At 46.9% G+C, this 72,089-nt stretch overlaps 2 long non-coding RNA genes and 1 pseudogene across 2 annotated transcripts in view; 2 read left to right on the plus strand and 1 right to left on the minus strand.

Annotated features, from left to right (window-relative positions):
• LOC125547753 overlaps positions 1-413 on the plus strand; it is a 1,927-nt gene extending 1,514 nt beyond the window's left edge. The window contains exon 2 of the long non-coding RNA XR_007300751.1: positions 143-413. This is a non-coding gene — a long non-coding RNA (uncharacterized LOC125547753). The remainder of the gene's footprint in view (positions 1-142) is intronic.
• Positions 414-19,276: 18,863 nt separating this feature from the next.
• On the minus strand, positions 19,277-21,531 carry LOC125546536 (annotated as a pseudogene).
• A 9,384-nt stretch (positions 21,532-30,915) lies between these two features.
• Positions 30,916-32,602, plus strand: LOC125547754. The gene is made up of 2 exons (XR_007300752.1): positions 30,916-30,988; positions 32,332-32,602. It is a non-coding gene; the product is annotated as an uncharacterized LOC125547754 (long non-coding RNA).
• Positions 32,603-72,089: the final 39,487 nt, after the last annotated feature.

The following is a 72,089-nucleotide window of genomic DNA, read 5'->3' on the forward strand; positions in this document are numbered from 1 at the left end:
TTCAATGGAATCAGTACAATTCCTTTGCACATTGGGATTGCTCTGTTTGCTTCATATTATGGTGTTAATGTCTTACTAGCTAATTGTGGTGGCCGTCTGGATTGTCGCTCATAGTATTGCTGGTGGTGGTGCTGTTGTGTAGGTTGACAAAAATGCTCTGCATCTTGAGAAGCAAATATCTTAAAACTTTGACTTGGATCTCGACGGCGACGGCATCCAACGAACACAAGGTCGCTCCCAACCAACAAGTTTTTTTCTTCCAAGTTAATAATGTGGATTGTGATGTTTATCTGTGCACTGATTTTCAGAGTGGATGGCCGTACCATTTAATTTTGATTACTAGCACTAGTAGTTGTATTCAGTGTGAGCTGGAAGACTAACTGATTCAGTTTTCGAAGCCATCTTTGCTGTTCTGGTTGTGTTTGCGCAGCTCACTTGTTGCCAGTGCAGTTCTCTTACACATATTTGTTTGTTGGGATTTAATTTCTAGAATCATGTCTCTAATTGCATTCGTAAATTTCTAGCCTTAATTGTTTTTTTTTGTTATGGTCAGCAAGTATGCCGATGGTCTAACCGTCGGCGTAGCTATGCGCCAGGCCTGCCCAGCAGCTGACATGTGGCACTGCTAGGCCGACGGTTAGACCGTCGGCATAAGTTCTAGAGCTATGCCGACGGCTTTACCGTCGGGATACCTGTGCAACGTGTCAGCACATGGTTGGCTCGGTTTTGACGGCGGAGCCGTTAGGCGGAAAATTTTGCCGACGGTGCATGTGTGCCGACGGTGGTACAGACGCCGTCGGCATAGCGGCCTATACCGACTGCTTTGCTATGCTGACGACCGCCCTGGGATATGCCGACGTACGAGTTGCCGACGGGGCTATGCCGACGGTGGCCATCGGCATAGGCCGTCGGCAACGTAGCTTATTCTGGTAGTGACGGGGCGTCTTTGGATGTGGAGGAGGTCCGACCAGAGGAGCGGCATGTTTGATGTATCTAAATATGTCTTTGTTAACAATTTTATTTGGTAACTATTATTTATGTTTGTTACTTCCATCCTGATGCCTCCAGACCAAAATTAACGAGCTTTACATACTGGTTTGCTCACTTTTGTTTGTAGAGCAGTCCAACTCATTACCATCTTATGTAGTATCTCTTATATCTGTGCCTTGTATCCTTAGTAGAGCTCAATCATTGATCTGCTTCTATCTCCCATCCCCCAGTCTTTGATCCTTATGTTTTAATGGTTCAAATTCACATCGGGGAACATTACCTTGACCAATCTCAGTGACACACTCGAGGAAGATAAAATTATGATGGACCGTATAGCGTTAGGCATAATATACCATTGTTTTTCTGTGATTCCAAAGATGTTAGCTACTACTCCTTCCGACTAAAGTTGTACTAAACTAACGACAAGTCTCAAAATCTTAGTTCAAGTTTCAGAACTCAAGAGGTATCCTATACTCTTGAAACTTTTATTAGGAGGTGCTCTCTTTAAATACATGCTTTTGCTCTACCCCCTTTTACTAGCAATTCGATGGTGCTGCTTGAATATTTTGTTCCTAATGCATGAAACACAATACATCCCTTATCTGCATAGATCTGCTTGTTCTTGAATCGGTTCAAATAAGTATGATGCTGATTTGGTTCCTTCTACTTCTATAGGTTTGAATACTATGGTCAGATTTTTCCCCAAGAATCCACAAGTTTTGCTTGTCTTGAAGAATGTATTAAGTTCATTGCAAACTTAAAGTTCAAAGAAGATATGCAAGGAAGGGCGCCGCCTCTCCCTCACCGTCCATTGTCTCAAGACACGACGTCGTCAGCAGCACCTGCTATCTATATATATGAACTATCTATCATCTTTAGCTAATCTCTAGAACATCGCCATCAGCTGCACCTGCTATCTATATATATGAACTCTACTTTTCTTTGAAGATCGTTTTTCTTTTGGAGCATGTTAGTCTTTGATTTCAATTCAATGTTGTGCTCTATCATCCACCTTGTAAGATTGTGACCTACTATCTTATAATATGCACCTATTACCTTGCTATGTCTCTTGAATGAACACTTTTCTCTAAGTTTTTGTGATTTGTACCCTGGCCTGCATATGCACGTGCACAGCTGCACAGCCAAGGCAAGTGCGCACAAGAACACACAGGAGGCGCGCCCAGGGCGCGCCCCACCTACTAGTATGCAAAGAAGAAGAGACGACTATGCACTTGTTTGGACTCAAAATCGAACAGAACCTACCGTGACTTGCCAAACAAGCAACCCCACGACCCCACCCCGTGACTCGTCGGATCCTTTTGAGCGTAGCCGTTGGATCCAGTCAACGCAAAACTGGCTGCCACATCAACGCAGCCCCACGCAAGGAGCTCCCCTGAAGCACCCCGATTCATTGTCATCTCCAGCACAACATTGAGATAAATGGATCTTTAAGAAGAAGACGGACGTGGGCGGTAATGTTACCGTCTATGAAGCTCGACTTGTGGCAAAAAGGTTTTTCACAAGTTCAAGGAGTTGACTACGATGAGATTTTCTCACCCGTAGCGATGCTTAAGTCTGTCGGAATCATGTTAGCATTAGCTGTATTTTTCGATTATGAAATCTGACAGATGGATGTCAAAACAAGTTTTCTTACCAGTTTTCGTAAGAAAAGTTGTATGTGATACAATAAAAGGTTTTGTCGATCCTAAGGATGCTAAAAGGTATGTTGGCTCCAGTAATCCTTCTATGGACTAGAGCAAGCATCTTGGAATCGGAATATATGATTTGATGGAGTGATCAAAGCTTTTAGGTTTATACAATGTTTGCTAGAAACTTGTATTTACAAGAAACTGAGTGGGAGCACTACAACATTTCTGATAAGTATATGTGGATGACATATTGTTGATCCGAAATAATGTAGAATTTCTGGAAAGCATAAACGGTTGTTTGAAGAGTGTTTTTCAAAGGAAGACCTGGATAAAGCTGCTTACATATTGGGCATCAAGATCTATAGAGATAGATCAAAACGCCTGATGATACTTTCAAAGAATGCACACCTTGACATGTTTTTTGAAGGAGTTCAAAATAGATCAGTCAAATAAGGGGTTCTTACCTGAGTTGTAAGGTGTGAAGTTGAGTAAGACTCAAAGATTGACCACAGCAGAAGAAAGAGGAAGGACGAAGGTCGTCCCCTATGCTCTTCTCATAGGCCCTATACGGTATGCCATGCTGAGTACAGCACCTGATGTGCGCCTTGCCACATGTCTGGCAAGAGGGTATAAAGGTGATCTAGGACTGGATCGCCAGATAGTAGTCAAAATTATCCTTAGAGGAATAAGGAAATGTTTCTCGGTTATGGAGGTGATAAAGAGTTCGACATAAAGATTTACGTCGTTGCAAGCTTAACACTTGTCCGGATAGCTCTGAGTAGAGATACCGGATACGTATAATGGAGCAATAATTTGGAATAGTTCCAAATGGAACGTGGTAGCAGCATCTACGATATAAAGTTTTGCGAAATACATAGGGATCTAAATATGGCAAGACCCGTTGACTACAACCTCTCTCACAAGCATAACATGATCAAACCCAGAACTCTTTGAGGGTTTATCACATAGTGATGTGAACTAGATCATTGAGTCTAGTAGACTCTAGGTTGTTGGTCACATGGCGATGTGACCTGTGAGTGTTAATCACATGGCGATGTGAACTAGATTATTGACTCTAGTGCAAGTGGGAGACTGTTGGAAATATGCCCTAGAGGCAATAATAAATTAGTTATTATTATTATATTTCATTGTTCATGATAATCGTTTATTATCCATGCTAGAATTGTATTGATAGGAAACTCAGATACATGTGTGGATACATAGACAACACCATGTCCCTAGTAAGCCTCTAGTTGACTAGCTCGTTGATCAATAGATGGTTACGGTTTCCTGACCATGGACATTGTATGTCGTTGATAACGGGATCACATCATTAGGAGAATGATGTGATGGTGAAAGTGCGTTATATCGACTAGAGGGGGGGTGAATAGGCGATTTTTATGAAAGTCTTCAAAACATGGAAGTTATGAAGACAAACAGTAGAGATATGCCTATTACTATGCAGCGGAAACTTTAAACTACACTAGCCAAGCCATGGTCAAGTATCAACAGAGTGAAAGCACAGTGACAAATAGCTGTTGTGTAATTAGGATCAGGTAGGAAGATACTATGAAGTCAAACAGATCATACACTCACGTTGTGAACACAAAAGATAGAACAGACATGCAATGACTTCATAATGAGCGATCAGTAAGTAAAACGAAGTGAAGATGAAACCAGTGACTCGTTGAAGACAATAATGTGTTGGACCAGTTCCAGTTGCTGTGACAACTGTACGTCTGGTTGGAGCGGCTAGGTATTTAAACCTTAGGACACGCAGTCCCGGACACCCAGTCCTGAACACGCAGCTCAGGACACCAAGTCCTCACCGTATTCTCCTTGAGCTAAGGTCACATAGTCCTCGCCCAATCACTCTGGTAAGTCTTCAAGGTAGACTCCCAAACCTTCACAGACTTTGTTCACTGGCAATCCACAATGTCTCTTGGATGCTCTGAACGCGACGCCTAACCGTCCGGGGATGCACAGTCCTCAAGTGTAATAAGTCTTCAGATCACACAGACAAAAGACTTAAGTGATGCCCAATGTTCTCTGGCCCTGGGTGGTTAGGGCTTTATCCTCGCAAGGAATTCTCTCTCTCAAAGGCTTCGAGGTGGGTTTCTCTCAAACGACAAAAGCCGTACTCTCAATCTGAGGAGCCAACCGTTTATGGTTGTAGGGGGTGGGCTATTTATAGCCACTTGGCAACCCGACCTGATTTGTCCGAAATGACCCTGGGTCACTAAGGAACTGACACGTGTCTCAACAGTCAGATTTCAAACTCTCATGGCAACTTTACTTGGGCTACAAGCAAAGCTGACTTGTCCGGCTCTGGACAAGATTCGCTCTCATTGTCTTCACTCGAAGACATAGGTTTTTTGTTTAGGCATCGCTTCAGTCATTCTGACTTGTTCTCCTGGACCCCACTTAACAGTACGGTGGTTCCTATGACTCAACACAAAAGAAAAAGAACTACGAAAGATCTAAGTCTTCGAGCTCCATAGGCTTGATAACGTGTCTTCTTTTGTCATAGTCTTCAATGTGAATATCTTCATATACCACCTTTGACTTCAATGTCTTCATACATTTTTAGGGGTCATCTCTGGTAGTAAAACCGAATCAATGAGGACTTCTACCTGTGTTATCCTGCAATTCTCACAAACACATTAGTCCCTCAACTAGGTTTGTCGTCAATACTCCAAAACCAACTAGGGGTGGCACTAGATGCACTTACAATCTCCCCCTTTTTGGTGATTGATGACAAACTAGTTGAAGTTTTCAACGGGGAATATAGTCTGTGAAATTGTAAAGGATAAGGAATTGTCTTCATAAGTTGAAAGGGCTCCCCCTGAAGATGTGCATATAAGTTAATTTGCTTTTGGAATGCAAATGCACATGGCAGGTTGTACTTGTGGAGATCCACTTCAGCTTATGATGACAATCCACTATGCATGTGAAAGTATATGAAGATAATGACATGCATAATGGAAAATGGACGTCTGCAGAATGAGATAAGTGCGGAATTTATCGTCGCACATGCGGAATTTATCTTCGCAAAGCAGGGTGGCAAACAAGTAGCAGACGACCATCTGGTTTAAGTGTTACAACTCATAAGAACCAAATGTAGCAAAAACGAGAGTTGTAAGCACGAAGCAAAATATAAGGCACCCGCCCATATGAACCCGCTTGAAGACTATCAATCTCATATGCTTCTCCCCCTTTTGTCAGTAATGACCAAAAAGGTTTGAAGACATAGAGCCTCTACTCGTTCCCATGAGGAGTAGATGAAGTAGCAGGGTTGTTGGCGTTGTTTGGCGGTGCTGAAGAGCTTGGAGGTGCTGAAGCAGGTGGCGGTGAGGTAGCATCGTCTTCTTCATCAATGATTCTGGCAGTGACTGTGGCAGCAGAGGAAGAAAACTCAGAGTCTTCAAGAGATGGAGTCCCCAGCAACACAGCTCTTCGAGGAGGTGTGGAGTCAAATTTGAATCTCTCAGTGAAGCCATCCTCTTGAAGATCAGCTTCAGAAAGCATCATCGTTAGCCCTTTCCATGTGCGGCGACAGGTTTCATGGGCAATGAAAGCGTTCTTGGTGGCAAGATTTCGGATGCGATTTACATCTACGAAGAGGCTCTTCACCTATCTCTTCAACCAGTCATGATGCCTATCCTGCTTTTGATGAAGGGCCACAAGAAGCTCTCGGTCGTTGAGAACACGAGTGCGCTTCTTGGGTCTTGAAGCAGTGGCACTGTCAGTGGCTTCAGTTGAAGCAGGGTGTGGTGCACGTGTAGTGCCAGCCAAAGGATACACCCTGGAGATGGCTTCAACACCTTCAACATTCTGAGTGAAGCTCTGGTGTTCTGCATTCTGAAGACTCAAAGGTTGCTTGGCAGGCTCAGGATATATAGCTTCAGCAGAGGTATCCACATCTGGCAAGAAGATCCGATGGTTGCGGGCTGAGGGCTGATATGAGATCGCAGAGTGAAGCTTGATCAGTCTCATTACCCAAGGAGCATAGAACTTCAAACCAAGTAAATCTGAGCCTGATGCAGCAAGTTGGCGTATGAAGAAGTCCTGTGCGTTGAAGCATTTGCCATGAAGTATACAAAATATCAGAGTCTTCATTGCACCCTCGATCTTGGCATTTGGAGAGTGCCCTTTGATAGGCCAGAGAGTCCACCAGATAATGTGATAGATGGTTCTGGGCAGGTACTCAAAGTCTTCAATGAAGAACTCTGTTGGATAAGGAGAATCATGGGGCAATGGCTTCATCATGGAGAGCATCTGACTCATATTCGGTTCAGGCCTCTGGAATATGCTCTCAAGAGCTTCAGTGTGTAGTGGACATCCTTCCTCGAAGGATTCGCCAGGAATGGGCAGGCCGGTGAGCTCAATGATATCAAATGCATTGGCTTCGTGATGGACATTGCCGGTCATCCACTCCAGGGCCCAAGTCTTCGGATCTCTGTTGTATCCTTTGATGTGGAGGGTGGCATAGAATTGCAGCAGAAGCTCTTCATTCCAGTGCTCTTCATCAGTTACGAACTGCAGTAGACCCACTTGCTTGAAGCAACCAACGCTTCCTCTAAACAGGGCAGACCAGCAATGGCTTCAACATCAAGGCGCTTGTGCGGGAAGATGCGACCTTGGTTGTATAGGATGCATGAATAGTAGCTGCGCTGAGGATAGCTCCAGAACCTATCTGATGAAATCCTTTCCCTTGAATAGGGGTTCTTGGAGCTGTTGAAGAACGTATTATCTGCCTTGAAGCTATTGATGTTAAAGGAGACAGGTGCTGATGCAGGACCTAGGAACCTCGGCAGCCTTTGGACTGGCTTCTGGACATGAGGCCTGTGCTCAACATGGTAATCAAATTGAGGACCTGCAGCAGACTCAGGAACAGAAGTGTCTGGATCAGTAGCTTCGCTGTCTTCTGAAGCTTTTGGTGGGGAGGGCTCCACATTGGCTTCAGTGTTGGTTGTGGCAGCCTCAATATTTTCAGCCTCCGCTTGACTAGCTGGAGGGTCGGTCACAAGCACGTTCTCCTGGAGAACTGCTTCTTGGTGGAGCATAGGAGTGGGCTCTTGTGGTGCTTCTTCTGCGGCTGATGCAGCCGGAATGTCTTCATAGACTTGAGGCCTTGGACCTTTGCGAAGCCTGCGGAATGCAGACGACGCCTGTGGGGTTGGAGTGGGCTAGGCCTCATTGTCTTCTTCCTCTTGAGGGCGATCCGCCCATGAAGCATCCTGTGCAATTGGCGTCAGTGGACGACCAATGCTGATGAGTTTGCTGTGTTCTAATTGAGGAAGGGCTGCATCATCTTCTACATTGTCACGATGACCAATGTCTTCAGCAGTGATGGGATCAGCTGCTGGAATGTCTTCAGGAACAGGAGCCTCTGTGGAAGCAGGCTCATGCACCGTCAGTTGATGTTCTGCGTCAGGGTGAACCATAGAAATAGGTTCAACTATCAAGGGCTTTGTGGGAGCAGCTCGAGAATTCTTGGTCTTTCTCTTTTTCTTGCTGGGGGCAGTAGGAGAGGCTTCAGAGCTTTTTCTTTTCCTGGCTTCAGCCTCAGCAGTTCTTGTCTTCTTGAGCTCTGAAGCTGTGGACCGGCTCTTTGGCTTCGAGCCAGTCGTTGCAGTTGGGAAGACAAGCGGAACTGCTTCCTGCCTTGGTGCCTCTGGTTCAGCTGGAACAGTCTTCTTCCTTTTCTTTGTGGCCATCTTGGGGTCGATGCCAGGACGCCCAAGTGCCTTGCGCTTCTCAGCCTCATTGTAGGCTTGCACACATCTGTCAGCCAGAGACTTCATCCGCTCACGTGAACCCTGAGCTTCTGCACGCTTCTTCAGAAAGTTTTCCTTTAGCTCATGCAACATGATCTTGAAGCTCTTCACTTCTTGCACGCTGAGCTTGGCCATATTCTTCTTGAACTGTGCCTTTTCATGATCAATTTTCTGCTTCAGTTCAACAATGCGCTGGGCAATGGCAAGTTCTGAAGCAATAGCGCCTTGGAAGGCGACGCTGAGGCCAACGGGCAGCTGCAGATCTTCGAAGCTGATGTTTGGTGTGGCAAACCATTCGTCGATGAAGTTGTGGATGATGGCGACATCAAAGAGAGGCAAATTGTTGAAGATTTCAGCTTCTTCTTTGCTCTTGATGAGCTGCTCGAGAGCGTCATCTCCAAGATCTTCATCACTTGACAGATCAATGGCTTCGTTGCGCAGAATGGCAGCAGCTGTGAGCTCTTTGCTGGTGTGTGGCTGAGGCATCTTGGCCTTCTGGGGCTTGGAGACGCGGGATACGTCTTCAGACTGCACACTGTCTTCAGGAGGTGCAGTTGCCAATGGCTTCGCCCTTGAGATTTTTGGTGAAGGGGCCGGCTTTGAAGCTTTTGGCTTCTTCGACTGCTTTGGCTTCGGTACAGCAGGAGCTTCATCAGACTCAGAGTCAGCTGGAGGGTCATTCACGGCAGTCCCTTGGACTAAGATGCGGGTGATGAGGCCCTCTAGGTTGGCATACGGACCGATGATATTGGGTTCTGCGTCGCATGTGCCATCTGCCCTTGGTGCCGAGGGACCAGGGTTGAAGTCTAACCCAAATTTCTTCTTGTTCTGCTTCACTGATTGTTGGGCAAACTAGAAGTTGCGCTTGAACAGATTGTCGTCACGACACCAGAGTAGTGACGACGGATGTGCATCATCAGGCTGTGGCCCACAGACCATGCATGGATAGAAGCTTTGGGCAATAGCTTCATCTCTGGACCTGGGTACAAGGTTCTTGTATAAGATGTCTCCCCACGGTCTTTTGATGGCACTTTTCTCAGCATACTCTTTGGTTGTGAAGCGGTATTTGAACCATTGTTCTGTCCAATAGCGTCGAATCCATTGGATTCGGGTCTTGCGCTGCCCATAATTCTCTTCAGGATCTGTTTTATACATTTCTGCCAGTTCATCAGGCAGATCTTTAGATGTTCCTCCACATCGCTGTCTGCCCCCCTTTCTTGCTGCTGTTTCTGAAGCCATAAACCTTAACTTGGAAGGCTTCAAGACGTTCAAAGGCTTCAAAGGCTTTCTTTTGCTGGACCAACAGGAACTGGCTTCAGGAGAATTTATGTGATGCTGTAAGAACTCTGCAAATGAATGCAGACTATGAGAACCAAAGGATTCTCCCACGGACATGTACCTGTGACAGCATTAAGGTGCGAGGGAAGGGGAAGAGGTCATATGCATTCTCAGAAGATTTTGAAGATAAATCAGTTTAGAAGACATTGACCTCATCGTGCGAAGACATTCACTCATAGATAAGAAGTTGGTTTCAGATTTGTACGAATCCACAGATCAGTACAAGTGAGGAATCTAACTACTTTTTGAAGCACAAGTGAATATTCTAGGCATGTTATGAGATGCAGTTTGAGAGAGATCTAGTTTGTGTCAGCAGAAACTTCTTGTGGTAGAAAGTGACAGATCAATAGGATCAACGGTGCTGTAAAAGGCAGTTTTATTTACCACACTGAGAACTGCTAGACGGAGCGAGAGATGAGGCCGAGCAGTTCACTCGTCCGTGCCCTAACTTGGCGATGGAGGAGACCTACGGCGACGGCGGAGAGGATGATGTCCGTGGTCGGCGTGAAGACGGCGTCGGAGAGGTTGCGGCAGCGAAGCGCTTCGTCGCCGGCGTCGTCGAGAGCTAGCGGTGGCGCTAGGGTTCGTGCGAGGGTCGAAGAAGAGATAGTTACCGCTGTGAGTGTGTATTTATAGGCACAAGGGCGGCACTGTGCTATTACACAGGTGCCCCTGGCGATTCACATCTGAGGAACGCGTGGCCAGTTTGCAGAAGTTTGGGGTTTGTTCCACGTCCCACGCACGCCTGGATTGTCGGGTGGTCGTTCCTGCTTCTCCGGATTTTATGTGGAGGAATAAGCATTGAAAACGGACTTTATGGTTATCTCTATATCTTCTGCTGACAAGGACGCAGTGAAGACATTCGACAGTTTCAATAGAATGCATATAACTTAGAGAGATAGAGTTTGAGATAGAAAGCATAGAGAAGTTTGGGGTCCGATCACATTCACTTAGTTCAAAAGATTCAACACGAAGACATAGCTATAAGTGAATGTTGTAGAGGACAGAACACTAGCATATATATATATATATATATATATATATATAGTCAACACAGTGAAGATAATCATGATAATATGTTCGAAGCCAAACCAAATGTGAAGACATTGCAAGGTAACGCCATGAGTGAAACACTTCAAAATAGAACGTTTGGTGGTGGCGTTACCCACCGTATAGGAAGTATTAGACCCAGACACGGCGCACAATTATCGTGGCGCTCCGAAGTCAAATTCCACATTAATGTATTCACACTTAGAATGTATGTCTTCATTGATTGAAGATATACTTTACTTTGTGTGTTGCACATCTAAGTCATCATATGCATAAGTGTTAGGATGTGTGCCTGATCACAGGACATTTGAGGATTCCAGGATATTTAGCTCACACCGTAACTTGCAAAACCTCTTCTCATCCAAGGGCTTGGTGAAGATATCTGCCAATTGCTCTTCAGTGTTGACGTGTATGATATCAATGTCTTCCTTCACAACATGATCTCTGAGAAAGTGATGACGAATTTCAATGTGCTTTGTCTTCGAGTGCTGAACTGGGTTGTTGGCAATCTTGATGGCGCTTTCGTTGTCGCAGTAAAGTGGCACTTGCTTCAGATGAATGCCATAGTCCTTGAGTGTTTGCTTCATCCACAGAAGCTGAGCGCAGCAAGATCCAGCAGCAATGTATTCAGATTCAGCAGTGGAGAGAGATACACAGTTCTACTTCTTTGAAGACCAACATACAAGTGATCGTCCCAGAAAGTGACATGTGCCTGATGTAGACTTGCGATCAACTTTGTCACTAGCATAATCATCATCCGAGAATCCAACCAAATCAAACTCTGAGCCCTTTGGATACCATAATCCTAGAGTTGGTGTGTGAGCCAAATATCGAAGAATTCGCTTCACAGCTAAGTGATGCGACTCCTTTGGTGCCGCTTGAAATCGAGCACACATGCAAACACTAAGCATAATATCAGCAACAGTGACACCTTCTCCAGCCTTGGGAACGCCGTTCTCGACGACATACCATAGGTCGACGTCAATGGCTTCAAGATGCATACGCATCTTATTCTTCCAGTAGGGATATTCAGTTCCATCAAAGACGGGGCACGCAGCGGAGACTTTAATTATCCCTGCAGTCGACATAGCTAAAACTCCAGGTGGTTAAACCGAATCACACAGAACAAGGGAGCACCTTGCTCTGATACCAATTGAAAGTGCGTTATATCGACTAGAAGGGGGGTGAATAGGCGATTTTTATGGAAGTCTTCAAAACATGGAAGTTATGAAGACAAACAGTAGAGATATGCCTATTACTATGCAGCGGAAACTTTAAACTACACTAGGCAAGCCATGGTCAAGTATCAACAGAGTGAAAGCACAGTGACAAATAGCTGTAGGGTAATTAGGATCAGGTAGGAAGATACTATGAAGCCAAATAGATCATACACTCACGTTGTGAACACAAAAGATAGAACAGACACGCAATGACTTCACAATGAGTGATCAGTAAGTAAAAGGAAGTGAAGATGAAACCAGTGACTCGTTGAAGACAATGATGTGTTGGACCAGTTCCAGTTGCTGTAACAACTGTACGTCTGGTTGGAGCGGCTAGGTATTTAAACCTTAGGACACACGGTCCCGGACACCCAGTCCTGAACACGCAGCTCAGGACACCAAGTCCTCACCGTATTCTCCTTGAGCTAAGGTCACATAGTCCTCGCCCAATCACTCTGGTAAGTCTTCAAGGTAGACTCCCAAACCTTCACAGACTTCGTTCACTGGCAATCCACAATGTCTCTTGGATGCTCTGAACGCGACGCCTAACCGTCTGGGGATGCACAGTCCTCAAGTGTAATAAGTCTTCAGATCACACAGACAAGAAGACTTAAGTGATGCCCAATGTTCTCTGGCTCTGGGTGGTTAGTGCTTTATCCTCACAAGGAATTCTCTCTCTCAAAGGCTTCGAGGTGGGTTGCTCTCAAACGACAAAAGCCGTACTCTCAATCTGAGCAGCCAACCATTTATGGTTGTAGGGGGTGGGCTATTTATAGCCACTTGGCAACCCGACCTGATTTGTCCAAAATGACCCTGGGTCACTAAGGAACTGACACGTGTCTCAACGGTCAGATTTCAAACTCTCATGGCAACTTTACTTGGGCTACAAGCAAAGCTGACTTGTCCGGCTCTGGACAAGATTCGCTCTCATTGTCTTCACTCGAAGACATAGGTTTTTGGTTTAGGCATCACTTCAGTCATTCTGACTTATTCTCCTGGACCCCACTTAACAGTACGGTGGTTCCTATGAATCAACACAAAAGAAAAAGAACTACGAAAGATCTAAGTCTTCGAGCTCCATAGGCTTCATAACGTGTCTTCTTTTGTCATAGTCTTCAATGTGAATATCTTCATATACCACCTTTGACTTCAATGTCTTCATACATTTTTAGGGGTCATCTCTGGTAGTAAAACTGAATCAATGAGGGACTTCTACCTGTGTTATCCTGCAATTCTCACAAACACATTAGTCCCTCAACTAGGTTTGTCGTCAATACTCCAAAACCAACTAGGGGTGGCACTAGATGCACTTACAGATGGACAAGACCCAATCCTAAGCCTAGCACAAGATCGTGTAGTTCGTTTGCTAAAGCTTTTCTAATGTCAAGTATCATTTCCTTAGACCATGAGATTGTGCAAATCCCGGATACCGTAGGAGTGCTTTGGGTGTGCCAAACGTCACAACGTAACTGGGTGGCTATAAATGTACACTACAGGTATCTCCGAAAGTATCTGTTGGGTTGGGACGAATCGAGACTGGGATTTGTCACTCCGTGTAAACGGAGAGGTATCTCTGGGCCCACTCGGTAGGACATCATCATAATATGCACAATGTGACCAAGGAGTTGATCACGGGATGATGTGTTACGGAACGAGTAAAGAGACTTGCCGGTAACGAGATTGAACAAGGTATCGGGATACCGATGATCGAATCTCGGGCAAGTATCATACCGCTAGACAAAGGGAATTGTATATGGATTGATTGAATCCTCGACATCGTGGTTCATCCGATGAGATCATCGTGGAGCATGTGGGAGCCAACATGGGTATCCAGATCCCGCTGTTGGTTATTGACCGGAGAGTCATCTCGGTCATGTCTGCATGTCTCCCGAACCCGTAGGGTCTACACACTGAAGGTTCGGTGACGCTAGGGTTGTTAGGAAGACTTATATGTGATTACCGAATGTTGTTCGGAGTCCCGGATGAGATCCCGGACGTCACGAGGAGTTCCCGAATGGTCCAGAGGTGAAGATTTATATGTAGGAAGTTGTCATACGGTCACCGGAAAGGTTCGGGGGCATATAGTTATTGTACCGGGGCCACCGGAGGGGTTCCGGGGGTCCACCGGGAGGGGCCACCTCTCTCGGAGGGCCTAATGGGCTGTAGAGGAAAGGGGACCAGCCCTACATGGGCAGGCCATAGCCCCCCCTTGGGCCCATGCGCCTAGGGTTGGGGGGGGAAACCCTAAAGGGGGCGCCCCCCTTGCTTGGGGGGCAAGGCCCCTCCCCTTGGCCGCCCCCCCCCCCTCTAGATCTCATCTAGAGGGGGCCAGGCCCCTTCCTCCTTCCCCTATAAATAGAGGGGCAAGGGGAGGGCTGCATAGAACATCCAAGGCACAGCCCCTCCCCTCCCCAACACCTCTCCTCCTCCGTAAGAGCTTGGCGAAGCCCTGCCGGAGTACTGCAGCTTCACCACCACTACGCCGTCGTGCTGTTGTTGGAGCCCTCTTCCTCAACCTCTCCCTCCTCCTTGCTGGATCAAGGCGCGGGAGACGTCCTCGCTCCGTACGTGTGTTGAACGCGGAGGTGCCGTCCGTTCGGCGCTAGGATCTTCGGTGATTTGGATCACGACGAGTACGACTCCATCAACCCCGTTCTCTTGAACGCTTCCGCTCGTGATCTACAAGGGTATGTAGATGCACTCCTCTCTCCCTCGTTGCTAGATGACTCCATAGATTGATCTTGGTGATGCATAGAAAATTTTAAAATTCTGCTTCGATTCCCAACACTAGCAACTCCCGAGAGGTGGCCGGCCCTCCTAGCTTTGTCCAGGATGCCTGCCAGAGCGTCCACGGCGAGATTGAAGAGCAGGGGGGTATCGGATCCCCTTGCTTCACTCCCGTGGAGGATGAGAAGAACGGCCTCACATCACCGTTAATGTTAATCGCAGTCTTGGCAGACCGTACCAACTGCATAATCCAGTTGCACCATTTGTCCTCAAAGCCTCTGCGCTGCATAACGAGCCGCAGGAAATCCCAGTCTAGCCGATCATAGGCTTTCTGGAAGTCCAGCTTGAGGAAGACACCCTTTTGTCCACGCGATCGTACCTCGTGCACAATCTCATGCAGGGACAGAAGCTCGTCATGAATTCGTCTCCCTTTCAAGAAGGCTGTCTGAAGTGGGTGGTTCATCCTCTCGACTACCAGTGCGAGTCTAATTGTGCATACTTTAGAGAAGATGCGCTCCAGGACGTTGATAACTGTGATAGGTCTGAATTGGCGAATGTCCGTCGCCCCAACTACTTATGGGATCAGGGTGATAACACCAAAATTTATACGCGCCATGTCAAATGTTCCGATATAGAATTCTTGGAACATTGGCATGATCACAGGTTTTAGGACGTTCCAGAATTTCTGGAAGAAGGCAACCGGCAGGCCATCCGGCCCCGGCGCCGACCCCGCCTTCATTGAGGCGATCGACCTCCCCACCTCCTCCGGCGAGAACGGGATAGCGAGATCAGTGCATACATGCTGTTGCTCCGTGCTTGTCCTGCTAGTGCATCCGTTTTGTTTAATATGCAACTTTTTGGACCTTTGTATCCTTATTACAGGGAGGGTCTGCGCTCACAGGCTGATATGTGCTTTTGGGTTACTAGTATCTGGAAACCTGTAGTACCTTGAAGACAATAACGCACGGGTCTATCACAGCTCGGCTGCACCTGCTTCTGTGTTTGCCCCCCTCTCCTTTCGATTTGCCCTCCTTTGTGTTACACTGAATTTTGATTGCCATTCCTTTTGGCGTCCATTCAAGGGAAAATATTTTCACTGCCAAATAGAATGTCGCAAGACAAAGTAACATGTACGAGTCTAGACTGTAACTTCTATATGCTGCAAACCTGCTGCAAAACATAATTCGTAAAATTCCGAGAGAACAAGCTGCGCATAACACCAATCAGGTATAGTTTATGATCTCTCAATATGGTGCAGAATTTGACTCCCTAAAATTGTTGGAGCACAACATCATTAAGTGTCCAAAATGTGTGACATCTTATGATTCAAAGTTGAAGTGTTTCATGGTTGCAACTTTTGCACTGTACAATGGCAATGTGTAAAACTTTTTGTGTACATTCTGAGGATCAGTAATGGTCATCCCTCTAATTTTTTTTACATGAACCAACACATCGCTAAACTATATTGGATGGATTGAGATTTCTGTTGGACAGGAAGTAAAATTCTGTGGCAAATTACAACAAGTTACCTACTGGGGAGCCGAGGTGGTAATTTCGCTCCAATCTGCTTCTGCTGTTCGGAGCAGAAAATTCTTGTTGTATCTGGGGTGTGGTGGCCTGACAGGAGGTGGACCCCTGTCGGGATTGAGTTATCCTCTTTTTCAGAAAAAAAAAACATCAAAAAATATTACATGCAGCATGGTCAGAGATGAGGTTAATTATATGCAACTCAATGAAAAGGAAAACCATATTGACAATGGGGAATTACTGTCCATTAAAATACGACAGAACTCGGAAACATTGCCTTGTTATTCCTCAAAGTACAGAAATAAACTATTTGTGAAAAGGAAGAGAAATTAACTATTTGTGATTACCACCACCAAGGTTTTTAGTTTGGAAAAGAAAACAATTTTGGAACTCATCGAAATATGTGAAATTTCATTGAAAATTTTAACCATGACGGCCACTACGGCACTACCGGGTCACTGGAATAACAATATCAAACACAGCACTTAAAAGAACAGTACGAAGTTGCGTGACTTGCGGCCAATGGAAGGTGGCTGCCGAGATCAGGGAGACGACTAATAATCAAGGCCCCACACAAATTGATTCTACCTCCTGGATCCATCTTTAAAAGGGAGGAGTCCCATTCCTTGCCCATTTCATTTTCCTCTTGCCACATGCAATACTCACAAACACAACTTGTACGCCTGCACATTTGAAATCTCGATTGTTTCTAGTCATTCTGACTGACAAATTAAAAATGATGATTAAGTTGTCAGAAAATAATACTTGGATGGCATTTATGTCTTGCCTCTCTACTTGTAGGAGCAGGAGGCATCAGGAAGTTAGGGAGATCCAAGCAACAATATGCCACTACTGAAATGTCTCCCCCTTTGCAGCCCACTACTAGGATACGTAGTGCTAAGAAAACAGCCTCTCTTTCCTGGCACAAGATACTCTCACGTAGCCAATACTATGTAAGAGAGACAATGCAAAGAAGTTTACTAAATTGCATTAGATGACAAATATATTTTAGCCCCATGTTTTTTGTGTAACTTGCTTCAATTGGACGTTAGAAAAAAAATACATCCAGAATGATGGTAGTACCAATATGTAACACTAGTTTCTTATACTAGTTTATACTTGGATGTATCTCTAGGTGATTTTAGTAATATACCCAAACTAAACCTGTCAAACTATTGCTTTGGGTCTAGCTCATTTCCTCACTTAATGGACACCTGGTGGTGATTGCACATACATATTTTTGGTTTGTCCAAAGTGTAAATCTACTGAAAATAACTGGCAACATAAACAGTGACATACTCCGGCCTGGTCTACATATGATGGTAGTCACTTTATAACATGGTGAGTTATATCACTATTAAGCGACATTGAAGGATCGATCAACATATGCAAGTGACTTTTCTCCTTTCTGCTACAACTTATTACAACATCACTGGGTCTGTGTACCACATGATGGGTGACGTGGCTAACATTAAGACCGCAGGCGTGACAATACTTCTACATCCTCTACTTTTAAAAGCTCACCCTTTCACTTGCTGCTTTTCCATTCTTCACTAACCTCCCCGACCCTCTTGCATGCAATTGCTGACACACTATGGTGAAACCTAAACGTATATCAGAATGCAGTAAAATCGGGATCAGCTCTAAAGCTTCAATAGAAAAATCGTAGTCAATGTTGCTGGAAGCATATAGGATTAGGAGGCATCAGAAAATTAGCAAGACATGGTGGCAATGCTCGGAATTCTGGGAATGCTAGCGCGGACGCTTCGACCATCTGTCGTACTAGTGAAAAATTCCGGTGCCGTGGGGTCTGCATGCCCCTCGTCTGCTGGCCGGTAGCTGCCTTTCTTGCTTTCGTAATATGGGTCCGAGTGAAAGAAAGAAGCTGCGGCGGCGTTGTTATTTCTTTGGATTAACGACTACTTCTGGTCGATAAGGGTCGATCGAGCCAGGTGTAAGGGCCCAGGGTGAAAATTATCCTAGACCAAGCAAAAACCCAATTTATGCTATTTTGTCTAACTGTCCATCAAAACCGCGTCATTTAGTCAGACAAAAGGAATGATGTGCTACTGGATCAAAGCCCCTGTGACATTTTGCTCAAAGTATAAACGGCTCCCTTCCGACCTGAAGACATGAGAATAAGTTGAGCATGTTTATACACAATCTGTAAGTAGATATGTCCATTGCAAATCAATTGATGTATTATGTGAGGACTACTATGTGACTTGTAGATGTTTGCCAGATTGGAACTTCTATACGCTGCAAACCTGGCGCAGAACAAATTCCATGCAATTCTTGGAAGAACAAGCGACACATAACAGCAATCAGGTGTAAGTTTCTGATGTTTCCATATGACTCCCTGCGGTTGTTCCAGTACAACATCATCAAGTGTTTAAAAAGGGTGCCATCTTACAAATTTTAAAGTGTTCCATGGTTGCAACCTGTGCTGTCTCTTGCTTAAGGTTGAGTAATGATGGCATTGCGTCTACTTTTTTACTTGGACCAACACATCGCAAAGCTTTGTTGGATGCAATGAGATTTCTTTTGAACAAAAGATTCTGTAGCAAATCACGGCAACTTACCTACCTGGGGAGCGGAGTTTTTTAAGTTTGCTCGCATCTCCTTCGGCCGGCGAGTGCAGATGTTTCTGCTCTACCGTTTGGAGCAGAAACATCTTGTCGTATGTGGGATTCTGGGACCGGAGTTGTCCTCTTTTTCAGAAGAAAAAAACACCAAAACATATTACATGAACATGAGGTTAGTTATAGGCTTATAGCAACTCAATGAAATAGAAAACCATATTGACAATGGCAGTTACTGTCCATTAAAATAACATAGAACTAGTTAACATTGCTTGTTATTTCTCGAAGTACAGAAATTAACTATTTGTAAAGCACAGAACTAGGAAACCTTATTGACAATGGGCAATTACTGTCCATAACTTAAATTCCATTTTGTTTCTTTCATAGGACAAGAATTTCATCTTTTCAAACAGCTAGCTGTCTTGAGGCTTCACGGCCGGGAACAGGAGGACCTCCTTTATGTTCTGGGAATCCGTCAGCAACATGGTGAGGCGATCAATCCCCAGACCCCAGCCTCCGGTCGGTGGCAGGCCATACTCAAGGGCAGTGCAGAAGGTTTCGTCCATGGCCATCGCTTCATCGTCACCGTCCTGACGATCCCTGAGCTGCTCCTCAAACCGCTCCCTCTGCACGACGGGGTCATTCAGCTCCGTGTAGGCGTTGCACACCTCATGCTTGTTGATGAACAGCTCAAACCATTCAGTCAGTCCAGGCCGGGCTTCGTCCCTGTGTGACTTTGCGAGTGGGCTCATGATCACCGGATGGTTGATGATGAACGTCGGGTTCACGCATGTCTCCTCCAGGAAGTGCCCGACAAGCGTGTCCAGCAGCCGTGCCGTCGTGTGTGGAAGCGGGCACGTAATGTCGTACCTGGCACAAGCCTCCATCAAGTACTCGTTGGCATCATCGGTCGACAGATCCTCCTCCGGTATGTTGAGATCGGCCATGTCCTCCAGTCCCTTGATCATGTTGATCCGCGAACGGAGGAGTAAAATCGATCTCGATAGGTGGCTTGTCGGCGCCGTTGGCGTGGTACTGTACCTTGTAGCCGCCCGTGAGTTCCTTCACCATGCCGCCCAGCATCTCCTCCGTGAGCTCCATCAGGTCGTTGTAGTCCGCATAGGCCATGTAGAACTCGCACGTCGTGACCTCGGGGTTGTGCGTCGTGTCGATGCCTTTGTTCCTGAACTGCCTCCCGATCTCGTACACGCGGTCCAGTCCGCCGACGACGAGCTATTTCAGGTAGAGCTCTGGCGCGATGCGCATGTACAACTTCATGTTCAGGTCGTTGTGGTGCGTGACGAACGGCCTGGCGGCGGCGCCACCGGCAACCACGTTCATCATCAGGGTGTCCACCTCCAAAAACCCACGCTTGTCAAGGAAAATCCGGATGAAGGAGACGACTCTGGCTCGCTCCATGAAGACGGACCTCACCTCAGGGTTCACCATGAGATCGAGGTACCGTCGGCGGTACCGTGTCTCCTGGTCCTTGAGGGCGTAGCTCTCCATGTTCCTGGGCATGCCGGGCGCCCATGGCAGCGGCGGCGCGCGCCGGTGCCTATTAGCCTGCCGCGGCAGCATGTGCAGGCAGGGTGAGAGCACGACGAACTGTGCAGGGAATATGTTGAGCTCGCCTCGGTTGCTTTTACCAGGGAACCCACGCACGTCCACCACGTCGCCAAGCTTCACGCTAGAGTGGAAAGCGGAGAATTCCTCGAGAGTCTCCAGCTCCGAGGTCCCGGAGTCTGCCATGACCTGGACCTTGGCGCCGCCGCGGTGGAGGTCGTAGAAGAGGAGGCTGGAGGACGACGTCCTCTTGCTCATGATCCTCCCAGCCAGGGACTCGGTGACGTCGACCAGCTTCTCCCCGTCGGCCAGGCCCCTGTACCTGTGGACGTAGTCGGCGACGGAGACGGTGGGCTGGAAGGCGTGCGGGTAGGGGTTGACGCCGGCGGCCTTCTGCGCGGCGAGCGCGCCCAGCCTGTTGTGGTAGTACTGGGTGGGATCCATGCCGTCGTCCGCCATGGCGCGCCGTGCAAAACTCTCTCCCGTACCGTAGTTGGGGAAAAACAGAGCGGAGACTTTCTTGACCTAGCACCGATTTCGTGTTCTCGTCGGTTTATTTATATCCAAAACATTAACGTGCGCATCAAAGGCGCCTCCTCACGTCGTTCGCATTCCTCGCGCGTTCGCATGTACGACAAAAAAATGCATCCATCAGGCTCCCATCGGCATCCCTCATCCCCGTCTTTACTGTGGCGAAGTATAAAAAAAATTCCATCAGGCTCCCATCGGCATCGCTCATCCCCGTCTTTACTGTGGCCAAGTATAAAAAAACTAGCGATGGATCCCTTCCTTCCCTTGGAAGGTAACTTCTACTTTTCTTTCGCCCCACATCGTCACATCAGCTCTCGCACGCAACCTCCAAAGCCGCCGCCGCCGCCGCCGTCTCAGCCATTTCTCTCGTCTGCTCCTCCCCTTTCCCCTGCCCTAGCCTATTTCTAGCCCTCCGCCTCTCCCTTTCTTCCTCGAGTATGGCAGCGGAAGGGGGGCCGCGACGGGAGAGAGGTTCTCCACCCCTGACAGACGACGTCACCGCCTCCGACCTCGGCCTCGTCTGCAGCAGCAGCACGGACCTCTGCCCGTGTGTCTCTGTCTCGCTGCTCATCCTCCGGGAGGGGACTCGGAAGGAGGGTCGTGGTCCTGGTTGGGATCTCCGTGCTCCCTCTCCTGCGCCTCCATCTGCGTTCGATCTCGTCACTGGTGAGTAGTGCTCTGCTCAGCGTGGGGATGACCTATGAGATTCTTAGTTTGAATTCTGATGTGAATGAGTAGTTCTCTGCTCAGCGTGGGGATGACCTATGAGATTCTTAGTTTGAAATCTGATGTGAATCTCCTAAAAACCGAAGCAAATCTGTCTTGAGAACATAACCTTCGAATCACGGAACCTTGAGATTTTCTGAAGCTTTATTCCCAAGCCTGAAAATGACTAGCTGGCTAGGTTAATCGTCGCTCTGAGGAAATCAAAATCGTCTGTGGGAATGGCCCCTCAGAATGTTCTGAACCATCCCTTGATGCTGTCTCTAGGTCTGTCCAGGCCCTGCCGTCCACTTGCTGACTTCTTCTTGGCGCAATGGGTTGAGTACGTTGGTCTGTGTTGGTCGCGAGTTTTGGTATTGTTGTAGAGGTCTTCGGCAGCGGTTGTGATGCGGCTCGGTTGCTCTGTGGCTTGCCCAATCGCCATCGGCATGAGGTTGGCCTAGGTGAAGCAAGTATTGTAGTACGCGTGGTGGGTGTGTTTGGTGGATGTGGATGCTAATTCCTGTGATTGGCATTGTAATGGCCGAAAGGCATTCTATCCGGCTTCTTTGCCGCTTCTTCTTTAATATATGATACGCATGCTCATGCGTATTCGAGAAAAATGTTCTGAACCATCCCTACCCATATAAAGAAAATGTGGGAGCGGGACGGCGGGATCTGCTCCAGGCGGTGCGGGACGCGCTACTGTCGCTCATGCAGCAGAACGGCGTCGACCTGATCTTGTGGAGGGCGGGTGAATTATTTCTGTTCTTTATTTTTTCCCTATTCTTAACATTGGCAAACGATCTCAGGATTCCGCACATGTGCAATCTTCACAATCAATAATTCCTTGATATAGAGTCGAACCAGAACATGTATTAAGGGACCATGACATATCTAGGATCGGTATCTGAAGATGGCAAGATCTGGTCATGGCATCTGACTTTTGACAAGTCAGTATCTTCCAAGAAAATTAATCCTTCTCGGCCTCTTCGCGTGGTTCGTTGAGTGCTGGGTCGTGCCATTGTCTAACTGGGTGCCCCTCGCGGCCACCGTCTGGGCGATCATTCAGGTAGCTGTTGTTTCTTTCCCCTGTGTTGGTCAGATCATAAATGGATTCATAGTTCGTTTGATGCCATCTTACTTTTAGTATAGCATGTATAATGTCTTATATTGGGCATTCACATGATACTTTGTAATTTCTGAAAGAGAAACAGAGTGTGAACTATAGCTTTTTATTTGTTAGGAAATTCTGATATGTTTTGTTTTGTTAAGTGCTAATAATGATTTTGAAAGTGAGATTAGCAGAAAACAACATTTTATCTAGGCCCCTAATGGTTCTGTTTGTCTTCTTAGTTCTCACCCTTTTGTATCCGTGATGCAGTATGGGGCTGTAGAAGATTTGAACAAAAGATGGAAGCACCATATACTGAACACAACAGTACAGTATGTGTTGTTTCCTTGCTCTATTTACGTTATTGTTTGTTTATGGAGATAGTCATGCTCATTTTACCTCTATAGTACCTTACAACTCCAATAAAGCCTTGGGAGGGGTTGAACAAACTTTTGATTGAAGTTCGGCCCAACTACATGGAACCGAAACTATCAAGGAAGTTCCAATCTACTGTCGAGGTGAGCTTCTGCCTGAAATTATATTTCGTGCTTGGATGCAACTTAGTAGTTTGTAGTTCAAAAGGTTTCGCAAATAACATTAGATTATGCTATATGCATTTGATCCATGGAAGTTGATTATGTAGAATCAAATCATTTCAAAAATCCTTTTGATTTTGTTGATTTGAGGTAGACAGTACACCTGCTGCAGTGGACTTCGTCGTCTCATCAGCATGCTCGCCCGCGACAGTACACCTGCTGCAGCTCCGGTGAGACGCTGGAGCTCATGGCGGCGCTCACGGCGGTGTACCTCATACTGTACCTCAACTAACATATTGATCTTCTACTTCTTTTCTGATCAAACTGGGAATCATACTATTCTCTTTCTGTCCAGTAAGCCCCACTAATCACTCTCATTACTCTTTCTATCCGACGTGGCATGTGAGAGCGGAGGATAGAGGTTGCCACGAAATACCCAACCAATGCACTTGTCGATCGTCTTGCTCTTATTAGGTAGTCGTTTCAATGAAAGTATATCTGCCGCCTGTTCATTTTTCAATTCACTTTCAATAGACAGTTTGCATTATTTGTTTTTTTGTGGGAGTTGAAGCAAAGAATTTGTTATGTTTCCTTATGCTGTGAATCTGAAGTGTTTCTTGCTAACTAAGAACCCTGCACAGCTAGATGCTGCACTGTCGGCCCTCAATCCTTGGATATTGGGAAGTTTGAAGAAGCATGTGGTGTAGGTATGTTTTTGCAATCAATATATATATTTACATGCTTCTGCAAATTATAAATCATGTATCCGCATGTGGTGTAGGTATGATTTGATAATGTGGTTGTTTGGATGCAAAAAGAATAATAAATCGATGCACATTTTTTATGATCAGACGTGGAACGGCCAATGTTTTGTAATGGAGTAGCATCATTAATGCCCAATTGGACCTTTTTTTTGTGTGTGTGTATTGAGGGGGGGGGGGGGTCAAACTTTGTATTTATCAACTATTAGTGAATTGTCCTGCCTGTGAATCCAATGGATCGTACAGTGGACCTACGACATTGTACTATAATTGTTCTCGGAATGTTCTAAATGTTTGGTGCTTGATAAATATCAAACTTCTAGGCCCTTTCCGAATAAATTTCAGTAGTCAACAGTGTAAGTGTTCTAAAAAAAGTCAGAGGACCAACCGATGGCCTAAAGTTACATATAATCAATATTTCATGTTCTCTATTACAATAACAGTGTTTAAAGAAATAGTAATACTAGAGTTGGAAAGCATAATGCGCCTTGGATCATGTCTTTTTTTCTCATTGCCCAAACACTGCTCGTTCTGCTATATGTCCCTTCTTTCAGTCATAAGGTTTATACATGTATTGATTTAACAAGATTAGATTCACAGTTAGTTCTAATGGTGTGACATGGATTGTGTTTGTGATCTTCCAGTTTTCCTGTTTCTTCCATGCATGTGAAGGACTCATATCTTACAACCTGAAAACTGAATGTACGTCGTACAAAGGCAGCTTGGCAGTTGTGGCGCTCTTATATAGTAGAAAAAATGTTATTTGGTGAAAAGAAACATAGCCTGTGCAGTAATAAAAATAAATACACTGATCCACTTCATTTCTGAGATAAATGATTAGTGTTCAGATATAAGAGGAGATGATTTGAATTCGTCTATTGCAGCTACAAATCAATGAACAATTTCAAAAATGGAGCTGCACTATTGTTTAGTGTTAGCCTTCACAATCTTTTCTTAGACAACGTTTGATTCTGCAACACAACTCCACGCTGTGACAAGCATTTCACCAATGAACACGTTTTACAAAAAATATCACCGGCCAAGCTTTATTGATTAGGGTTTAGCATAACCGGAACACAAAGAACTTTAAAATTGTGAAATCCAACGTATTCTGCAGCGGGCGTTCTGGACGGCAAGGTGATTGTTGAGGCCTCATATGGAGGCATGACCTTGCTGTTCAATTTGCAGATGGTGCCCACCGACGCTGCTACCTCCGGAAGGTCGCAGAGGAGGCCACCCGAGCTGGACGACGCACTACCAGAATAACGGCCGCTGCCGACGGCCTTCTCTACGCCGACGGCTCCCATCGGCATAGATGGTGGTATGCCGACGGCCGCGGAAAGACCGTAGGCATACTAAAGACGTCGGCAAACCTCCATCTATGCCGACGGGGGCCGTCGGCGTCGGAAGGCCGTCGGCGTATATTCCACTATGCCGATGGGGGCTGTCGGCATAGAGCCGCCGTTGGCACACAGGTGGGTCCGCCGACCCAGGTCCAAACGGAGGGTCGACGCCGTCACCTCTATGCCGACGGCCTTGACGGAGGCCGTCGGCATAGCTTGTACATTTTTTTTATTCGGCAAAAAATCACGTGGGCTTTCTATGCCGACGGGGATACCGTCGACATATATATTATATGTTTTTTATTTCTCATTTTGCATTTTTTATTAAACTTTAGATTTGATTAATTTAAATCTAATTTATATAAACTTAAACATACACAAATTATATATGAAATTGGGGCAGAATTTTCCATAGATTATGAATATCCTGTTTGTTTTTACTTTTGATTATTTTAAAATGTAACTTCATGTAATTTTGCATATAGGTCCTTATACTTAGTAAAAATCACAAGTAATTGATACTTCACTAGATTTGGATAACTTTTAAATGATTTTCTTATCATAATCTCGCACTAGGACATGATGCGTGTGTGAATGTGTTGTGACATGTGTAGACGCCCTTCTTGGGCTTCGAGGTGTGCCCCCCTCCCCCCCTTCACGGACGGCGGTGCCGCCATCACTTTGAGTGGGAATCGTGCGCGTCGGGTAGAACCGGAGGGAATCTATTGGTGGGTTGGGTCCACGCCATGTTCGGGGATGTTTCTATGGGCTGACCTATCGCAACCAGTGGAAGAGTCCACTGGTCAAAGCCCGCCAGGAGAAAGTCAAAGGCCTAGATCTCCTGGTCAACGAGGCTAGGGTTAGTCCGGTCAGTGGGGCTTCGAGGTGTAGCTATGCCACCGAAACACCGTACCGGGTCCCGATGCGTGTGTGAAAGTGATGTGGCATGCATAGACGCCCGTCTTGGGTCTTCGAGGTGTTTCCCCCCTCCATGGACGGCTGTCCCACCGTCACTTGGAGGGGGAATCGTGCGTGTCGGGTAGAACCGGAGGGAATCTATTGGTTGGTTGGGTCCAGGCCATGTTCGGGGATGTTCCTATGTGATGACTATCAGGGCCGTCTCCAAAAATTTGGGGCCCCGGGGCAAAAATCAAAATAGGACCCTAAATTTACATTAGGGTCGAACTAAATAATCACACAATACATATATGATGATTTTCCAACAACCAAAAAAATCAAGAACTACTGAGTTCAAACTTAATTGTGTCCTAAATCTAGCCTCGTTCGGCACTTCCCACCTAACCTAATCAAAACAAATGAACTTATTACCTGATAGTGGAAGACCAGAGGTGATGGCGCTCGTAATTGACAGGCCGTGGGCGATCGACGGATGCCGAAGCAGGTAGGCATTCAGGTAGATCTGGCACCGTAGTCTCTGGTGGGTGATCGGAGGAAGCAAAACCAACGGGCGTTGTTGGGGCCTGATAGCAATCAGTGCACTATGGCAGAAAAACGATCGATTGATCGATTCTCTAGACCTCATGGGCCTGTTATACATGCTGTTTTGGGCGAATGGGCTCATGAGCTTTATTTTTCCTGATTTTAAACCTACAGCTAATAGACTAATACTTAGTGATTAGGGGCCCCAAATATTTGGGGGCCCTGGGCGGTCGCCCACCTCGGCCCCCTCCATCGACGGCCCTGATGACTATTCACAACCAGTTGGAAGAGTCCACTGGTCAAAGCCCATCCGGCGAAAGTCAAAGGCCTAGATCTCCTGGCCAAGGGGCTTCGTGGTGGCCTTCCGGTTGTGGCAATGCACTGAAATAGCACACGCGGTCTTGATGCATGTGTGAAAGTGACGTGGCATGCATAGACGCCCATCTTGGGTCTCCGGGGTGTTGCCCCCTCCACGGATTCCAGTGCCGACGTCATTTGGGGGGGGGGGGGGGGAAACGTGTGCATCAGGTAGAACCAGAGGGAATCTAGTGGTTGGTTGGGTCTAGGCCGTGTTCGTGGATGTTCCTATGGGCTGACCTATCGCAACCAGGTGGAAGAGTCCACTGGTCAAAGCCCGTCCGATGAAAGTCAAAGGCCTAGATCTCCTGGTCAACGGGAATAGGGTTAGTCCTGTCGGTGGGGCTTCAAGGTGTAGCAATGCCATCGAAACACCGTACCGTGTCCCAATGCATGTGTGAAAGTGATGTGGCATGTGTAGACACCCGTCTTGGGTGTCCGGGGTGTTGTCCCCCTTCACGGACGGCAATGCCACCGTCGCTTGGAGGGGGGATCATGCGTGTTGGGTATAGAACCGGATGCAATAAATGTCTCAAATATTCCAGGCGGGCCAGAAAAATGCCATGTCTTGGCACATGTAATTTGCCGTCTGTGGATCACAGACGGCAAAGACCCAAATCCAGACGGCAAAGATTTTGCCGTCAGGAAGCAGACGGCAAACTCAGACGGCAAAGATTAGCCGGCAAAGAATACTTTGCCGTCTTCCTTTTATCGAGATGACAGCAAAGAATTTGCCGTCAATCAATTCGGTTTTGCCGTCTGTCGCAAAAATAACAGACGGCAAAAAACATGTTCTTTGCCGTCAGTCAAAACATGTGCTTTGCCGTCATCCAGACTAAAGTACAGACGGCAAAGATTGTTTTTCATTTTTTTTAAAGTGACATCCTAGCAGAGCATCTCACCGGAACCAGGAACAAAAAACCAAAACAGGTTACAGAGAAGTTACAAGAGCTGTCCTAAAATTTACAGAGAAGTTACAATGGATTCAGCACGGCCTTGCTGTCTTGCAATCATCGTTGGTGGTTACAGAGAAGTTACAAGAGTTGTCCTAAAATTTACCCAAGGACCCCTAGAAACTAAAAATGAAAATCAATTAAGTCCTCCATGTCCTCCATCGCAGCAACATGTACTTCACCACCGGCCTTCCTTCTTCTCGCCATGTGCTCGCTGGATCCTGGAGAGAGAGGGGGGGCACTGTCGCGCGCCTGTGCAGCGTCGGGCGGCCGATGCCGGAGGGAGGAGGCCGCCGCGCGGAGGAGGGAGGACGCCGCCGCGCGCCCGAGGGACGAGGCCGCCGCGTGCCGGAGGGAGGAGGCCTCCGCGCGCCGAAGGGACGAGCCGCCGCGCGCCCGAGGGACGAGGCCGCCACGCGCCCGAGGGAGGAGGACGCCGCCCGCAGGAGGGAGGAGGCCGCCGCGCGCCGGAGGGACGAGGCCGCCGTGCGCCTGTGCTCGCCACCCGCGGGTCCGCCATGCTCGCTGCCCGCGCGGCTGGGGGCAGGCAGGAGCGACGGGGGCTGGGGCCGAAGGTAGGCAGGGGCGACGGGGGACGAGCCGAGGCCAGCGGCCGGTGGCGGCGACGGGGGACTCGCGCCGGGGGCCGGTGGGGGCGACGGGGGACTCGCGCCGGGGCCGGCAGGGGTGATGGGGTCGGGGACGGCGAGGCAGAGGCCGGGAGGAGAGATGGCCACGGGTCGTGCGAGGCAGAGGTGTTGGGGCGTGGGGGAGAGAGACATGGGAATAGTGGTGGGGCGTGGGGTCTCGGATGGATAAGGTGGAGAGAGGGCGTGGGACGTGGGGCTGGTGGGTTTTGCTTGGTGGGGATGTGCGGAGGAGATTTAGCCATGTCAGCGATCCGCGTGATCCATCCGTGGACTTGTGTTTTCTCTTTGCCGTATGTGGTTCTAGTTACAGACGGCAAAGTTCTTTGCCGTCTGCATTTTATATTAAAGACGGCAAAATGAGCTCTTTGCCATATATAATTAAAAAGGCAGACTGCAAAGCTCTTTGCCGTCTGTATTTATTGTTACATACGGCAAAGTTTACTCTTTGCCGTCTGTAATAAAAGGCAGACGGCAAAGTCTATTTTGCCGTTACTTTTTCTTTGCCGTCTGTTGATGACGACAAACCCTTTCTTTGCCGTCTGCCCCGATGAAATGCTGACGGCAAAGAAATTACTGACGGCAAATCTCCTGTTTCCTATAGTGTACCTAGGAGATGGTGCAATATACAAGTGGCTTTCGGTCAGGCTTCTACGAAACACACTCAAACTTTTACTAGACCCTACAAGGAACATATGAACATCGTCCCAGGTCCTGAGGATTTCCGACATTGTATGTTTTCTGTGGATTTTAACGGCTAGATCCGGCATGCCGCCAAGGTACATTCGCCCCCCGGTGGTGGGTCCTTCCCCTCCTTTTGTTGCACTAGGTATACACATTCTAAAAAGACATCATATACGATTGTACAAACCACTTTTGGACATCATTTCAGGTGGCTGCCATGCATATCTGTAATTTCCCGCATTGAAACCCTACGGATGCAATAAATGTCTCAAATATTCCAAGCGGGCCCGAAAATGCCATGTCCTGGCACATGTCATGTAATACCCGCCCCTTTAAGAGCACGAGAAGTTTCGAGTTCCACAGAGCAACGGGCAACACCCTTCCTTCAGAAACCACACACTTTCCCTCCCGATAGCTAGATACTACCTCGAAGATGGTGCAATTTACAAAGGGCCTCCGGTCAGCCTTTTGCGAAACGCGCTCATATTTTTACCACACCCTACAAGGGCCATATGATGGCACCATGCCCCGTCCCGAGGATTTCCAGCGCCGTATGATTTTCCATCGATTTTAATGGTTAGATCCGGCAACAAGTATTCAGTAGGGTTTTCACACAAAAAAATAATCTTTTTCGGCACTCAGAAATTGAAAACTAAATTTTGCTTGAAAATAAAATGAAAACTCCCTTCATCAAAATTGTTTTCCATTCTAAGATGCACACTTATACACAATATGATATCACTATAACTATGCCATGAATTAGGCCATAACATTCGTCATTTTGCGGATGTTTTTATTTATTTTTTAAATGCAAACAAGGTGTAAATAAATATGAATTTTTCCATGGTATTGGTTTATTATTCCTAGAAGATTTGGATTTTTTTTATTTTTTTACTAAATTTTAACATGAGTATTTCCTGTTCAAAAAACTGTGCAAAGAAACACAAAATCTGTGCTGGCTTCCTATTGGTTGGAAGCAACCTCCCACGGATCGGTGACGTGGCAAGGCAGCCTACCCCACCACGACACCAGCCCCACCTCTCCCTCCCTGCCACCTCTCTCCTTCCTCTCTCTCTCTCGTCTCTCCCTCCCCCCGCCGCCGCTGCCTACGCCGCACGATTCCGGCGTGTTCCGGCGAGCCTCGCCAACGCGCAGCACAGATTCGAGCCCCCTGCCTCCGCTCTTCCCTTCCTTCCGGCCAGATGCGCCTCTCGTGGCCCCGAGAGCTCAGCCACGACCCCTTCCGATGGCTAGGGTTCCGAGGGTGGCATCCCCTCCAACTCCGACGCGGCGACAGCGACTCTGCTCCGCCCTCTCCGAAGCCCACCGCAAGTCCCATGGGCGGCTCCGCCTCGTGGATGGTACTCCTGCACCCGGTGGCTGCGGGGCGGACGCGCGCAGCGGGTAAACTCCGGCGAGGCGGTGGCTCCCTCTGGCGGCTCCCTCCATGGCATGACGGCGGTGCACTGCATCGGCTAAAGCACCACCATGGTGAGCCCCTCTTCATCCTATGTTCCCTCCGGTTGCTGCCATGCACATGACGTGTATTTTTCTAACTGTACAATAACACTTACTCCTCTACTGTCACATACTAGATGATTGCTACTAGACTAATAGATTAGCCTTGAATTCATCTAGTTTGGATCAAAACAGAACCATTGATTAATACTAGATGATTTTTACTGTAAATTTTGTTACAGATTTCTTTGAACTAGTTTGATTCCCTGTTGATCTATATTTTTTACTTACTCACATGCTGGACTGAATTTGCTACTGCTGTTACTCTAGTGTTGAACGAGATAGGCATTCTATTGCTTGTTTCCTTGCTTCCACAAATTAAAATTCAGTAATCTTGTTAACTGCTACCGTTGTCATGAACCACACATCTGAGATGAACTTGACATTGATTTGCTCCTTTGTCAAGTATGGATAGACTTTGCTATTCACCAGTATTCAGGCAGTTGATGTGTGCGTGTTGCTGCAACTGTTAGGACATTGTTGGATTGTTATCACTAGTACTAGTCCTATCAAATTGCATGTGAGTAGTTCATTACCATGCTATCCAGGGGATATTCATTTTTGTGCCTGTGAATTCGTTCTTGTTGTGTATATATGTATATGTGCTAGCAACATGAGTAGGATTTAGCATCATGCTGGGCCTGGATGAATTGCATGCATACATTGATCCTGGGAGAAGTGTCTGGCTGATACAATCCTCTTTTTTACAAAGCTATTATATACTTTGGGAAATATAGTAGTTTGTTATTTACTGCCTGCACTGCAAGTATGGATGCTCATGATTGCATGCATCCAGGGTGAGTCGTACCTAGTTGTTCTTTATGCATCTCCAAGTTACTATTGAAAAAGCTCGCATAACTAGTTGTTTCTTTTCAGTTTAAACCTGAGACCTCTTTTGTTTTATCTTGAGAGCTATGACTGATGGCCAAACCGTTGTTTTTCTGTGCTAGACTCACTCCACAACTTTGTTTTGTTTTGTGCCACCTGATCATTATGCCATCCTATTGATATTGATGCAATGGAATTTATAGTTTTGTTGTCCCCTGAGCTGAGATGCTTATCTAGTGTTTATGGCTTAGTAACTGTCCTCTGAATTTGAAATTATACTAGTATTGCTCTACACTCAGCAGCTAGCTCTGTTTTGTGGCACCTGTTACTTATGCCACGGTATTGTTTCAATGGAATCAGTACAATTCCTTTGCACATTGGGATTGCTCTGTTTGCTTCATATTATGGTGTTAATGTCTTACTAGCTAATTGTGGTGGCCGTCTGGATTGTCGCTCATAGTATTGCTGGTGGTGGTGCTGTTGTGTAGGTTGACAAAAATGCTCTGCATCTTGAGAAGCAAATATCTTAAAACTTTGACTTGGATCTCGACGGCGACGGCATCCAACGAACACAAGGTCGCTCCCAACCAACAAGTTTTTTTCTTCCAAGTTAATAATGTGGATTGTGATGTTTATCTGTGCACTGATTTTCAGAGTGGATGGCCGTACCATTTAATTTTGATTACTAGCACTAGTAGTTGTATTCAGTGTGAGCTGGAAGACTAACTGATTCAGTTTTCGAAGCCATCTTTGCTGTTCTGGTTGTGTTTGCGCAGCTCACTTGTTGCCAGTGCAGTTCTCTTACACATATTTGTTTGTTGGGGTTTAATTTCTAGAATCATGTCTCTAATTGCATTCGTAAATTTCTAGCCTTAATTGTTTTTTTTGTTATGGTCAGCAAGTATGCCGATGGTCCAACCGTCGGCGTAGCTATGCGCCAGGCCTGCCCAGCAGCTGACATGTGGCACTGCTAGGCCGACGGTTAGACCGTCAGCATAAGTTCTAGAGCTATGCCGACGGCTTTACCGTCGGGATACCTGTGCAACGTGTCAGCACATGGTTGGCTCGGTTTTGACGGCGGAGCCGTAGACGGCCGTTAGGCGGAAAATTTTGCCGACGGTGCATGTGTGCCGAAGGTGGTACGGACGCCGTCGGCATAGCGGCCTATACCGACGGCTTTGCTATGCCGACGGCCACCCTGGGATATGCCGACGTACGAGTTGCCGACGGGGCTATGCCGACGGTGGCCGTCGGCATAGGCCTATGCCGACAACCCTGGGCCGTCGGCAACGTAGCTTATTCTGGTAGTGACGGGGCGTCTTTGGATGTGGAGGAGGTCTGACTAGAGGAGCGGCATGTTTGATGTATCTAAATATGTCTTTGTTAACAATTTTATTTGGTAACTATTATTTATGTTTGTTACTTCCATCCTGATGCCTCCAGACCTTAATTAAAGAGCTTTACATACTGGTTTGCTCACTTTTCTTTGTAGAGCAGTCCAACTCATTACCATCTTATGTAGTATCTCTTATATTTGTGCCTTGTATCCTTAGTAGAGCTCAATCATTGATCTGCTTATATCTCCCATCCCCAGGTCTTTGATCCTTATGTTTTAATGGTTCAAATTCACATCGGGGATCATTACCTTGACCAATCTCAGTGACACACTCGAGGAAGATAAAATTATGATGGACCGTACAGCGTTAGGCATAATATACCATTGTTTTTGTGTGATTCCAAAGATGTTAGCTACTACTCCTTCCGACTAAAGTTGTACTAAACTAACGACAAGTCTCAAAATCTTAGTTCAAGTTTCAGAACTCAAGAGGTATCCTATACTCTTGAAACTTTTATTAGGAGGTGCTCCCTTTAAATACATGCTTTTGCTCTACCCCCTTTTACTAGCAATTCGATGGTGCTGCTTGAATATTTTGTTCCTAATGCATGCAACACAATACATCCCTTATCTGCATAGATCTGCTTGTTCTTGAATCGGTTCAAATAAATATGATGCTGATTTGGTTCCTTCTACTTCTACAGGTTTGAATACTATGGTCAGATTTTCCCCCCAAGAATCCACAAGTTTTGCTGGTCTTGAAGAATGTATTAAGTTCATTGCAAACTTAAAGTTCAAAGAAGATATGCAAGGAAGGGCGCCGCCTCTCCCTCACCGTCTATCGTCTCAAGACACGACGTCGTCAGCAGCACCTGCTATCTATATATATGAACTATCTATCATCTTTAGCTAATCTCTAGACACATCGCCATCAGCAGCACCTGCTATCTATATATATGAACTCTACTTTTCTTTGAAGATCGTTTTTCTTTTGGAGCATGTTAGTCTTTGATTTCAATTCAATGTTGTGCTCTATCATCCACCTTGTAAGATTGTGACCTACTATCTTATAATATGCACCTATTACCTTGCTATGTCTCTTGAATGAACACTTTTCTCTAAGTTTTTGTGAACTGTACCCTGGCCTGCATATGCACGTGCACAGCTGCACAGCCAAGGCAAGTGCGCACAAGAACGCACAGGAGGCGCGCCCAGGGCACGCCCCTCCTACTAGTATACAAAGAAGAAGAGACGACTATGCGCTTGTTTGGACTCAAAATCGAACAGAACCTACCGTGACTTGCCAAACAAGCAACCCCACGACCCCACCCCGTGACTCGTTGGATCCTTTTGAGCATAGCCGTTGGATCCAGTCAACGCAAAACTGGCCGCCGCATCAACGCAGCCCCACGCGAGGAGCTCCCCTGAAGCACCCCGATTCATTGTCATCTCCAGCACAACATCAATAATGCCAGCGGCCTCCAGAAGAACCACGTCGCCCTCTGCAGCACTAATTGAAAGTAGAACATTGGTGACTGCCGGCCGGCGACAGCCCGCATCGCATCGCAGCCAAGCGAGTGTTGCGTGGCAGCGCCGTCGGTCGAGGGCTGCGTTGCAGCACAGACAACCGCTGACGACCGTCGCATTGTGGTGTCGGTAGCACCATCGACGCTGCATCGCAGCACTGGCAACTACCGCGGGGTTGCATAGCAGCACCAGCAGTTGACGACGACCGCTGCGTCAGAGTGTCGACAACAATTGAACGATGCATTGCAGCGCCGTTAGACACCAAACAAACGCTTTCCTACTTTTTATACCTAACAACGGAGCTAGCTATACATCCAGCAAGAACAAATAGATCAAAGATGAAAGAAAATATGTTGCCTCGATGACACAACTGTAGAGAAAGATCAGTATACATATGTGAACTCAAAGAAAGTGAAATACGCATACTTACGATGAGTGATATCCCGGTTAATCTGTTTATGTGTCCTAATTAACGGCCCATGAGCACACCCGAAACAATATCGGTAGTTAGACGAAGAAAACCCATCCTGGTTAAAGGAGAAAGAACAGGAAAAAGGTCCGTAGATTTGAAAAGAGTGTGGGGGGGCTTACATCGAACTCTCTGCTGCCTTGAACACTTTCATGGAAAAGAAACATCGGCTTTGCCACCAGAGTAGGAAGAAAAAGGATTGCCTTTCAGCTTGTTGCCCGTACCTGTTAATGAGCGAAAAATATGAACAGTGTCTGAAAAAAGGAGAACAGTAGCAATACGCTTAAGCAACAGTGGGTTTATTGATATTTTTGCGGCGAAGAGAACTATTGCATATTTTTGATCCAACTCAAGTCAGAAAGATCGATGATGTTCAGGTTAAAACTCTGAACTCTCAACTATGTCCACTAGTTGATATTTGTTGCTCGAAGCTTAACAAGACAAAACAAGGCATTCCACTTCCTTAAAATTATTCTTGCTATCATGAAAAATAAAAACTCCTTTAATTTTCTCGCTTCACCGATCGAGATCACTACTACATGCATGCATATGGAGAAAAGTGCAAACACTGTTTGGACAAAAAAAAAGTTTGCTAGTTCTTGGCCGGGCACCAAACACCTTACGAACCTGCATTGTCAATGAATTAGCTTTCTCTATTCCATGGTAGTGGTATAATTTACCTGAATGTTCTCTGCCATACAATTTTCTTAAGATTAATTAAGCTCTCGTACTGTTAGCATTGCAGCAGCGATCTGTATGTTACCATCCTAGTATTACCCAACATCGACGAACAGCAGAGATAAGATACTACCAGTAACGGATGGACACAATTGACAAGAGCACAAACAGAATGGTTACAAACTGTACAGTTCTGCTTTCTTGGTGAGTTCTATTTGATGGAATGGTTAAAAAAATCCCAGTGTCGTGCACACACTGAAACTGCATCGTGCACATGAAGGAAAATCATGATAAACTCCATTGACTAGATATGAAACAACAGCCCATTATGGTTATGATTCAGCAAAACACATGACTTGAACTGGTTGAACCACATCTACATTTTCAAATGAAACTACATCCATGCTGTCCCATTTATCATCAGAACTACGGCTATGGGACTATGACCCCTAAAATATCATGGTAAAATACATTGACGGCAACCTTAGTCATGATAAACAAACTACTTGTAGAACAGAGGGCAAAAGCTACATCCATTAAAAAAACAGAAATAGAACTACAACCCACTATGGTGATGATTCAGCAAAATGCATGCCTTCAACAGGTTGAACTACATCTATAGTTTCAGTTAAGAACTACGCCATCCCACTTGTCATCAGGAGTCAGGATAACAAACATGGCACCTAAATGTAACAATAAGATTACATCCATGACAAAACTTTGGATAATCACTGATTACTCGATGTAGAAAGCTGCATCTGAAAAATACACACAAGAACACATGAAGCCCACAATGGAGAGTTTGAATTATGAGAACGTTAATCATCTAACCCACAGGGAAGCCATGGAAAAGTACATCTACACTAGGCATGGAAATTAAGAAGAAAAAACCAACATCCAGTACCTGGCAAAAATACATTGTAGAACTAGATGAAAACACACACTACTAGGAAAAGGCCTACTAATGGCGCACCAGTTTTGCCTACTAATGGCGCATCACTGGTGCGCCATTAGTATCACGCCACTAGTATTTATTACTAATGGCGCACCACTGGTGCGCCATTACTATCTGGTATACTAATGGCGCACCACCCAATGCGCCATTAGTATATAATACCATGCGCCATTAGTATGCCTCCCAGGGGCCATATTTAACCATGTGCTTTGGCACACTAATGGCGCACTGCGGATGAATGCGCCATTAGGATACTTGGCATACTAATGGCACATTGTTTGGTGATGCGCCATTAATATACTTTGGCATACAAATGGCGCACTCTGTAGTGATGCGCCATTAGTATGAATATTAGGTTTTTTTTACTTTTCTGATTTTTGCACAGGTTACAAAATATATTATTTGACAGAATATAGACAGTAGCACACAGCAACAACAGATTCATCGAATACAATAGAAGATTAGTCTCCGAATACAATTCATCATATTAGTCTCGGAATTCAAAAAACCGAATAAAGATAAAACATTACAAGTCTCGAGACCGCGAGTATCGAGTTTGTCTTCACATTACAAGTCGATATCGATCATCTAAACTACCATCACATAGAAGAGAGCTGCGGTCATCACGATGAGCATCATCGTGATGAAACTGGTCTTCATCCGGTTCCTCCAACGCTCCCTCCTCTCTCCCGCTAGATAGCGGGCGTATCTAGATTCCGCCTCCGCCCTAGTGGTGTACCCTTTGTAACTGTTACCGCTAAAACGGTGAACCTGTCTCCGACACTCCTCCCAGTCGTCGTAGACTCCGGGAACCTTACCCTTGTAGACGACATACGACGGCATCTCTATGCACAAGCCAAACAACAGACAATACATACATAAGCAATATATAAGTATGCAACAAAAGGATCGGAAGAGAAATGCAAGACATGACATTAATAGCATGATTCATGGTCCTACTAATAAATAGCATCGATTACATCTAAGTTGAACGACTGTCCAAACCAAAGAGACATACAAGTTCATTAAAGTTTAATTACAACATGAGCCAATCAATGTTTCAGAACTACACATAGCATCACTACTGTCGACTCGACTCATGGGACCGGAGCGTGGATGAAGCCGCCGTCTGTCGTGATGGTCATGAAATCGCTGGCGTTGTCAGCCTGCATTTGTAGCGTTCCGTCTATCTCCCTGTTGGACGGTTGATATCTGAGGTAGAACTACCCCGAGGTATGAAGGACATCTTGATGGATGATGTCCGCAAACTCCGACTGGATGCGAAAGAATTCTTGTCTGATGTCCGCGTCCTGGATTGCCGACAAGCTCGCGGCCCAGTCTTTGAGATTATTTGGTAGCAGAAGGTGATGATGGTCCCTTACGATCGCCCACATGTGATGGAGGGCATAGTAGGCATCCTTCTGACCGCGAGGAGGCTGCTTGATGCAGCAGAATGTCGTAATTACGAACTGCCCTGGTGAAGGTGCCTCCAGATTTGGCGTAGCCGGGGAGAACATCATCAAGAACTTTCTTGATATTTGTGTAGTCTATCTTGGAGTTACGATTCGGGTCGAAATACGTGGCATGGAATATTTCGGGCTTAAGAGGATGAGTGTGCAATGTGTGTCACTGCACAGAACATGGAATGTTAGAAAAAAAAGAACGATCGAAATCTAAGAAATCATATGTTATGGGGCGGTTTAGGGATGACTTACTCGGGAAAGTAAGCCACAAGGAAGTTATCCTTATCTGGGTTTGCCAGAATGACGTCTTCGAGGTGTGAACTCGCGACTTGGTGGTCCCCAGCGCTGCTCAAGAGCTTGGCACGCATGTAGAAGGGGTCGACGATCACGATGTCCGGGGTCTTGTCTCTAATGATCCGCATCTCCATACTCAGCGAAAACAACCGAACGAAGGTGTAGTGCAGCGGATGAAGGTTAAACATAGCAAAGATGTCATCAAACCGCAGGACGATCGTACCCCCGATGTTGCCATCCACAAAGCCCTTGCCCTCTGGCACCTTGGCCACGAAAACCGGGTATGCCACATCATTCTCTCTGAGACGCTGCTTCTCCAAAGAAAGAACATTGTCGTGCAGACTCCGCATAGCACCGGTTGCAGCATTGAGCATATTTGTCGGTAGCATCGCCCTACCCGCCACATGCACCCTCCTCGAGATATCCTTAGGTGAAGGTGGCCCGTCCTGACCACGGATCGTACTCGGTGCCGGCTGGCTCGCACCGGCGCCCTTTTTAGTCTGCCGTTTCCTGCCCTTCTTCTTGATCTGCTGTAATGGGACCGAGTTCTGCTCACAGACCACCTTCTTGAGCGTGTTGGGGCTGATAATATTTGGCACCTCCACTATCTGAGGCTCGGTGAAGGCGGCAGCTAGAGGCGTCTCCTGAGAACTAAACGCCAGACGACGCCTGTTGCAATTGGGTTTCTCCGCCGTACCAGCTAGATCGCGGTCGTCTTGTTTGATTTCTTGAGAAGGAGGCCCGCAGAACTCGTCACCGTACCCATGTTCGGCAAAGTACTTATCGACGTTGGTAAATGTACCATCATCGTTGTCGTCATCGTCCGGATCCTATGCCATATGCATGTCCGGATCCTGTGCCATAGGGATGTCCGGCATGTCCGGTAGAGTTGCGGCGTTCTTGCCATGGCTTGGCGCCGACACGACTTGCGGTCTTGTCTGTGGGGCGGTGTCCCGCGCCCCCAAACGAATCTGGCTCTTCGGCCAAAGCAGGGGCCAGCTTACGCAGGCGCTGAGGGTCATCTCATCTTCTTCGTCGGCCCCAGCGGGTCGAATCGGAGGTAACAGCTCGTCGCAGCCTGGCAGCACCTGAACCACTTCAACTCTATACATTGTGGGTGGCATCGGATTACCGTGGAACACAGGGTTGCCCGGTTGAATGATTCTACCCTTGGCGACATCGACCAACTCGCCGCCCACGAAGTGCAGGAGAGTGCAAGGAACGTCGGCGGCGCCCTGCGAAAACATGTATGGCGTCAGGGATGCCCAGTCAAAGGCAAGGAGATGAAGTCCTCGGCCGAGAGGCTTAGTTACCGTGATGCCGTCGAGCTCGGCTAATGTTGAGGCACCGCCAACGGCGGGCGTGCAACTGACGGAGGGGCCGCTTGCTAGCGAGGTGCCGGCCGGCGTACACCCGGGTGCATTAAGCTCCAATGCCGGTGTCGGAGACACCAATACCGCCGCCGCCGGAGACACCAATGGCGCCGCCGCCATAGACACCAATACCGCCGCCGCCAGAGACACCAATGGCGCCGCCCGCGCGTTGTGCGAGTTGCTGGTCGTGAAGCTGGGAATCGGGGGCGGCCCCTGTTGGCCACCCACAATCCACGTTGTTATCCCATGAATCAAGGTAGGCATAATGCCGGTGAGCGTCGATCCCAGTTCTTGTTGCACTTGCTCTTGGACCATCTCCGGAATCTGCGCCACTTGCGCCTTGAGTGCTTCAACCTCGCGCGACTGGCTTTCCGAGCTGGTCTTTTTCTCCTTTTGCCCACCAGCGGTATAGTATGACGACCATTTTGTGGACAAGTATTTGCTGGCCACACGACCAGCTGACGTTGGCTTACTGAGCTTATCCTTGTTTTTCATTACGTTCAACGCCCTATTCAAAGGGGTGTCGAAAGGGGAGCTCTGAGACGACCCCGCGCTACTGCTTTCTTTGTCCTGCGGAAGGACCGTGAACCATTTAGAAATATTGGGGATTAATTAGAATGCAACCATATGGAGCTAATTACGCCGGGGTGTATTCTTTACCAGAACAAGCTCAAGCGCCTTGGTCTTCGGATCCGTGGTAAGCTCCTTTGTTACCGGGTCCTCCTTGTACCGGGCCCTGAGAAAGTTCCTGGTCTGCTTGTCAGTGTATTTCTCGAAGCGGGGCGGTAGGCCTTGCTCGGCACGCTCCGCGTCCTCCTTGTCCCATATAGGCTCCGCCACTCTGTAACCGCCGGGACCGAGTTGGTGGACCCCTATGTTCAACTTGATTCGGAGGTTGCGGGGCTATTGCACTTGATCTTGAACTCCTTGTAGTCATCTTTGCTAATCAAAGGATATTTCGCGTTGATCTTCTCATAACTATCACCTTTGTCAATCATTGCCTTCACCATGCTTTTCCAAGTAGACAGGGCCGTGCTCATCATCGTGAGGGCGGCACCATTCACTTTATTCCCCGAGAGGCGTGTGTTTGCGAACTCAAGGGGAACTTGTATCGTTCGTGCAGCTTCGTGAAGAGGAGGCTGCGCAAATTCCCTCGGTCCTTATGCCTTAGGTTCTCGGTGTTGATCGAGGCGGTGCTCCGTAGAATGCACCCGAGCTGAACCGAGTACACCTTGACTACATGTTTGGGTGCCGTCCGATGCCCGTCGGAGTTCACTTCAGTAAATTCCTCCCTGACGGTGCCGAGCACGGTCGGGCGCTGGTCCATCCGTTGCCTCTTCGGTTGGCTGCCATCTATGCGTGCGCCACCATCATCAGTGGTGGCATCCGCGGCGCCATCATCAGTGGTGTCATCCCCGACGCCACTAGGGGTTGTGTAGTCAGGATCGGTGTCTTCCGCGGCGTCCTCATAGCGGTGAGGTTCTTCCTCCAACTCCTGGGACAGCTCCCAGAATTGCTTGCCGCCCGAACCGCCGGCCTCATCGTTGTGGGCCATGTTTCGCGCTAAATAGGAAAAAAGTTTGGTCAAAAAGTTGGTTATTGTCAAGGAACAAGATCATGGTCTCATCATTTAGGGTTTGTCGACACCGAGGCATCCTAAAAGCTAAGCTTTTATCATTTAGGGTTTGTCGATGGCGAGGCACCCTAAAAGCCTAAGCGTACATCATTTAGGTTCTCATCGACACCGAGGCACCCTATAGAAGCCAAGTTAAGTTTTCATCATTTAGGGTTTATCGATGCCGAGGCACCCTAGGTTGGGCCTAATCACTTGGCACTAATCACTTGGTTCTATTGCCACCTATGTTGGGTTTATGATCTAGGGTTTATCGATGCTAAGGAGAATTCTAAGTTGGTCCTAATCACCCCGGCCATGCATTAGTCGCAAGTACCCCATATGTCCTATTTTTAGCAAAGTCATGCTAAAATTCACGGAAAATTTCAGCATGACCTTTGCTGAAAAAAGGACATATGGAGTACCCGAATTTGTCGGAACGGAAGTTAATCGACATTCCGGCAAACTCAAGGGCCTCTCTGGATACCTGCAAATTCATCACGACACAATGGTCGGAGACAAAACCCAGCCACAGACCATATGGTCCTCTGCTTTCATATGGAAAAAATCAGCTCAACTTATGTGAGCTTCCATTCTAGATATAATAGGTCACCCAACAAAAAATCATCAATAGTATGATCAATTTTGAATCAATAGACATACTTCTCAAAAGAGGCATGATCAAATTCTGGTGCCCTTGACTTACTAGTATTTATCTCTTATGACTGATGAATGTGCATTGAGTCTAGAAGCAAAGACTCTACAGTGAAATGAAAAAAACCTTGGAAATATATTTATGATAACTCTAAATGGATCAGAAGGTGCAGATGCACTTGTAAAAAAAGGTATGCATTTGTAGCAGCTTTGTTTTGATTATGACACCATTCTGTTAAGAAGGCAAAATAACATTATCATCCCAATTCATGGTTGAAGTTGAAGACCCTAAGCTTTAAAATGCCAAGTCTCACTTACGCATTTTAACTTATTTACCAGTTCAGAACTATCACCAGAAAATAGTAAATCCACATTGACCACATAATATTATTTTGCAACCACTCAGTTTGTCCTTGACTGGGACACTTGAAGCACAAAACAACTAATGCAGAGCTAGGTTGTATGTTTGGCTTAAGGGTTTTCCTTTTCAAATTCTGACTCTGTTTCTAAACAAAGTAGGCTTCTATCCTGCCTAGAATGTAATGAAGATGTCCTGGATAAGCTGAGTGTTTTTTTAACAATTTTCTCATTTTGACAGCATCTGTATCACATTACACTTGATATATTTTCACTCCTGTGTGTTGTAATGAAGATGTCTTGGTGAGACTTGATATATGTCCAAAATTAGAAAAATCACAAGGTACTTTCTCTACCTAATAAACTCCATATGACCACATAAAACCCTGTTTAACACACTTGTAAAGAGGAACAACCCCCCTAAGGAGCTAGAAAGCTATATCGCCCACTGCCTCGTCGAATGTCTGTCAAGGGAAGAGATAAAGAGCATATAAAACATTACCCACACAAAAAAAGGAGAGCATGTAAAAAATTTAAAAACGAGAACCATGAGTTATGAGAACTACAAATTAAGCAGTGCAGTGTTCAACTAGGCCTCGGACTCCAACTGTCAGATAACAAGAGAACAATTCACACGACAGCAAGCAGGTGTAACCAGAGGCAGAGGAGCATGAAGAGACGAGTCTCCAGAACTAGTCGATGAATCCATGATGGTGCTACATATTATTAATATTAAAACTAACAGAAAATGCTAACAAGTCTTGAGAACTAGCGCATGATGCTACGTAACCCTATCACCCAGAAACAAACCATCGAATCATCATGCAAATGTAGTTACAGGCCAACGGAGAGATAAGCAGTTGGTCCAAAAAAACGCCTAGCTAGTGGAACATTAATTGATAGCTAAGGAGTGGCGTTAGATACCGAACCACCGGCATAAGAATCAAGTGCTAGGAAGTCATGATTTCTCAATCGTGGCTCTGAACCCAAGCCCTTGGTAAATCTCTGGCTCAAAAGAGAACACAGCCAAGGCTAAGCGTGACGCAGGCCAAACCAGAAGAATGAATAATTAAGGCGCTCGACCAGCAAATCAACTACACAGAGCGATTCGCGGGCGGCACACAAAGCACAGCCCAATCCAATCCAATCCTATGAGTCCAGCCCTAGGACCAAACCCTCCTAACCCTAGCAACCACGGGGCGCACCGACCCACATCTGACGCTACCAAATCGCATCGATCGCGCGGCGGTACCAAGGAAGGAAGGGGGGTTGGGGGATTGGGGGCGCGTTACCATACCTTGAGGATGCCGAGCTTGATGGAGCCGTAGACGACGCCGACGCCGAGCGTGGAGACCCTGGCCACCTGCAAAGCAACATCCATCGCGAGGACGCCGATCGTCGGTCAGTCAATCAGTCAGCCAGATCTGATCCGCGCGGATGCGGAGGAATCGGGGGGAGGGGCGCGGGTGGGTTGCTTACGAGGGCGAGGGTGCTCTTGCCGGAGTCGTCTCCTCCTCCTCCTGGTCCTCCTCCTCCGGCTCGGGGCGCGGGGGAGCTGCAGTGGTGGGGGGCGCGCGGGCGCGGGGGTCGCGGTGCGGGGAGCTGCGGTGGTGGAGGGCGTGGGGGCGCGGGGGCGGCGGGGGTGGATCTGGAGAGGGAGAAGGACGAAGGGGATCTGGCGAGAGGGAGGGAATTAGTTAGGGGGGATCTTACTAATGGCGCACCCGCGGTCGGTGCGCCATTAGTAATCTTTTTTTTACATAGCAATGGCGCACCAGGCAGAGGTGCGCCATTAGTAATCTTTTTTTATATAAATAGCAATGGCGCACCAGCCAGAGGTGCGCCATAAGTAATTTATTTTTATTTTTTGTTGCATGTAATAATTTTTTAGAAAATGAATATGAATATGAAAAAGTAATATTTTTTTATAAAAACAGTAATAATTGTTGTTGAACAACAATTGTAGTCTACACTTTATTATTATTATTATTTAAAAAAATGAATATGAATATGAAACAGGGGGTGCTCGTCGGCGGTGGTGGAGCGGGGGAGGGTGCGGGGGTTGCTCGTCGGCGGTGGAGGAGCGGGGGAGGGTGCGGGGGGTGCTCGTCGGCGGCGGTGGAGCGGGAGAGGGTGCGGTGGGTCGTCGGCGGCGGTGGAGCTAGCGGGGGAGGGTGCGGGTGGGATCGAGATCGAGATGGAGGGGGATAGCGATCGAGATGGAGGGGCATCGAGATCGAGTGTCCTCATGAATATTCAATGTTTTATCATATTGAATATGAAAAAATATCATCAAATTTGAAAAAATATTCATGAATTCAAAAAGTGCCCATGAAATTTAAAAATATTCATGATATCAAAAAGTACGCATGAAATACAACCGAGAAATGAAGACTATGATTTAAATACAGTCGATCTTAGCTAGCTATCTATTCATAATCCTCTTGCCCTTCTTTTTCGCAAATGGAGTTCTTCTGTGGAACGGACGTCCTTTAGGTAGGGTGGTCCTGCTTCTTCTTGTGGTGTATGCTACTACTACTTCATCGTCGTGGTCATGTTCGATCTTCGGGTCGCCGTACTTGTCGAAGTCTTGCTCATTGGCTACTCCATCCATTCCGATGATCTTCCTTTTGCCTCTCCTCACGACAACACGGCTGGGCTTTGACGAGTCGGTAATGAAGAAGCATTGGTCCACTTGGGAAGCCAGTACCCATGGTTCATTTTTCGCGATGACGTTTGCACCCGCGGTCTTGGATTTGGCTTCGGGTATAACCATGGTGGTGAAATACCGGTCTTCTTTTAAGACGCTCTTGGCCCATCTGACACGGAATATCGGGACCTTCTCTCCAGCGTAGCTCAGCTCCCAGATCTCCTCGATCCTTCTGTAGTATCTGTCCTTGTCATTACCGGTGTAGGATTCCATCGTTACCCCGGAGTTCTGATAACCATCGCTCTTCATGTCCTTGTCCTCGGTGTAGAATGTGTAGCCGTTGATATCTTACGCCTCATAGGTCATCAGGTTGTGTTCGGCGCCCTGTGACAAGGCGAATATGAGTTGTTCTTCCGCGGAAGAATGCTCATGTAAAGGGTACGACAGAAGCTTCTGCTTGAACCAACGCGTGAAACATGAGTTGTGCTCTTTGATTATATCTCCGTCCGTCCTTTGTTGGCCTCGGTCATTGTACGTCTTCTCAATAAAGGTTTTGTGCTCTACCACCCAAGGATCGACCACGTCTATGTGTTGTAGCGCAACTAGGTTTGCTCTTTCATAGTCAGCGAGTCGACCCTCGAAGTCGACATGCATTTCGCGGCGACCCTCACGGTGACCCCATCCAACGAGTCTGCCGAGGTGCCTGTTGACGGGCAGACCAACGGGGTTCTCGATGCCTAGATAATTCGTGCAGTAGGAGATGCACTCTTCGGTCAGAAAGCCCCTGGCTATACTTCCCTCTGGACGTGACATGTTGCGAACGTATCCTTTGATGACACCATTCATCCTTTCGAATGGCATCATGCTGTGCAGGAACGTCGGCCCGAGTTGGATGATATCCTCCACGATATGGACCAGCAGATGCACCATAACTTCGAAGAATGCGGGCGGGAAGTACATCTCAAGCTCTCATAGTATCACCATGATATCTTCCTGTAGCCTTCTGAGTTGTCTCACGCCAACCGACTTCCGAGAGATGATGTCGAAAAAGTTGCATAGGCCAAATAGCATTTCACGGACGTGCGCGTCCATGATCCCACTGATTGCAACTGGAAGTATCTACGTCATCAGCACGTGACAGTCGTGAGACTTCATCCCACTGAACTTCTGCTTCGCTAGGTCTAGGTATCTGCTTATCTTCCCCGCGTAACCGTAAGGAAGTTTTACTCCTACGAGGCAGGTGAAAAACTCCTCGATCTCCTCCTGACTTAGAGTGAAGCACGCGGGAGGGTAGTCATTTCTGGTCTTCTTGGCCTTTTTGCCTTTGCGACGACTTTCTGTGTCCTGCTTCGCCTCATCATCATCATCATTATCATCATCATCATCATCATCATCATCATCATCATCATCATTAGCGTGAAGCTCCTGCCTGATGCCCATTGATTTCAAGTCTGCCCTTGCTTTCGGCCCATCTTTGGTCCTCTCTGGCATGTTGAGCAGGGTACCAAGCAGACTCTCGCACACGTTCTTCGTGACATGCATGGCATCAAGGCTGTGAGGCACATGGTGGACCTTCCAGTACGGCAAGTCCCAGAAAACAGACCTCGTTTTCCTTACCTTCAGCAGCGGCTCTGGCGGCTTTCGCTTCTTTCCCGGCTCTGGCGCCTTTTGCTTCTTTCCCGGCAGTGGGCAATCTTTCCAATTTTTCAATAGCCCGTCTATTTCCTCGCTGCTCCTCGTACGCGGGCGTCTTCGGAGTTCGGTTTCACCATCGAACAGATCCTTGCGTTTCCTCCACGGGTCATCGTCGCGAAGCCACCTTCGATGTCCCATGTACACGGTTTTCGAAGACCCGAGATCTCTATCTAGCTGGCGATACATTGTGTCATCCGTGCACCTGACGCATCCAGAAAATCTGTGGACCACCTGCCCCGCGAGATATCCGTAACCGAGATAGTCGTGCACCGTCATGAGCAGTGCAGCTCTCATAGGGAAATATTCTTTCTCTGCGGCGTGCCACGTATTGGCTGGCGTTTTCCATAGCATGTCTAGATCCTCTTTCAGCAGCCCCAGATACAGATTGATGTCGTTCCCTGGTTGTTTCGGCCCTTCAATTAGCATACTCATGTGAATGTACTTCCTCTTCATGCACAACCAGGGGGGAAGGTTGTACATCCACACAAACACAGGCCAGGTGCTATGTGTGCTTCTCTGGCTGCCAAACGGATTGACTCCATTGGTGCTCGCGCCCAGCACGATGTTCCTTGGATCCTTCCCAAATTCTGGGTGTTCGAAGTTCAACGCTTGCCACTGGCTCCCATCCTTAGGGTGACTCAGCATCTTGTCTTTTTTATTTATCTCCGGATCATTTGCGTCATCTTCTCGCTTCTTCTCCTCCCTATCCGCGTGCCAACGCAGGAGCTTTGCTACCTTAGGGTCCGCGAAATACCGCTGCAGACGAGGAGTGATCGGAAAGTACCATACCACTTTTTGAGGAGCTTTCTTCCTCTTCTTGTATCGAGTGACGCCGCACACCGGACATATGGTAGACTCCGCGTGCTCGCCCCGATAAATGATGCAATTGTTAATGCACAGATGTTATTTCACGTGCGGTAAATCCAGAGGACACACGATTTTCTTCGCCTCCTCGAAACTGGTCGGGCACTTGTTCCCCTTGGGAAGACATTCGTGCTAGAATGACATGTTCTCATCGAAGCATGCGTCGGTCATTTTGTGTTTTACCTTCATCTCCAAAGCCATGAGCGTTACTTTTAGGCGGGTATCCTCGGGTCTGCATCCTTCATAGAATGTAGTAACCGCGTCTATCTCCAGTTGATCCAGCTTGGCTTTCTCTCGGGCGGCAGCTCTTGCGTTATCCGTCTGCTTGAGAAGCAGCTCTTGAATATGAGGGTCCTGCACCCAGCCCATCGATGGTCCATCATCGTCTGCTCCTCCGGCATCTAGATCTTCATGATCATGCCCTTCGTCTGCTCCGGCATCTTCCTCATCATCATGTCCGGCATCTTCTACATGATGACTGTGTACAGCATCACCGTCGTGATCATGTCCTGGAGATTCTTCGTCTTCTCGCCCGCCCGAGCCGCGGTGGTTGTCTTGCTGCCCTTCCTCATTTCTTGCCCGGCTCCCATGGACGACTTCATAGTCATCTTCATCACCTTGCCACCGAGAGCCATCCAGGAAACCACACAAGAGCAGGTGGTCCCGCACCTGCCCGGAATCCGGGTCCGCAATAAGGCTCTTCAGCTTGCATCTTCGACACGAACATCTTATCTCCGTCTCGTTCTTTCGAAGCATCTCGGCCTTCGCAGAGCTCAAAAACCTATTCACGATGACTTCGGTCATCGTGCGGACCATGGTCGCCTGCGGGGTAGAGCAAAACGATATTTTAGAACCAAGAAAAAAATTTGGCATGACTTTCCCTAAAAATAGGACCAAAAAGAATGCATAGTGCCAAAATTCTCGCCGAAATGGAAATGAATCAACATTCCGGCAAAATATTGGCAACTATCGCATTTCAAATACCGGTACCTGCAAACACAAACATGTATGCAACACCACAAACATACACTAGTAGAAAACAGGGCTATGGTCCAGGCCGGCTCAGCCCATTAGTCCCGGTTCAGTCTAGAACCGGGACCAATGTGGGCATTGGTTCCGGTTCGTGAGCCCAGCGGGCCGGCCGGGCCACGTGGGCCATTGGTCCCGGTTCGTCTGGACCTTTTGGTCCCGGTTGGTGGGACGAACCGGGACCAATGGGCCTCGCTCATGGCCCACCACCATTGGTCCCAGTTGGTGGCTTGAACCGGGACCAAAGGCTTCCCTTTAGTCCCGGTTCATGTCATCAACCGGGACCAATGAGGTGCCTATATATACCCCCTCGCGCAAGAGCAGAGCACAGTGCTCTATTTTTTCTGGCCGAGGGGGAGAGGGCTTTGTGGTGCTCTAGCTCACCTCCTATGCACATGAGGTGTTCGATGGAATGCCCGAGCCACTCTACTTAAGCTTTCTCCTCTCGAAGCTCGACCTCCAAGCTCCATTTTCCTCGAGATTTGTCTAGATTTAGCGGTCCGTCATGCCCCGTCCCCGTCTTCACCGCCGTCGATCACCCGCGCCGATCTTATCACCGACACCACCGTGGTGAGCCTCTTGTTCTTATCTTCTTTCTGAAAGGAAAAATATTCTTACTTGTATGTTTAGATAGATACTTGTATCATTTTCTTACATTTATTATTGCATCTTATATAGTGCGATGGTTTTGGTATCTGCCCCCGTCGGCCCTCGTCCTGTCTATGATTCGGATTTGGTATGTATATTATATTTATAACTATTGGTTCATTTATTGTTTATGAAAATTATGCCGACCAACGTGACATAGATTTTATTTATCTAGGATGTATGTGAATCGGAAATGCCAACCGACCCTATTGTCGAGAGGTTAAATTTAGTTGAAGAAGAAAACAATTTGTTGAAGGAAAAAATAAAAAAAATTGAGGAGGAGAAGATGATATTGGAGTTGCATGTCGCGGATGTCGTCGATGATCACAAGATCAAGATGGATGCAATGCGCTTGAAGATTAGAAAGATTAGAAAACAATTTTTGTGACCTAAAATCAAAAAGAAATCACTAAAAAACTATAAGTATTTAGTTGTAAGTATAAATAAAAAAAATCTATTTTTATTGTAAAGTTATTCATAAACTAGTGATTCACACAAATTTTTAAAAATTCAAATTTAAACTATTCAAAATTTAAAACTAATGGCACTAACAGAAAGTTTATAATTTTTGTGACCTAAAAGCAAAAAGAAATCACTAAAAAACTGTAAGTATTTAGTTTTATGTAGAAATTAAAAAATAAAAAACCAAAAAAATGTAGAAATAAAAAAGAAAAAACCAAAAAAATGCCACCTACTGGGCCTCCACGGCCTGAATACGACTAGAAACCCTACATGGGCCAGGATTCAGGCTCGCAGAGGCCCAATAGGCCCATAGGCAGTAACAAGTTTAGGCCTGAAAGCCTGCATTAGAGAGGAGCTTGAATGGGGAGGCACAGCAGCGCTTATAAACAAGTGCCGACGCCCTTCAGCTAGCGATGTGGGACTAAACTTCAGCTAGCGATGCAGCACAAGGCCATTGGTCCCGGTTGGTGGCACCAACCGGGACTAAAGGGGGCATTGCTCACGGTTCGTGGCACCAACCGTGACCATTGCCCCCCTTTAGTCCCGGTTGGTGCCACCAACCGGGACCAATGGCCTTCGCTTCCCGCCCTTTCGGCTGCCGAAAATTGGCATTTGGTCCCGGTTCGTCGCACCAACCGGGACTAAAGGGAGCATTACTCCCGGGTCGTAGCACGAACTGGGACCATTTCTCTGGCTATATAAGCCACCACTTGTGAAATTTTGGCCAACCGCTGTTCGCCCCGACGCCCCCAGGCCGTTCGTCGTCGTCGTTGCCGCCCCGAGCCCGTCGTCGCCCCGCGCCCGCCGCCGTCGCCCCGCCCCGCTGTCGCCCCGCCCCGCCGTCGCCCCGCCCCGCCCCGTCGCCGCCCCGAGCCCGTACGTCGTCGTCCCGCGCCGTCGCCCCGAGCCCGTCGTCGCCCCGCGCCCGCCGCCGTCGCCCCGCCCCGTCGCCGCCCCGAGCCCGCCGCCGTCGCCCTGCCCCGTCGCCGCCCCGAGCCCGTCGCCGCCCCGAGGCCGTCGTCGCCCCGCGCTGGCGCCCTTTAGGTTGATGATATGATGATGTTTTTTTTTCTGTTGATGATATGATGATGTTTTTTTTTCTGTTGATGATATGATGATGTTTTTTTCTGTTGATGATATGATGATGTTTTTTTTATATATGCATTTTTTCATATATGTATTAATTTTTTTAAGTTGTTAGTAGATATCGATTTTAGGTTAGTGCATTTTATCACTGATTTTAGGTTAGTTGAGCCTCTTTAGTGCATTTTATGTTTGTTGCATTTTAGGTTAGTGCATTTTATGTTAGTGGAGAGGAAAAAGTAAAGTAAGGAAAAGGAAAATAAATAGAGAAAGAAGGAGAAGAAGAAGGAGAAGACGAGGAGAGGAAGAAAAGGAAGAGGAGAAGAAGAAAGGAATAGAGGAGAAGAAGAAAAATAGAATTTTTTTTTCTATTTTTTCTTCTTCTCCTCTTTTTTTTCTTCTTTTTTTTCTTCGATCTTCTCCCCCTCCCGATAGGAAAGTTTTATATAGAAAGTTACAATTTTAGAAAAGTTTTATATATGCAAAAATTACAATTTTAGAAAAAGAAGGATAGGAAAGAAGAAAATAAGAAGAGGAAAGAAAGAAGAAGAGGAGAGGAAAACAAGAAAATAGAATATTCTATTTTCTCTTCTTCTCCACTATTCCTTTCTTCCTTCTCCTCTTCTTTTTCTTCTTTTTTCTTCTTCTTATTTATTTCTCCTCTTCGAGGGGTCGAGGGTCGGGAACTAGGGTAGAGGGTCGAGGGTCGTTAAGGGGTCAAGGGTCGAGGGTTTCAGGGTCGAGGTTTCGAGGGTTCTATAGGTTCGAGGGTCGAGGGTTCCAGCAGGGTCGTCTAGGGGTCGAGGGTTCCAGGGTCGTCGAGGGTTCGAGGGGTCAAGGATCGCCGAGGGGTCGAGAGAGGTTTCCTAGTGTCAAAGTATTGAAGAAATCCATGCCTTCATCATTAGCCGGAAGTAACCAGGGCATATTGGTACGAAGTTCTGCAAAGTTATTCTGGAATGGAGTCCCGGATAGAATAATCCGCCTTTTGGTACGAATTCAGCAAAGGCCTTGCAAATAGCGATATTCGGAAGGCTCTTTCTGAACTTTGTACCAAAAAGCGAATTATCCTATCTGGGACTCCGTTCCAGAACAACTTTGAAGAGCTTCGTACCATCATGCACATGTTACTTTCTCCTAATGATGAAGACATGGTTTTGTTGAATCCTTTGACACTAGGCAACCTCCCGACCCCTTGGCGATCCTCTCGAACATGAGAGGAAGAAGAGGGTCGTCTAGGGGTCGAGGGTTCCAGGGTCGTCGAGGGTTCGAGGGTTCTTCTCCTCTTTTTTTCTTCTTCTTCCTCTTTTTTTATCGGGAACGAGGGTCGTCGAGGGACATAGATGTAGTGTCATCGTTGTCGATATATACCCCCTCCCGATAGCTTACTATGATTAGGTAGCTAGTTCTATGTTTGGCACTAATATATCCATCTGTCATGTTTGAATAATAATTGCCATGTTGTAAATATTTGTAGAAACTATGGACACCGCCCTAGACGAAGCAACAAAAGAAGCGTTGTTGAGGGACATAATCGCAGAAGGAAGTGATGCCATCTCGTTGTTTCTCAACGAAACCGATGGTCTGGAAGGAGAGGGTGAACAAGCTGGCTACGGTGACCTAATGCCGGTGCAAGAAGTACATGAGGACGGCTCCGGTGACCCAATGCCGGTGCAAGAAGGAGACCGTGATGACGGCTCCGGTGACCGAACCCGGTCTGGCTAGGTATATATATTAGTTAAGCCTATGCTGACTAGCTGATTGATGCATTCATTGTTTTGGTATGTACACATATTAATTAAGTCTTTGTTCTTTTTTCTAGCCCTCCGAATCGAGCACAACTTCGGTAAAGAGACGAGGCCCGAAGAAAAAGTTGAGCTCGGATGAAAAGTTTGAGATCATAGCAATCGCGCCCGACGGCCAACCTATTGAACCCCTCCGGACAAAGAGCGCATTTGTTGCTCAGTGCGGGGTTCTGGTTAGGGACAAGATCCCGATAAGCATCCAGCAATGGTTTAAGCCGGCTACAGAAGACCCTGAGGTGTCTTATGTCAATGATATGCAGAAAAATGATCTTTGGACTGAGCTGAAGTCAAATTTCACCCTACCGCCTGAGGATAATTCCGAGAACCCAGTTAAAGAGAAATTAATCAAGTCTTTTTCTCTGAAGAGGATGGCAGAACTATTCAGGAGGTGGAAGAAAGAGCTGAATAAGTTTGTCGAAAATAATGAGACACCAGAATTCAACGGCAGATATGAGAAGATCAGAGATCACTGGCCCGCATTTGTGGCCCACAAGACATCGGAAAAGAGTCAGAAGATGTCGGCGGAAAATAAGCAAAATGCTGCGAAGAAGAAGCTTCACCATCGCACGGGGTCAGGTGGCTACCTCGTAGCCCGGCCTAAGTGGTCCAAGACTGAGAATGATCTGGTTCATAAAGGGATCGAACCAGAGACAATTAACTGGCCATACCGTTGCAGGACTTGGTTCTTCGGGGCTGGTGGAACCTTGGACCCTGTAACAGGGAAGTGTATTTGGGCGAACGATCAAATGGACATACCAGTCAGTAAGCTTAAGCAGTATATCGAAGCAGTGCAGGAAGGGACGTTCTTTCCAGACAGAGAGAACGACGAGCTCACAATGGCCCTCGGGAATCCTGAGCACCCTGGACGGACACGAGGCACGCCAGGCTCCATTCCATGGAAGGTTGGGTTTCCGGACGCAGGCGGTTACAAATCCCATGAGAGGAGGAAAAAAGTGCAGCAGACCCAAATGCAGACTCTGGGGGAGGAGTACTTTGTATGTGAAAGTTAAAAAGGAGCATGACCTCGTTGGAATTGATCTGTTGCCTGTTCCATTTGAGGAGTTCTATCAGTTTTTCAATCAATTGGCCCTCGATAAAACAACGGTCGCCTACTACTGTCTGTAAGTAGTACTACTTCTGTCATTAAGTTTCTCTATATAGCTTAGCTCTTTCATTGCATGTATTTATAATCATCCTCACTATATTATGCAGATTGAAGATTGCCGAATTGAAGAAAAGACAAGTCGGTGATATTGGGTTCATTAACACATATCTCATAGATGCAACTCAGGTTAAACTTCATGCCACAGCTACCGAGGCCAACTTGCTACGATCGTTCGTAATAAATCAAAATAAAGATATAATACTCTTTCCTTACAACTTCAGGTGAGTGTTACTGTCTTGTGCGTATTCGGTTTCCCTTATATATTAGTCAAGGTTATAGTAATGTAATTCATGAGTTATGCATGCGTGTGCAGTTTCCACTATATTATCCTAGAGATTAAGCTTGAGCAGGGACTAGTAACCGTCTTAGACTCAAAACGAAAAGATCCCCAGGACTATGCAGACATGACTCAAATACTCCAGAAGTAAGTTAAATCGATCATTATCCACCATATCAGCAACTTTGTTCATTTCCTGATATCAAGTAATTGTTTTCTTTGTCCGGCAGGGTTTGGAGAAAATTCACCAAAACAGTTCCGGGACTGCCGAAGGAGCTGGAATTTAGACACCCGAAAGTAAGTATTATAGTAGCATGTTCTGCGCATCTCCTAGTGATTCAAGCGCTAGTTTCATCAATACCATTTAGCATTCTTGCTTATCAGTTTGATTGACCTCTATTTCTTGTAAAGTGGTTGTGGCAGGAACAAGGGAATGATTTCTGTGGATACTACATCTGCGAGTCCATCCGCCACACGACCTGTGAGCGGGGCGGGTACTCTAACGAACAATATGTATAGTACGTAGCGTCGACCAAGCACAGACATAAGAGAGGACACTTCTCTCTATTAATTATAGCTAGCTAACACAATATATGAAACACCTAAATTAACCCCCCAAAACCCCCAACCCCCCCCCTTTCAAAAAAAACAAAAACCCCAGCCACAGAAATGCTGACGCGTGGATGCCTATTGGTCCCGGTTGGTGCCACCAACCGGGACCAAAGGGTCTCCTGACTGGGCTCTGCGCACTGCCCACGTGGAGGCCCATCAGTCCCGGTTCTGGATTGAACCGGGACTAAAGGGTCGGGGCATTAGTACCGACACTTTAGTCCCGGTTCAGGAACCGGGACTGAAGGCCCTTACGAACCGGGACTATAGGCCCTTTTTCTACCAGTGATATGCAACACCACAAACATATGCAACACCACAAACATACATAGATCTAGCTAGGCCACAAAAAGTGCATGTGCACGTTGTTGGAGTGAGCTAGGGAGAAAAAAAGTAGATCCACAATATGAAGATAGCTTTCCCCTTACTTACCTATCAAAAAAGGTAATTTCAACACTTAATTTTGATGAATCTATGGTGCAAATGAGGTGAGGAGGAGGAGGCAGCCGACAAGCTTAGAGAAGGAGGTGGGGGGATGAAGTGGGGAAAGTGAGTGTGTAGGTGTGGCTGTCCAAAAATATCTAGCTGGTCCCAGGTTACTAATGGCGCACCACACAGACATGCGCCATTAGTAACCCAACATACTAATGACGCACCACACAGACATGCGCCATTAGTAGTTTTGCAAAAAATTAAAAAAAATTATACTAATGGCGCACCGTGGCACAGTGCGCCCTTACTAGTTTAAACTAATAATTGCGCACTATGCAACGGTGCACCATTAGTAGTTTTGCAAAAAATTAAGTAAAATACAGTAGTGGCGCACTCTATGGCTGGTGCGTCATTAATAGTTCTAACTACTAATGGCGCACTCTGCCCGGATGCGCCATTAGTATGTTTGAAAAAATAAAAAAAAACATTTTGTTACTAGTGGCGCACCGTGTGCCTGGTGCGCCATTAGTGTCTTCCACACTAATGGTGCACTAACACATGGTGCGCCATTAGTATATAGTAATGGCGCACCACATGTCTGGTGCGTCATTAGTGTCAATTCCATCTATAGCTCTTTTCCTAGTAGTTACAGGAAGAAATAACATACGTGGTGGTCAAAATCCATACGTCGGCCCAGACAAGCTTATGAAAGGCTACATGTAAATATGCGTGAAGCTTATGAAAGGCTACACTATGCGTGAAGAAAAAGCACTCATAAGCATTAGGGGTTCAAACACATACTAAGAACCATGGATTTCGAGTTCACTCGACTAGTCGACGACTAGTCTATGAGTTGCAAAAACATGGTCGACTCAGCTTAGTGTCGACTCGTGACTCTGAGTCGCAACTAGTCACAACGAAGGCTCGACTTCTTTTGAGTCGCTGCCCCAGAGAGACTCGCATGAGTCGCGACTTGAAAACCATGCTAAGAACTTGGGAGATAGATCAACCGATCATCCACTAACAGCCTAACGACAAGGAAGGAAGTAAGCAGCCAAGAATAATGAATATTTTAATCAAAACAACAACAAACGAGCCAGGTAATTCCTAAATTTCCCCTATTTTCCTCTGACAAACTCCTCCCAACACGAGCACAACGCAATTTCGTTCAAAAATTGCTATTCACTCCGCCATCAAAATCCAACCCTTGTTTCTCTCGCAGATTATGCCACAACTACCTCAACGAGTCACAGTAGCCAAATTTGCCATTGTACAATGTACGGATGGGCTTAGGCATTTCGTCGAACACATTGGCTCTATCCGTTGGAAACAACCAGATCACATGTACAGGAAAGCTAGCAGTAAACTTCGAACATCGAATAGACAAGAGGTTGGGGCGGGAGCAACCTTGGGGAGTGCTGCGGTCGACGACACCGTCCGGGACCGCTGTCCTAGTGTCAGGCCAGCTAAATACATCTCTGAAGAATTGCTCTGTTCTAGCGTGTCGGAAGCAGCACGGACCGTCGATCTGCCATCCATTGGCTCCCGTAAGAAGATAACGGTTCGCTACTGGAATGTCATCTCCACCCTGGATCTCCCATCCAACGGCTGTCATCGCTCCGAAGGTCGCTGTTGGTCATCCGACAACGCATGTGCTCTGCTTTTGCTTTCTGCTTTGCTTTTCACCTATAATGGCTATATAGCCACCGCTCCTTCTCCATTTTGGACACGATTATTGTAACTGGGTACAAACCCTAGCCGCCGGTGGCATGCTTGCTACTTTCCCCTTTTGCTGCAATACAAACCCTAGCACAAATTCTCTCAAATTCACCTCTGAATTCGCATCGTTGAGTGTCTAGTTCGACCGATTCCCTGTCAGGTTCTTGAAAATTGGTATCAGAGGCCCAATTGGTTTTCAGAGGCATTGGATCTGGCAAGTAGAGGTTGGCGAACAGGCCGGAAAATCCCTCTGCTTGTTGTTGATCTGGTGGCGGTGTTGTCATGGTTCTAAGTCTGACAGTGAAGTAGGGGGGTAAGTGTGGAGAGGCAAGATCTTAGCTATGGAGAAGTTGTAAGAACGCAAGGTTTACGAGTTCAGGCCCTTCTCGGAAGAAGTAATAGCCCTACGTCTCGGAGCCCAGAAGCGGTCGACTGGATTATGAGAGTATCAATTACAAGCGTGCGAACCCTTGTCTTGGAGGAGGGGGGTGGCTTATATAGAGTGCGCCAGGACCACGGCCAGCCCATGTTCCAAAGGGTTCAATGTACATTAAGGCAGGGCGTTACTGGTAACGCTAGTAATAAAGTCCTATGATGACCATAAAAGCTACTTAATGACCGACCGTTAGCGTGCGGAGTGATTTAGGTCTCCTGGCCGTCGAGTGGTTGGATCTTGGTCGAGTGATTGCTTCTTGCACTACAAGAAACCTAGTAATACATGACGGATTTCCGGTGACAATTTCAAAAACCGTCATGGGCAGACTAGTAAAGCCCCGCAAGCCCGCCTAAGCCCGCCTGAAGCCCTAAACCATTCCCCTCATAAAACCTAAACCTAACACCAGAGACACTCCTTCCCCACTCCTCCTCCGCCGCCGCCCCCATCGTCTCAGCCCTCTCTATTTACTTCCTTGCCCTGCCCACGCCGCATCACCATCTCCTCCTTCTCCGCTGCACCGCCGCCGTCCTGCTCCTTATGCTCCACCGGAACCAACCGGAGCACGCGTGGAAGCGTAGTAGATCCCCGTCCGTCTCTCTACTGGATCTGGATTGGCTCCCGTGACTCTTCCTCCCTCTGTTGGTAAGGAAACAGTAGCTCTACTACTACCTTTTGCGGTGAAGAGTCGAACTGAATCCAATTCAATCTAGGTGTATCTCTTATCTTTGCGACCTAATGTGCAGATCCAGCATGGAGCTCAAACCTGACGTCGGCTTGTCGGAGCGGAGCGGCCGTGCGGTCGCCGGTCTACTGCATGGCACACTGGAGGCAGAAGCGACGGCAGCATCACCCTTTTCCTTCCCCGTCCATGAAGTCAGACCTCTCGCCCGCCCCCTACATCCAAACTTTAGATCCACTTGTTCTTGTTTTCCCCCATTTTTCTTTGGAATAATCTCATAGCTTCCGGGTCAGTTCGTCTTCAATCTTCTGTAACCCCATGATAATATCCATGAATCAGTATCTTAGTTGATTTTGGTCTGTGGCTACCTAATTCTAGAGCTAGAATAGAATAGGTTGAGGGGATAGATCTGAAACTGAGTAGGCAAGCATTTCAGTCTAGGTTAGTCGTTGGTTTTGAAGAAAAATAGAGCGCCCCTGAAAGAAATGATCTGCACACGGGAGAAAAAAGGTATTTCGAAATATGTGAACAACATTTCATTGCACGGAGAGCGCCATATTGGTCAGAGTGCTAGAGCTGCACTTATTGTTTTCATTTCCTGCTATCCGATATGCCATTAATCTTACGTTCTCAATGTACAAATGTGCTTCACCAAATTTTAAAAATAATCTTGATGGTTAACACTTTAACTTGAGGAGATATTTCCATAAGCATGTTTAGTTTTTTCCTTTGCTAGGCTCCATTAGCTTATTCTGAATCTGAACATGACATGATGAACCACTAGAATGTAATCAGACCATTTTCTCTCTATGTGTGTGTCTGTGTGTGTGTGTAACAAGTTCCTTTGATTGATTGTCATACTTCTCACGTGCACGGATTGGATCCCGGCTGCGAGGGCAACCTCTGGCCTCTGCATCTTCCTCCCTGACGGTAGCGGCCTAACACGCATGGACTGAAGTGTTGGTCAGGTGCCCACAACTCGGCTCTTCATGCTTGAGATTTTGTGCTTCTCTGATCTGGTTTTAGTAAGTTGTAAAAGGCCATAGCTGGTTCTCAGGGAAGAGCCTTCACCTCATGGCTGAATATTGGGTAAAATTGCGGGCATACAAATTACATCTTTTTTTTGTTGCCTTATAAACATGGCTGTAAACAAACTGAATATTGGCAAACAAACTGTATGTCCATTCTAACTCTGATATTTCTGAAAGTGAAAGGGACGTAGGATAGCGTAGAGAGCAGAGAACACACAAGTTATGTTGAAAATTTTGGCCGAAGTTACAGTGCATTAGCTAGTATAAATATAGCACAACTAGCATGCCTAGATGCAGACGAAGTTGATGGTAAGATATGCTTGACAACTAACAAACATGATCATATTATTCATTTCATAAATGTAGACAAAAAATATCTCTTTGTTTTGACATAAAAATAATCCAATTTATCTTCTCACTTATGTTTTGGATTTCACTATGACCTGACTCTCTTTCTTTGATTTTTTTACACGACTTGTTGCCTATAGGTGTAGATGCTGAAACCTTCCTACAGTAGGTGTGCCTTTCACATGTTTGCTAAGATGTTTGATAAATTTTTTGGCCTGATGCAATAACATCAAAACAGGTTAGTGATTGCTACTGCATGGCGTACATGCAAGTGCCCTGATAAATTTTTTGGCCTTATGCAATAACATCAAAACAGCTTAGTTTGTCGTACTTAATTAATTTGTGCATGAAGTATTCTAGTTTGCAAAAATTAATGTTGCTTCTTACTGTTATGTATATGCGTGTAGTAGTTCAAGCTTGCATACACTAACTAAGATCACAAGAAAGATAGACATACTTTTGTTTTGCAATAAAGATGTTAAATATGAAATTTTTGGAGGATATGTGCTAGGATTTTATAGTTAAGCAGTGTTTTTTGTTTCATGCTGATACATTTTTGGCTCCCCTAGATTGAGCATATCTAAAATGCAATCTGTACAAGATGAACCAATGAAAAAAAAGGAACTTCAAACTCTGGCTTGTACCTTAATAACCTTGCATTGCTTAGATACACTACTAGAGTGGTCGTCACCTCCTGTTCATTTGTTTTGATTTGGCTTGTACATTAATAACCCTGAAGTAATTTTTAAGCATGCATAGATTAATTTGTAGTTCTTGTGCAAGCTGTTAGGTTTGCTAGACATGCACAAGCCTTGTTCCTACCGTTGTCACCCAATAAACATATATACTGGTTCAGTTTATTTCATTTCATTATTTTTTTCCTGTTATAGATAATACTACTATGTTTGTAAAGTGGGCAGCCATTTGCAGCATAACCATTAAGTCTTATGGCGCTACTCGTTGACCCGGTTGGCGTAAACATCACAGCAATGATATTGTTTGTTAGTGATGCCATTTTGTTGGCATGTTATGGCCTCAACTAGTACTACTATAGTACTTGAGTTCTGGGATGTATGTTTTGTTTCTTTGTCATTTGACTTTCATTTGACATGCTTTTCTTTGGATTAATTTTCGTCCTCATGTTTACTCTTGTTTTATAGTAGATGCAAAGTTATTCTCATTTGTAGGCACTGTAAGATCTAAGAATTTTGGACAACATGTAGTTCGTTTTTAACTTTGTTGTAATTCTCTTTTTTCTATGAACTACTCATATAAGCAAATATCTAATAAGGTTCCTCTAAATATGCTAGGTAAGATTAGGTAGCGAGCTACTTGGTGTTGCCATCACAATCAGCCACGACATGTTAGTTGCCACAGGAGGGGTGAGGAGGGCCGACGCATATGTTATGTTGATGTAAAATGGATTGTAATGGTTCCTAACTTTGCAGCGAGGATTTTGTAAACTGCTATGTTGTAGATACATATAGATGGCTGCAAGCTGTATTAACTATGTAATGTTCTGATACTTTGAAGACACATCCTCTTGGTAAAAATTGTCATTTGGATTTGTGAGACGCACTATGCTAAAAACGTAATGGTCAAAATTAGGCAGAAATAAATGGGCTAATGCGGCAGAAATGAATGGGCTAATGGGCTCGCCTAAATTGATGACGATTTTTGTGACGGAAAATAGTATCCACGTAGGCAGCCATGTCATTTGAATTGGTCAACCGAAAATCCTACATGGCGTTAATCCATGACAGCTTGTTCCCGTCACGGAGGTTTGGGCTTGGGCGGGCCTGGTGCATATCCATGACGGTCAAAAACTGTCAAGGAAGGTACGACGTCAAATTATGATGCGATATACATGACTGATTTCAGATCCGTCATGCACGGGCACCCATTACAGTTTTTTATTGATTTGTGACGGACTAGATCCGTCATGTATTAACAGATTTCTTGTAGTGTTGGTCGAGTGTCTTCGAGTCTGTCGAGTGGAACACCTCCAAGTCGATTGAAAGGTGATTTCTTCTAGAGATGTCCTTGGGTAGGGCAGTTAGGACAGGTCCATGATCCTACCCTAGGTACATAGCTTCATCATTAGCCCCCGAATGGATCGAGGTTTGAGTGGGGAAGGAGTTGACAACTTCTTTGACTCGTTTTTCATGCCGTGAGCATATCTTGTTTCGGATCAATGGACCTGAGTGATGACAGCAACTTCCTTTTCAGTCGCCTTGATCCATTCTTAATTCTTCGTCGAGTGAGTTCCTTTACTTGTAAGGCTCCGAGTGACGGTGCGGAGGAGATCTTTGGTCTGACAAGTTGTTTGTTGCCCGCAGATTTCGTCGGATCCGAATTTTGGGAACCGCGCGGGACGGGGGAGGCCGCAGTAATCGGATGGGATAGAGCGGAGCCGCCTCGATCCCCGCACCGCCTTTTTCGCCACGTATCGCGCGCGCGATCGTTACGGGATTTGACAGAGCCACCTGAGCCTATCCGTCAGCCACTCGGAAGCGGCCTCATATAAGGCGTTGGACCGGAGTCTCCCGAACGGTGCGTTACCATTTCCTCTTCTCCTCTTCACACCCCTCCGCTTCGCTCGTTCTCGCCCCAGCATCACCGCTCCGTGCGCGTCTCACCGGCGACAATGGGGAAGGAGAAGACGGCGGCTCTGGAGCAGGCAAAGAAGGCGACGGCGAGGTCGAAGGGGAAGGCGACCAGCCGGGGCGGATCTTCCTCGTGGACCGGCCTGCCGAAGGGCTGGATCTAGGGCGACTGGATCCACTCGAGGATCACCCAAGAAGACCTCGATGACCTGGCCAAAGGGGGGCTGATCCCCTATGACTCGGCACGGCTTCCGGGGAAGGAATCTGAGCCGCAACCTTGGGAGGGTGAGCGTGTTCTTCTTGCCACCCACGTCGACCGTGGATTTTCGTTGCCTCGTCACCCTTTCTTTCAAGGGTTTCTGAACTTCTTTGGGGCACAACTCCACCATTTTACCCCCAACTCAATCGTTTATCTCGCCGCTTTCATTCCTTTGTGTGAGAATTTCCTGGGTTGCCGGCCTCACTGGGGTCTTTTCAAGCATATTTTCACTTGTCGCTCCCAGACAATGAAAAAGGCTAATCCGAGTGACGAGAGGACCCAAGTGATCCAGATGTGTGGGGGTCTTGGCATCCAGACGAGAGGGAGAAGCTCCTTTCCAGCCATGATTCTTCCTGACTCAGTTCGCGGATGGCAGTCGACCTGGTTTTACTGTAAAGACCAGTCGACGCCAGGGCAATCGACTGGCCTCCCTCCCTTTACCATGGACCGAGTGGAGACCCTCCCCTTTGAAGGTGCTCCCGGAGGAGAAGGTGCACGTGAAGGTGTTGGTCGATCGAGTGGTCCAGCTTATTCGTGACGGGGTCACTGGTATGGATCTCTTGGAGGTCTTCCTTCAGCGGCGCATCCAGCCTCTTCAAGCTCGAGACCATCCGATGTGGATGTATTCGGGTCTTGAAGACTCCACTCGGATCCATCCGGAGGAGATCGATGATGACACACTGGAGAAGTGACTGTCGGGCATTACCGGGAACAAGGACAATCCCAGGGGAGCCAGGAGAGTTCCCCCATTCGACCAGTCTCATGCACCAGAGCAGGTCTGATTCTGAGTTTTTGCTTGTAATCTAAATTCACTCGCGCAGCTTCCTATATTGCGTCGACTGACTTTGTTCTCCCTGCTTTCTTTCAGGCCATTATTGAAATGTATTCAATGCCCTACGGGGAGCAAGAGCAAGCTCTGGAAGGCGAGGCGAGTGGCGGCGACAGTGGCGAGTGGACTTCCGATAGTGAAGGGGATGGAGGAAGCAACGACTCAAGTGATGGAGAAGAAGTTGAGTCGCCCCCTCGCAGGGAGAGGCGATCCAAGCTTGACCAAGAACGACCGAGTGCCTGCGACAAGGCAACTACTCAGGCTGGTCAGTCTTCGTAGTGTCCTCGGATCTCTTCACAAACCCCGACTGAGAAGGTGCCAAAGCACCCCAAAGTTGCAGAGCCGAGGACTTGGAAGGCGTTGCCAAAGATCAAGATTGATAACCCCATCGCCTCTTCGTGAGTGTCTCTCTTTGTATTCACTCGACGCTCCGCGCTGTTTGTTTTTCTTGTTTTAACTGGACGAACTTTGGAATTGTCAGCGCTGCTACTTCCGGGACCTCAGCTTACAGGGATTATGATGAGGTGATGGAGGATGCGGTCACTTCTAATCCGGGTATGATTTCTGCCATACTATCTTTATTCGGTCGATTCAACTGCAATGTGCATCATTGGGTGACGTGATTTTGGCAATTGAACTTTGCACAGCTCCCAACATTATTGACCTCCCTGATGATGATGAAGAGCCCGAGAGGCCTTTGACGAGGAAGAATAGGCGAGCTCCTGTAAGTGAGGCGCTACAGTCGACGCCGAGGGTGGAACCAGTCGTTCAGGACACTGGCGACGTCAATCGGGGTTCTGTTACCTTCGCCGAGCCACTGTCGAGTGCCTTGCCTTCTTCGTCGACTGCTCGGGCCCCTGTCGACCCGCCTTCAGTTTTTGCGACCCATCATGTCCCAGAGGACGAGGTGAATGCTGCTAGGGAAGCCATACACCAGGCGGGCATTATGATGGAGAAGATGAAGATGGTGCGGGACGCCAGCCAAGCCGCCTATGATGCCAGCTCGGCTCTCCAGAGCAACGTTCAGGTTAGTTGGTTGCTTCTTGTTCTGTTAGGATATGCTACCTGAAGATTCTTTCCAAAAATCTTTGCATCTGTACACCCACTGGGTGCGCTGATTGAATATTGTGGGGGAAGGCTGAGTGCACCCACTGGGTGTAGTCCCCAAGACTACGGTGGACTGCTGGCAGTCGACTGTAGTCTTTGTATTTTGCCGAATGTATAAACCAAACTGGTAGTTTGTTTCTTCCACTCGGTCTGGTTGAGTGGGATCAGAACCGGTGGGGGCACGCAAAGTGCACCCACTGGGTGTAGTCCCCGAGACTACAGTGCACTGCCGGCAGTCGACTGTAGTCTGAGTTCTACTTTCTCTCTTTCTGCCTTTTTTTGGACTCGACTTCGGCGGGCCGGTCGAGTGTTAACAGAACCGGTGGGGGCACGCAAAGTGCACCCACTGGGTGTAGTCCCCGAGACTATGGTGGACTGCGGGCAGTCAACCATAGTCTTACTATTTATTTCCTCTATTTTTTTGCTGTAAAAATAACTTCTCCCCTTTGATTTCAGAAATCTTGTGATCTTGGAGCTCGCTTTGCTGACTTGGAGAAGCAGCAGATTCAACTGAACCTTGACTTGGAGCTGTCCAGGACAGAGCTGCAAAAGGTCAGAGACGGCGCCGCTGGTAAGACGAGTTTGTCGACTGGTCAGTTTTAGGCTTGAGTACCCTTCTGCTATTTCTGAATCAATCGTCATTTCTTTGCTGAAAAACTGAAAGAAGCTCTAGCGAAGAAGGATCAAGATTTGGCTGCTGCTCGTAAGGAGGCTGACGACAGGACCGCTCTGGCCAAACAGAAGCTGGCTTCGGTCGGCCAGTTGGAAGAAGAGAATACCAGGCTCAAGACCGCTCTGAATGACTCCAACAAGGAGTGCTCGCGCTGGAAGAAGGTGAATCTCGTCCAGGGCAAGGAAATGGAAAGCATTGCTCGCAGGAGGGATGATCTGGAGAGCTATTTGAGAAGTCTTGCCAAGAAGTTGTTCATCAAGCTTGAATGTTCCGACTGATTTTTTTTGTGTCGACTCAATGTACAAAAATTGACTTATCCTTGGATCGTGAATGCAGAGTTTTGCCAGAACTTTGAAGAGGAGACTGGGCGGATCGAACCAGGTTTGGACCCAATCAACTCTCCCATGAAAGATGAAACTGCCATGAATCTGCTCCGTCTGGAATCTCGCATCGACAGTGCCGTGGACTACTTGGCTCGACTGAAGGTCGCCATGTCACAGATTGACCCGGCACTTTGGCCAGAGGCTGTGCTCCAAAATGATCTTGAGTCCCTGATGACTCGACTAAATGAAATCCCAGACCGAGTGCAGGAGTGGAAGAAGTCTGCTGCTCGGTGTGGCGCTGACGTGGCTCTGTCTTTGGTTCGTGTCCACTGCAAGGAGATGCGACAAGACAAACTGGCAGCAATCAAGGTCGCCAACACCCAGAAACATGACTTCCGAACCTTTATGGAGACTTTCATCGCTGTAGCCACTCGGATAGCCAACGGCGTCGACCTGGATGAGTTCGACGAGCCTGCCAGCCCTCCTCCCGCGGAGTGAACAAACTCTTATGTCCCACCTTAAATTTGCCTCGGAATGCCGAGTGGTTTTTGTAACCGTTTAAACTTTTTCGGGCTGCATGCCCTGTTGGGGAATGTTGCAGAAAACAAAAATTTTCCTACGGTTTCACCAAGATCCATCTATGAGTTCATCTAGCAACGAGTGATCGGATTGTATCTACATACCTTTGTAGATCGCGAGCGGAAGCGCTCAAAGAACGGGGATGAGGGAGTCGTACTCGACGTGATCCAAATCACCGGAGATCCTAGCGCCGAACGGACGGCACCTCCGCGTTCAACACACGTACGGTCAGCGTGACGTCTCCTCCTTCTTGATCCACTAAGGGGGAAGGAGAGGTTGATGCAGATCCAGCAGCACGACAGCGTGGTGGTGGATGCAGGAGTCACCGCAGCAGGGCTTCGCCGTTCTACTGCGAGAGGGAGAGGTGTAGTAGGGGAGAGGGAGGCGCCAAGAGTCAAGGGTGCGGCTGCCCCTCCCTCCCCCCTTTATATAGGCTCCCCAAGGGGTGGCGTCGGCCCTAGGAGATGGGATCTCCTAGGGGGGGTGGCGGCCAAGGGGTGGAGTGGCCCCCAAGGCAAGTGGGGCGCCCCCCACCCTAGGGTTTCCAACCTAGACGCAGGGGGTGGGCCAAAGGGGGCGCACCAGCCCACTATGGGCTGGTTCCCCTCCCCACTTCAGCCCATGGGGCCCTCCGGGATGGGTGTCCCAACCCAGTGGACCCCCGGGACCCATCCGGTGGTCCCGGTACAATACCGGTGACCCCCGAAACTCTCCTGATGGCCGAAACTGCACTTCCTATATATAATTCTTCACCTCCGGACCATTCCGGAACTCCTCGTGACGTCCGGGATCTTATCCGGGACTCCGAACAACTTTCGGGTTACTGCATATTCATATCTCTACAACCCTAGCGTCACCGAACCTTAAGTGTGTAGACCCTACGGGTTCGGGAGACATGTAGACATGACCGAGATGGCTCTCCGGTCAATAACCAACAGCGGGATCTGGATACCCATGTTGGCTCCCACATGCTCCTCGATGATCTCATCGGATGAACCACGATGTCAAGGATTCAAGCAACCCCGTATACAATTCCCTTTGTCAATCGGTACGTTACTTGCCCGAGATTCGATCGTCGGTATCCCAATACCTCGTTCAATCTCGTCACCGGCAAGTCACTTTACTCGTACCGTAATGCATGATCCCGTGACCAGACACTTGGTCACTTTGAGCTCATTATGATGATGCATTACCGAGTGGGCCCAGAGATACCTCTCCGTCATACGGAGTGACAAATCCCAGTCTCGATTCGTGCCAACCCAACAGACACTTTCGGAGATACCTGTAATGTAACTTTATAGTCACCCAGTTACGTTGTGACGTTTGGCACACCCAAAGCACTCCTACGGTATCCGGGAGTTACACGATCTCATGGTCTAAGAAAAAGATACTTGACATTGGAAAAACTCTAGCAAACGAACTATACGATCTTGTGCTATGTTTAGGATTGGGTCTTGTCCATCACATCATTCTCCTAATGATGTGATCTCGTTATCAATGACATCCAATGTCCATAGTCAGGAAACCATGACTATCTGTTGATCAACGAGCTAGTCAACTAGAGGCTTACTAGGGACATGTTGGTGTCTATGAATTCACACATGTATTAGGATTTCCGGATAACACAATTATAGCATGAATAAAAGACAATTATCATGAACAAGGAAATATAATAATAATGCTTTTATTATTGCCTCAAGGGCATATTTCCAACAGTCTCTCACTTGCACTAGAGTCAATAATCTAGTTACATTGTGATGAATCAAACACCCATGGAATTCTGGTGTTGATCATGTTTTGCTCTAGGGAGAGGTTTAGTCAACGGATCTGCTACATTCAGGCCTGTATGTACTTTACAAATATCTATGTCTCCATCTTGAACATTTTCACGAATGGAGTAGAAGCGACGCTTGATGTGCCTGGTCTTCTTGTGAAACCTGGGCTCCTTGGCAAGTGCAATAGCTCCAGTATTGTCACAGAAGAGTTTGATCGGCCCTGACGCATTGGGTATGACTCCTAGGTCGGTGATGAACTCCTTCACCCAAATTGCTTCATGCACTGCCTCCGAGGCTGCCATGTACTCCGCTTCACATGTAGATCCCGCCACGACGCTCTTCTTGCAACTGCACCAGCTTACTGCCCCACCATTCAAAATATACACGTATCCGGTTTGTGACTTAGAGTCATCCAGATCTATGTCGAAGCTAGCGTCGACGTAACCCTTTACAACGAGCTCTTCGTCACCTCCATAAACGAGAAACATGTCCTTAGTCCTTTTCAGGTACTTCAGGATGTTCTTGACCGCTGTCCAGTGTTCCTTGCCGGGATTACTTTGGTACCTTCCTACCAAACTTACGGCAAGGTTTACATCAGGTCTGGTACACAACATGGCATACATAATAGACCCTATGGCTGAGGCATAGGGGATGACACTCATCTCTTCTATATCTTCTGCCGTGGTCGGACATTGAGCTGAGCTCAATTTCACACCTTGCAACACAGGCAAGAACCCCTTCTTAGACTAATCCATATTGAACTTCTTCAATATCTTATCAAGGTATGTGCTTTATGAAAGACCTATGAGGCGTCTTGATCTATCTCTATAGATCTTGATGCCTAATATATAAGCAGCTTCTCCAAGGTCCTTCATTGAAAAACTCTTATTCAAGTAGGCCTTAATGTTGTCCAAGAGTTCTATATCATTTCCCATCAAAAGTATGTCATCTACATATAATATGAGAAATGCTACAGAGCTCCCACTCACTTTCTTGTAAACGCAGACTTCTCCATAAGTCTGCGTAAACCCAAACGCTTTGATCATCTCATCAAAGCGAATGTTCCAACTTCGAGATGCTTGCACCAGCCCATAAATCGAGCGTTGGAGCTTGCACACCTTGTCAGCATTCTTAGGATCGACAAAACCTTCCGGCTGCATCATATACAATTCTTCCTTAAGGAAACCATTAAGGAATGCCGTTTTGACGTCCATTTGCCATATCTCATAATCATAGAATGCGGCAATTGCTACCATGATTCGGACGGACTTCAGCTTCGCTACGGGTGAGAAAGTCTCATCGTAGTCAACCCCTTGAACTTGTCGATAACCCTTAGCGACAAGCCTAGCTTTATAGATGGTCACATTACCATCCGCGTCTGTCTTCTTCTTAAAGATCCATTTATTTTCTATGGCTCGCCGATCATCGGGCAAGTCAGTCAAAGTCCATACTTCGTTTTCATACATGGATCCTATCTCGGATTTCATGGCTTCCAGCCATTTGTCGAAATCCGGGCCCGCCATTGCTTCTTCATAGTTCGAAGGTTCACCGTTGTCTAACAACATGATTTCCAAGACAGGGTTGTCGTACCACTCTGGTGGGGAACGTGTCCTTGTGGACCTACGAAGTTCAGCAGAAACTTGATCTGAAGTTTCATGATCATCATCGTGAACTTCCTCTCTAGTCGGTGCAGGCACCTCAGGAACATTTTCTTGAGTTGCGCCACTTTCCGGTTCAAGAGGTAATACTTCATCAAGTTCTACTTTCCTCCCACTTACTTCTTTCGAGAGAAACTCTTTCTCTAGAAAGGATCCATTCTTGGGAACAAAGATCTTGCCTTCGGATCTAAGGTAGAAGGTATACCCAATAGTTTCTTTAGGGTATCCTATGAAGACGCATTTTTTTGACTTGGGTTCGAGCTTTTCAGGTTGAAGTTTCTTGACATAAGCATCGCATCCCCAAACTTTTAGAAACGACAGTTTAGGTTTCTTCCCAAACCATAATTCATACGGTGTCGTCTCAACGGATTTCAACAGAGCCCTATTTAAAGTGAATGCGGCAGTCTCTATAGCATAGCCCCAAAATGATAGCGATAAATCGGTAAGAGACATCATAGATCGCACCATATCTAATAGAGTGCGATTACGACGTTCGGACACACCATTACGCTGAGGTGTTCCAGGCGGCGTGAGTTGTGAAACTATTCCACATTTTCTTTAGTGTGTGCCAAATTCATGACTCAAGTATTCTCCCCCACGATCTGATCGCAAGAACTTGATTTTCCTGTCACGTTGATTCTCAACCTCACTCTGAAATTCGTTGAACCTTTCAAAGGTCTCAGACTTGTGTTTCATTAAATAGACATACACATATCTACTCAAGTCATTAGTGAGGGTGAGAACATAACGATAGCCACCGCGAGCTTCAACACTCATTGGACCGCACACATCAGTATGTATGATTTCCAATAAGTTGGTTGCTCGCTCCATTGTTCCTGAGAACGGAGTCTTGGTCATTTTACCCATGAGGCATGGTTCGCACGTGTCAAATGATTCGTATTCAAGAGACTCTAAAAGTCCATCTGCATGGAGCTTATTCATGCGTTTGACACCTATGTGACCAAGGCGGCAGTGCCACAAGTATGTGGGACTATCATTATCAACTTTACATCTTTTGGTATTCACACTATGAATATGTATAGCATTACGCTCGAGATTCATTAAGAATAAACCATTCACCATTGGAGCATGACCATAAAACATATCTCTCATATAAATAGAACAACCATTATTCTCGGATTTAAATGAGTAGCCATCTCGAATTAAACGAGATCCTGATACAATGTTCATGCTCAAAGCTGACAGTAAATAACAATTATTGAGGTTTAAAACTAATCCCGTAGGTAAATGTAGAGGTAGCGTGCCGACGGCGATCACATCGACCTTGGAACCATTCCCGACGCGCATCGTTACCTCGTCCTTCGCCAGTCTCCGCTTATTCCGCAGCTCCTGCTTTGAGTTACAAATGTGAGCAACTGCACCGGTATCAAATACCCAGGAACTACTACGAGTACTGGTAAGGTACACATCAATTACATGTATATCACATATACCTTTCGTGATGCCGGCCTTCTTGTCCGCTAAGTATTTGGGGCAGTTCCGCTTCCAGTGACCACTTCCCTTGCAATAAAAACACTCAGTCTCGGGCTTGGGTCCATTCTTTGGCTTCTTCCCGGCAGCTTGCTTACCGGGCGCGGCAACTCCCTTGCCGTCCTTCTTGAAGTTCTTCTTACCCTTGCCTTTCTTGAACTTAGTGGTTTTATTCACCATCAACACTTGATGTTCCTTTTTGACTTCTACCTCTGCTGATTTCAGCATAGCAAATACTTCAGGAATGGTCTTTTCCATCCCCTGCATATTGAAGTTCATCACAAAGCTCTTGTAGCTCGGTGGAAGCGACTGAAGGATTCTGTCAATGACCGCGTCATCTGGGAGATTAACTCCCAGCTGAGTCAAGCTCTTATGTAACCCAGACATAGTGAGTATGTGCTCACTGACAGAACTGTTTTCTCCATCTTACAGTTGAAGAACTTGTCGGAGACTTCATATCTCTCGACCCGGGCATGAGCTTGAAAAACCATTTTCAGCTCTTCGAACATCTCATATGCTCCGTGTCTCTCAAAACGCTTTTGGAGCTCGGGTTCTAAGCTGTAAAGCATGCCGCACTGAACGAGGGAGTAATCATCGGAACGTGTCTGCCAAGCGTTCATAACGTCTTGTTCTGCAGGGAGAACAGGTGCTTCAACTAGCGGTGCTTGTAGGACATAATCTTTCTTGGCAGCTATGAGGATGATCCTCAGGTTCCGGACCCAGTCCGTATAGTTGCTGCCATCGTCTTTCAGCTTGGTTTTCTCTAGGAACGCGTTGAAGTTGAGGACAACGTTGGCCATTTGATCTACAAGACATGTTGTAAAGGTTTTAGACTAAGTTCATGATAATTAAGTTCATCTAATCAAATTATTCAATGAACTCCCACTCAGATAGACATCCCTCCAGTCATCTAAGTATAACATGATCCGAGTTAACTAGGCCATGTCCGATCATCACGTGAGACGGACTAGTCAACGTCGGTTAACATCTTCATGTTGATCGTATCTTCTATACGACTCATGCTCGACCTTTCGATCTTCTGTGTTCCGAGGCCATGTCTGTACATGCTAGGCTCGTCAAGTCAACCTAAGTGTTTGCATGTGTAAATCTGTCTTACACCCGTTGTATGTGAACGTTGGAATCTATCACACCCGATCATCACGTGGTGCTTCGAAACAACGAACTGTCGCAACGGTGCACAGTTAGGGGGAACACTTTCTTGAAATTATTATGAGGGATCATCTTATTTACTACCGTCGTTCTAAGTAAACAAGATGTAAAAACATGATAAACATC

This window comes from Triticum urartu, chromosome 3 (assembly GCF_003073215.2).
Source record: "Triticum urartu cultivar G1812 chromosome 3, Tu2.1, whole genome shotgun sequence".
Taxonomy (NCBI): domain Eukaryota; kingdom Viridiplantae; phylum Streptophyta; class Magnoliopsida; order Poales; family Poaceae; genus Triticum; species Triticum urartu.